Source organism: Benincasa hispida, chromosome 11 (genome assembly GCF_027475165.1).
Source record: "Benincasa hispida cultivar pf3 chromosome 11, pf3_genome.v1.1, whole genome shotgun sequence".
NCBI classification, from domain to species: Eukaryota; Viridiplantae; Streptophyta; class Magnoliopsida; order Cucurbitales; family Cucurbitaceae; genus Benincasa; species Benincasa hispida.
This window is the reverse complement of record NC_143488.1, coordinates 5,837,075-5,909,163: the sequence shown is the minus strand read 5'-3', so window position 1 is coordinate 5,909,163 and position 72,089 is coordinate 5,837,075. Positions and strand designations below refer to the sequence as shown.

Here is a 72,089-nt window from a genome sequence, read left to right as displayed (position 1 = left end):
ATCACATTTTGTCATGTGACAAACTCTTCTCTTTCTTTTTTTTTCTTTTTTTTTTTTTTTTTTTTTTTTTATAAATATTTTGAATTTTTTCTACTGAATAGTTGGAGTGGATTGCAAAGAGATAATTGCAATCTAGATACTCTCAAGTATTGTTCTTTAAATATTATTAAGTATGAATAGATATTCTTTCAGCCAAAGTGAGCTTAGCTTAGGGGTATTGACATAACCTTCGTCTCTAGAGGTCGAAGGTTCAATCTCCGTTCCTGCAGTTGTGTACTGAAAAGAAAAGAATAGATGTTCTTTCAGTGTTAAATATCTCCCTCTCCGTTTTTATAATTATTTGATAATTAGGTTCATAAATACTAGGGAAAATCAATTTAACCCTCTAAACTTACATAAGCGAATCAATTTAGATTCTCAATTAAGATTTATTTAAAAAAATTTCATTCATATTATAATCGTCAATTTTATTAAATCGACATTTGTAGTTTAAATATATTTTAGCATTTTTTAAAACAATTATATTTTAGTTTAAACATTTTTTTTTTTGTAATTGTACGTTTTAACCTTCATTCATTTTGATTTTTTATACTTTCCATAAACGTCCATTTTGACCTCTATACTTTCTATGTGTTCATTTTATTCTCTATTGTTTTAAAATGTTCATTTTGGCTCTTGTACTTTTAATAATATTCATTTTGGTCTCCTCATTTTAAGGTATAGAAACCAAAATAAATGTGTGAAAGTACATAAACTTGAATGGAAAAAATATGTAGACTTACATGAAAAAAGTTGCAAAATACAATACCCAATTAAAAATTTTGAAAGTATAAAAACCAAAATAAACTAAAACCAATAACATACACAATCACTAAAATAGTATATAAACTTTTTAAAAAACAACTGAATGATAGGTTTGAATCACAACAATTTTTAAATTATGGTAAGTACTGTACCACCAATTATCATTTTAATTATTGATAATTTGATCATTCACAATCATTTTAACTTCATATATATATATATTCTTAAAAAAAACTTTCATGTTTGATATATATTTTCTAGAACTTCATGTTTGATATAATTTGTGGACAATCAAGGTGAGAGAAAATCAAGAAAAAATATTTTTTTCTACAAAAAAAGGAAGCCATTTGAACCCTTTGTTTTTATTTTTGTTTTTTTTTTTCTCCCAATATTCTACCAAAGATCGTAAGAGTACTTTTTATCTTATTTGATTTTATATGATCAAAAGAATTCATTAAACAAAGAGTTGTCAAAGTAGAAGTCTAAAGATTTTTGAACTACAATACAAAAAGCCTCTTTAGCAAGGCAAGGAGCATCAACATTATAAGATCTCTAATAAAATGTTAACATCTATGCATGTGGGTGAAACTTCCCATCAAAGAAGAAATTAATATTCTAAGATATCTCCTTAAGCAAGTATTCACTTGCTACCAATTAATTTGTTAATAATATATAGTGTTGTTTAAGCAAACGGTGTAAAAACTTATGTTTTGTTTTTCAAATTGGATTATTTAGTTTGATGATTTTTTTTCAAAGGCATCGAATTGAGAGAATGAAAAGGGATGTCACATACACAAAGCAACACCAAGAAGAAAAGATACAAGATAAGAACAAATTAAAGAAGCCAACTTAACAAAGTAGGACCCCAATTCTTAAGAGGAAGAACTTACATGAATTCCCTCATGGAAGTCCCATGCAAGATAGGAATACGAAATCATTTGGAGATGTAAGATAGCATCATAAACATGAAAGTTACGCTGAAGGCCACAATCTCCAGACCCTATGATTTAGGGGCTTAGCTGTACTAAATTAATGATATATTAAGCCAAACCTTATGGCTCACTTAGAGATCTAATGGGAAAAGTTACCCTACAAGAGCTTATCCTCTCAATATAGTTTGATTAAAGGCATAATAATAATAAAAAGATTGTCTCCAGCTCAATCCCACTGTTATAAGAAAAACACAAGTATTAGGGAATCAAAATACTGGCAGTTAATGCGATCAAGGACGTGCAGCCTATACTACATAATAAGCCAGACTATGAAAGAGCGTTTGGAAATATTATCACACCAAACCAAAAGGAGACAAACATATTAAGGGACCATAACACAATTAGGACGTAGGGACTCCTAGGCATTCACGGCAAAAAATACTTCAGAACAACAAAATCCACTCTTCCTAAAATGATATGTTGATTAGATCAATTTTGATCCAAAACCAACACAAAGTTGAGTCTCTTCCAATCGACCAACACTAAATTCGAGACTAATTTACAAGTTTGGTGCATAAATTTGAATGTTATATTCAATAACTTCTTAGACTTTAAAATGTCTAATAACTTAATCACTTAACTTAAACTTTCAAAATATTCATTTTAATTTTTCTACTTTCAAAGTTGTTTCCTTTTGTTTTCTACATCTTCTTTTTCTTTTATTAACCAAAGTACAATTTGTAGATGGTTTGATCAAATATAAAGAAATAACAAGGGGAAAGGATGGTGGAAGAAGGGGAGAGAGGATGGAAAAATTGGAAGAACGATAAGATATAGTTTTCAAAAATTATTTTTTAAAATTTAAATTAACATAAAATTAAACTTCTTCATAAAATTTCAAAGGTTAAAAAGATATGTTTTGAAAACTCAAGGTCCAAACATATTTTTTCTCAAAACTTGAGAACTAAAAAGGTATATTTTGAAAGCTAAGGGTTCGTTTGGAAGAGAATTTGAAAACGAAAAATTCAATGAAAACATAGTTATATTTCATATTTTTTCATACATGTGTTTGGTAGCAGATTCAAAAATTAGATTTTAATTTATATTTTAAATGTGCATGATATAATATTTTTAAACCATAAAACAAGTTGCAATTACTCACTCAATATTAAATCGACTATAAACTATTATTAATTAATTTATATACATGATCTATATTAAAAAAAATTGTAGAATGATTATTTTATAATATTATATAATTTATAATAAATTTACTCATACATATTTTAATTTTCTAAAAAATGAATTGAGTTTATCGAATAATATACTATTTAAGATAATTTTGCATGCATGGAAGAAATAAAATTTTAAGAATTTCAATTGTTTGATCATCAAATTAAAAATTAATTTTAAAAAATAGAATCTAAATTATTTGTCACACACAAGTTGAAAAGATAAAATTGAATTTGAATTAAAAAAAAAACTATTCTTGAAAATTATAGGACTAAAAATGTATTTTTTTTTTTCTAAATATAAATGTGAAAGGTGAGAGACCAAAATGGGCAATAAACCTAAATTCTAACCTACAAAATAGATGGAGTCCACCCCAAGAAACAAAAAAAGTCACCTTTGTACCACCACTTTATAATAATAATAATAAATAATAATAATAATAATAATATTTTCTTTTTAAAAAATCTAAGTTATTTTAAATAATACCTTTGCCTTTGTAAGCAAAAAATACTACACTTTCACTTCAGTTCTTCATTTCATCTCTCTCTCTCTCTCTCTCTTTCTCATGGCAAATCCCTCTCAGTTTCAGAGCTTTTGAAAGGTCCGTTAATGGCGTCCAACCCATTTCCTTCTCTCTCTTCACCATTCAATCCTCACTTTCAAACCCCATTTTCCCTCTTTCATTCCCACCAAATTCCATTTCCCACAACCTTTTTTTTTTTTTATGCAGTGTTTCAATGGAGAACAGGACTGATGAATACGCCTATATAATGTTCAACAATTGAAGAAAACGAAGAAGAACTCAAATGCGGGTTAAGGAGATGCACCCACTCTGTTGCATCACTCTGGAGAATTTCAGCGGCGGAATCGGCGACCAGTCGCCGGAGGAAGCCACATCGTTGTCCCGGAGTAGAAGTTTGCCGGTGAGCCTTCTGGCATTTTCGAATAATAATAACACTCTGCAGATTTCTGGATCTATAACTAGGGTAGCTGGTGTTCTTTACAAATGGACTAATTACGGGAAAGGATGGAGATCGAGATGGTTCGTGTTAAGAGATGGTGTTTTGTCTTACTCCAAAATTAATCTTCTATCTCCCGATGATGATGTTCGATTGATCGGAGAGATTTCGACGAATCGGCTTTCGAGAAGGAAGCGACAGAAAACTGGGGGAATAGTTCATTTGAAGGTGAAATTGGTAGTTTCTCGATTATGAATTTTGGGGGTTTTTGGTTTTGAGTTGATGAATTTGTTTGTTTTGATCTCAATTTGAAGTTTGCTTCAATGTTCTTCGATTTTCGCCTGGTTTGTTGTTGTTGTTGGGGTTTGTGATCTTCGATTTCGCCTGGTTTCTTTTACAGTTTTAGTGGGTCACATCAGCAGGTGTTTTTAGACTGTTTCAGTAGAAAGCTCTAATTCATTATAATTTATATCATCTTCTTGCTATTACCCTCTGGTTATTTCAGTGATCAATCGCCATTGCTTTTTTCTTTTTTCTTTTTCCAATGTTCTTCTATATAATTCCATTAATTTCTTTCCTATTACTGTTCAAGGGAGTTTAATAATGTGATTAGTCTTAAATAGAGTGCTGAATACTGGGTTGATTTTTTTTAATATTTTTATTATTTTTTTATGGTAATTTAGAATTTTCTTTTGAAATCCTTGATGGGGGTTTTAATTTTTTATTAATTTTTTGGGTTTTGGGGAAAAAGTATGAGTGTAAAGATCTGACGGTAGGTTAAATATTATTTTAGGAAATATGATGACGTAGTTGTTTTGGAAAACAAATTCTTTATTTTGGATTGTATTGTTTGGCTTCTATGGGTTCCACTTCCAATGGAATTGCTGCCTCTTTTTCTTTCTTTTTACTGTTATTTTGAGCTTAGCTTTAAAAAGGAAAAAAAAGAAAAAAAAAGAAAAAAAGAAAAAAACTTTGGCATCTGGCTACAAATGAAAACAGGTGGGGACTAGAAACATTGGTGGGACATCTCTATCCTCCATTTCTAAAACAGGATTTTTTTTGTTAACTGTATAAGCGGAGGAGAGAGATTAGGAGAAAAACAACGAAAAACAAACAGAAACAGAAAGAGGGAGAGAGGCTTATCTTTGTTAGATCCGGAGTTTGGCTGCTTGATTTTGGGGGTTCCTTAGGAATTTGCCAGAGTTTTGAGGAAATGGACTCGTCTTTTGATTGTTTGCATTGTCATGAGAAGCATCATACAAGAACCTGTTTTCGGTTTGTTTAAGGAAAAAACTTGAGGCCCCTTTTAATGTCTAAGGTTGAACAAGTCAGTACAATTGGTTTCTTCTCTGGGTAAGCTTTTTTTAATGTTTTATTTCTCTCTGTCTGTTCATTATGTTATTGAATGCCTTTTCTTTTCTTTTTTTCTTTTCTTTTTTTCACTTTTTTACTCTATGCAAATTTGGAAATGCTGGGATGCTTTTAACTTAGTCATCATCAAGGCATTGCTTAGTTTTAGTCAAAAAGATATTTTGGGATATTATTCAAATACTAATTGCATAGGGGCCAAAATCCATCCATTTGGGAATTGGTGTCATCGAGAATATTTTTTTTTGTATCCACGCAGGTATCACGGTTCCGAGAAAGCAAGTCAGATGACCGGCGGTTTTATATATTCACTGCCACAAAGACACTTCATCTGAGAGCAGAATCAAAGAAAGACAGGGTGACCTGGATACAAGCTTTAGCCTCTTCCCGAAGCTTATTTCCATTGCAAATTGTGAACGATAATCTTCCCTTTGTACCCAATGATTTATCCCTTTCCACTCAGAAACTCAAGAAGCGTTTACTTGAAGAGGGAATCAGTGATGCAGTTGTTAAGGACTGCGAACAAATCATCCTCTCCGAGTTCTCAGAATTGCAGGGACAGCTGAAAGTACTTTTGGAAGAAAGATCTTGTTTGATTGATACCTTGAGAGAATTGGAGGTAATTTCTTAGTTCCTTTTTTGTTTGTTATTTGATCAACTGCGGTCTCTGTTAAAATCGAACAACTTTAGGAGCGATGGTGTTATTTTGTTTAAAATAAAACTTCAGTTTTATATTCTTTAGGTGCTGCATATTTGTAATTTGATCTGCTCGGTTAACTTCTAATTTCTAAAGCTTTAAGGATTACTCCTTTCCATTTGCTAAATATATCATAAGTCTCACGATTAGTTTCATTTATAAATCGGGGAAAAGTTCTAACTTCTTTATGCAACTTTTTTTCCTCAATAACCGCCGTTTGAGCTCCTTATATTTGAAATGCTCTACTTTACTCGATTGTTTTGCTGGGTTGGATCTTTATAAGAAACGATTATGCTCCAAGCTCATTTTATAAAAATATTAGTGATTGCGAAACTTACTCCACTCAAGCCCCCGTGGGGTCAAATATACTTTGGATTAATGTCAGACCCACTTGGATGTGATTTCACTCCACTCAAGCCCCTGGTGTATTTGCAAATCGTTGAATTTTTCACTTTATGAACACTGTAAATTGGCACAAGGAAAATCTGGAGTAACCATTTTTCTTGTACTTAAGGTTATTATGATTGGTTGAAGCCTTGAAGGACATGATGTTTTGTTTGCATTCGTTCTCTTATTTATTTCTTCTTTTTCATCTGGTGTTAATTTCTTTGCTGGTATTTATTGTCGAAAGTGATTGACAAACGTTTTTCTTTACTGTGTCTAAACAGTCATCCTATACTTCATTTCATCTTTACTGTCACCCAAAATTTTTGGTTTTTAGTTCTTTAATACTATATTAGGGTAGTTAGTATTTCTGGAGCATTAGCCTTTTTCATCTACTTGATGAAAAGTTTTATTCTCGTTACAAAAAATAATACTGCATTAAAGTAGTTAATATTCATTTCAAGCATTTCAATTAAATGTGCAGGCAGCTAATATTGAAATAGAAGCTAATGGAGTTCACAATGGTGAGTACCAGTTGATGAAACATGATTTTTCCACCGAATGCAGTGGAAAATATAGTGGTAAGCTTGTTATATGAACTATTCTGGTTTATTGTTTACTCTTCATGATAATCATTTTGTCGCTATGTCTTGAAAGAAAAGTCATGTAAGATATGTTTTTGATGCAAAACTATTTGCTTGGATCAAGCTCTTGATCAGAATGTAATATTTTGAGCCTCCATGGTCAACTTTTTGTTGGTTGGCAAAAGGAAATTTTAATACTTTGCGGATTGAGATTTTCTAAAGATTTAATATATATACTAGATTGGTTAGGTATTCAATATCTCATTAAAGGATTCTTCTTTTGAAATATGTGGGGTAAGGGATCGAACTTCAGACCTCGAGGTAGTGTTGAGCTATGCTCATATTGGATCCCATTAAAAATTTAATCATTGAAGAATGTTGTACTATAATATTTTGTACTTTTTTTTTTTTTTTTCATTTTTCATTTTTCATTTTAAAAATTTTGTATTATACTTAAGAAATAGTTGATATTTGCTATAAGTTCTTTTTTCCTTCCTAGAAATTAACAATCTATCAAATGGAGGTCTTAGGCTGGCTAAGAGGTCAAAGGTTCAATCCATAGTAGCCACCTATCTAAGAATTAATTTTCTACGAGTTTCCTTGACATCCAAATATTATAGGGTCAGGCGGGTTGCCCCGTGAGATTAGTTGAGATGCGTGTAAGTTTGTCCGGACACTCACAGATACCAAAAAAAAAAAAGAAAAGGAGAGGTCTTAGGCGCAAAGAATATCATTCGTTCAGTTGGTGCAAGGGAAATCATACTATTATACAGTGAATAATGAATTTGGTTTTACCTTCTTTACTTCTTTGATACCTGTTTCTATTGTTCAGAAACTTTTAGTTTTTAAATTTTACAGAATGTACTACTACAGAGTCTTCAGATGACGTTGAAAAACAAGATCTTGAAGATGGGTCAGATGCTGATGAAAGTTTCTTCTATGACACAACCGAAACATTTTCAGAACTCACTCTTAGCTGTGGGTCAGTAGAAGGGGCTTCTAATTCCTTAGATAAGGTTAAGGATCTTGAAAGTCAAAAGGATGATGTAGAGAAGATGCACGACAAACAGAGAATTGAAAGTTCTGTTCATTTTAATGTTCAGAGAAGAAAAAAGCTCCCAGATCCCGTGGAGAAAGAGAAACGAGTTAGTCTTTGGTCTATGATAAAGGACAATGTTGGAAAGGATCTTACACGAGTTTGTCTCCCAGTTTATTTTAATGAGCCCATATCATCCCTTCAGAAATGTTGTGAGGACATGGAATATTCTCATCTTTTAGACCAAGCATATGAATATGGAAGACAGGTGAGAAGATAATGCATATATACATTGTTTCTAATCACCATTGTAGTTGTCTATTGAAAAGTATCTCGATTTTTCTTATGCTGATTCATCATCTGCGTTGAATTTATATCAAAAGTAAAAATGAGGTTTGCTGTCATTTTGGTGCCTAATCTTGAAATTTATTACCAGGGGAACAATTTCCTCAGGGTCCTCAAGGTTGCTGCATTTGCCGTTTCTGGTTATGCTTCCTCTGAAGGACGACATTGTAAACCATTCAACCCTTTGCTTGGGGAAACTTATGAAGCTGACTTTCCTGAGAAAGGGATTCGTTTCTTCTCCGAGAAGGTCAGTATATAGGAATGTGTACAACACCATAAGTCATAAATATGAACAAGTAATATAATTTTATACCAAAGAAGTAATGGAATTAAGTAATGAGCTACATATGCGCTGTCTTTAGAGTTGTAATATTTCACCTAACAAGTTTCACTAATTAGTTGATGCTCTAGCTCAAAATGTACCGAGAAAAAGAAAATAAGTAATTTCAATCATAGTGCAGTTATAATGATCAAAAAGTTTTTAAAAAAGGATAAAAACAAAATGCTTTGGTTGGATAACAAGACCAATTAATCATAATAAAATTCTACCTTTTTACAATAAAAGGCACATTAAAAAAATGCGGAATAGGCTCTCCATAAAGTATGGAAGTCATAATATGGTAAATTGTATCTGTATTATAAAAAAAATTGACCGAGGAACAAATGCTCTATGATCATGGCTATTATCTCCTTTTTCATTTTAGGCCCTGTAAATTAACTCAAGCATATCTTTCTTACCATTGACTTACTGATTTTAATTTTCACTTTATTATTTTAATGATGTTTTAATTTCAGGTAAGTCATCACCCGACCGTCATTGCGTGCCATTGTGAAGGCAGAGGATGGAGATTCTGGGGTGACAGCAACCTGCGATCAAAATTTTGGGGACGTTCAATTCAGCTTGACCCTGTTGGAGTTCTTAACTTGGAATTTGATGATGGAGAAATATTTCAGTGGAGCAAGGTGAGAATGATTGCTCTGCTTTTATACTGATGAAACAGAAATAAAATGTGCTTTCTATTTCTCAATTTATTTTAGTTTATACTTGAATAATATCTTAAAGCCTATTTATGATTTTCAGGTCACCACAAATATTTATAATCTCATTCTCGGAAAAGTATATTGTGATCATCATGGTACGATGCACATACGTGGTAATAGAGAATATTCTTGCACACTTAAGTTCAAAGAGCCTTCAATTTTAGATCGAAATCCTCATCAGGTTAGTGATCAATATTGAAGTTAACTTTATTGTGTGCAAAGTGTTGGTCAATGTTGAGCTGTTTCAAATGTTTTTTATGACTGAATTCTCTCTTTCACTATATATGAATGCATGTCTTCATATTAGTGTCCAACCTTATTTCTTTTTCCATATTATCTGACATCACTAGGTTCATGGATTTATCGAAGATGCTAATGGTCGAAAGGTTGCCACAATATTTGGCAAGTGGGATGAAGGTATGTATTACGTGGAAGGTGAGAGCAATGGGAACCCAAAGCGCAATGCCCCTCCAAGTGATGAATTGATGCTGTGGAAGAGCGAAAAACCTGCTCCTGATCTCACTCGTTACAATTTAACTTCATTTGCCATCACTCTTAACGAACTGACATTGGACCTGAAGGTGCGTGTGATGTATTAACTCTGAATTTCATGCATGTCTTTTCTTTCTTGTCAAATGCATTTACTTGTCCTCTTTTATCTTATCTGATCCTTGGCGTGTGATCACGGATTAAGGAAAGGCTTCCACCCACGGATTCAAGACTTAGACCAGACCAGCGACATTTGGAAAATGGTGAATATGAAAAGGCAAATGAAGAGAAACAACGCTTGGAGAGACGACAGCGAATTGTAAGTTCAAGAAGCTACAATTAGTTGTAGGCTTTGCAATTAATGAAATACATGTTGGATGCTTTTGCATTTTCAAAGAAATGGTGAAATTTGAAAATAGACACTCAAATCCTGTTCTGTTATATTATATATAGGCCGATCTGATTGCATTTTTTACCAATTTGATAAGGCTTTACTGTGAGTAGGTTGACAGTTGGTTTAATTTTGATGTCCATGGTATAGTTATTACTGCAATGTAAAACAAGTAATATCCATTTACTAATTTGAGTCTAGAAAATGAGATTGTAGCATTCTCTATAGATTTATATGCCTCTAGAAGACTAGCACCTTGGATAAAGTTCATAAGCTGGTATGATTTTATTATCTAATTGGGCAGGCATCGTTGTTATTTAAACCATATATTTTACTGTGCTTTGTATATTCATATTTCTTATTCCTTTTGGCTAATTTCTTCTATCATTCATTATTCTCTCACTACACAGTCCAGGAAGTTGCAAGACAATGGTTGGAAACCCAGATGGTTTTATAGAGAAGGTGAAGATGGGCCATACCGATACATGGGTGGCTACTGGGAAGCACGAGATGAAGGAAAGTGGGATGGTTGCCCAGATGTATTTGGCGAATTGAACGAGAGCATGGTAGGCGAATTGGGATCATGATTTTAGTCAGGTGAGTCGTTGGTTTTCTTTTCATGTCCACAGAATTTTGCCAGTCCAATGAAAAGCCAATCTAAGTTAGAGCATATTCCTCCTTAAAACTTCTGCGATTTCCATCAACCTTTCGAGGTTATCACACACCCCTGGAGCAAATACCTAGCATGGGAAATTGGGCACCAAGAATTTGAGGTAGAGGGTAAATATTTAAATTTCTCTAGACATTCAAAGCTCTGTTATCATAATCAAGAAGAGATATACTTTGATAGGTTGCATAATCCTATTCCTACTTTCTTTTGTATGTTCTGTTGATTAAATTTTCTAATGTATGATCTTTAATCTACATCCACATGATCCATTGATCTAGGAATAGGAAGTAAATAGTTAAACAATTATCCTTATGACAATGGATAACTATTTCATTTTTAATTTTTTGTTTTTGAAAATTATCTTGTTTCCCCAATTTTGTAAAAAGAAAAACATTTGAATTCTTAGCTAAATTGTAAAAAAAAAAACAAGTTTTAATTTTAAAAAGTACATCTTTTAGGTTTCAAAACTTGATTTGAATTTTGAAACATTTCTAAACAGTGGATAACAAAACAATGAAATCAGTGGTGGCAAGTAGTCTTTAATATTTATAAGTTTAATTATTAAAAACCAAGAACCAAACGTAATGGGTTATCAAACGAAGTCTAACTTAGGAAAGCTGTAAATCTGGATCCCCACCTTGAATCCAATTATTTGGAATTCAAAAGGGAAAGAAATCATTACCTAAGGCTACTTATATAGATTGAGTTGCATCACATGGTTTGTATTGGATTTTCCTTTGGCGTTTGATAAATATAGAAGTTTTCTTTTAGTGGAGCTTTCTATCTCATTTTGGATGGACTTCCCAAATTCTGGGTTGGTTTTTCAAGCTCCCGAAATTGATTGCATTCAAATTTGGCAGATAATGCAGGAATAGCTCGAAAGTGTTGTCGAATCAGCAACGAATACGAGTAGCCTGGCCTTCTTCAACTTAATTCTTTTCACTATACTTCTTCTCAAAGGTTAATAAGAACTGGTGATTCTTTGAGCACTTAAGTAAAGAATTCTTCCTCAGCTATACAGTGGTTTAGGATAAAATCTTATGCACCATTTTCATGGTCATCCTTCTCTCTCTCTCTCTCTCTAGCTTGCTTCTTGTTGAGCAATTGTTTAGTATTCTGATGTTTAGATGAGAAGAGGGAAAAAAAGATGTAATTTTGCTCTCAATCCATTATGTAAGCTCTTCTGTTCAGCTGAATATACACATTCCATATATATATATATATTTAATAAATTTTTTCCTGCTGCATTGAGCAACCTGTTAGTGAAATTTCTGTTGCTTTGTGATGAGTAATGAGCAACATGTCTGAGGTTTAAATCAATATATAACTTTTAGGATTACATATAACAGTTGAGTTATCTTTTAAAATGGGTAAAAAAATATTTTCTTTAGAACTTTTGTCATTTTTTAGAACACTTGATCTTTGTCATGAAAAAAAAAAAAACATTTATTTTGATCTTTTGATTTTTTAACATTTTTTTTCTTCTGTACGTTAGAACGGTGAACAATTTTCAATGTTAGTTTTTATTATATAATGCCTTCGATCATGTAATGTACAAATATATATGGTCTTAAATTGTTGATCCACATATTTAAGATATCTCACTAAATCTAATATTTTTTCCCCTTAGAGAGACTAAATCATTATTAATTTTGAAGTTGAAAGATTAAATTGTTGAAAAATAGATAACTTCTGTAACAGTACAAGTCATACATAATGTTGCAAACAATGAGGAGACAAATTGAGGCAACAACTAAAACGTAAAAACACAGAGATCAATAAACCTAATTCGGTGTATTATTATCTACATCTGGAAGGTAGTATACTTTATGGAAACAACTTCACTATTATCGAGTTAATTGATTACAATAAAGTACTTTATCTATTAGAAATCCTTCATAGTGATTCTCAAATAGCTTACTCCAGATAGGAAACAACTCTAGAAGAAAAAATATTTTCGCCGAGAAAGATGAAGGCTGCTTATGCGAATCTGTAGCAAATAAGGAAAAAAAATTTCCAGATAGAAACTGCTCAGACAACTGCGATGCTCTTGAAAAACAAAGGAACAAGTTGAATGTCAATATGCCTAAATAAAAAAATCAGTCAACTCAACGTAGTAACATATAGGAGCTAAAATTAATTATTACAACTTAAGGTTCTAAAACTGATTTGGTATTTTCATGAAACTTGAGCCTTTAAAATTTAAAATAGATTGGTCTTATATATTTGAATACATTTGTTGCCACAAAAATTGAACAATTTTTCTTGAGGGAAGAGAACCATATATTCTATATAACAATTCTACTAAATAATAATTATGGATGTTTTTAAATATAGGAAAATAAGTCAATTTATTTATAAATATAACAAAATGAAGTGACATTTTGTTATATTTGAAAATATTTCCAACAAAAATAATTATCCTAATAATTATGCTAATTGTTATCTTTGTCACTAAGACCAACCATTTTGTCATGGAAAAAAACTACTGATGTTTTATATACATCAATTTTCGTATATTTTTCTTAACAGTAAAAAGAAATGATTATATTGGCAAAATAATAATAATAATATTAAAGAAAAAAGAAAAAAAAGAAGTAAAATAGATGAAGATCCGTACGATATTGTTTTCGTTTTTTGTATTCTATTTCTTGTTTGTTAAGAAACTAACTTGTGTGATATCTGTTTCCATTTCTTATTTCTAAACTTTAAAAAACGTTCTGAAAAAGGGGTCAAAATTTTTGTTTCGTTTATGTATTTCTCTTTATATTTACATGGTCATTTTTGGAAGCAAGCTTGTTATTTACCTGGTTGGTTGGTTATGTGGATTGTGCATTGATGCATGTAATATTGAAATGCATGTTTTAGGTTATTATTTCCACGCTTTTTATTTAGAAAAAACAGACATTTACATGTGTTTTCTTCCATAATTGATATTAAATTGATAAAACGATCTTATGAGGGTCCTATTTATCTCAAAAGTGGATTTTTACTATTTTAACTGACTTTATGAACTTTTGCAAGCATCTTTAACTGATTTGAAGAAATTTGTACAATGCGCTTGCATCGCTTGAAGTCACTGCGATCGCATCAAGAAACCCTAATTTTTCAAGTTTTTACAAAGTCGTTGGAGGTTGTTATTTTCTCGTCCCAATTTGTTATTCAACCCAATTCCTTGGTAAAAGTGTTGAGCATGATTTTCGACCATCTTCAACCGATTTGGAGCCTTTAAAGAAGGAGGAGCCTCCCATTTCAAGGATGAATTCTCCATTTGCAAATCACCTACGTCCCATCCACGATTCCTCCACAAAGTTAGTCATCTTTGGACGATTTCTCACAATCACAATCAGCAACTTCAGAAACGAAATTTTCTCTAAAGTTTGAGTACACTAGGTTATTCTTATCCCATGAAAACATGTGGTACGAGAGGACTCATCCTTGAAAAAGGAGAGTCACCCTAGGTAAAGATTAGGAGAGCGAGAACTTACCACAAGGCATTATCAAGTTGTAATTCCAGCATTTCTTGGTTTAATTTTCCGCACTTTTCTATTTTCTCTCTTTTCGCTTGTATTGAACATCGTCTTGTAGTTATGATTTTTAATCTAATGAAGTTCAACATTTATCTTTAATCATGACCTAAGTTCTCTAAGGGGTTCAATAATGTGGATAACCTAGGATTTTATGGCTTGAGAAATTCTTACACTTCAAACCGCCTTGACTTACGCATTTTCTTTGTTGAAATTAACGATAAAAACTGATAAGTTAAGCTGGCCACTAATTTCAGCAATCTAGTAGAGTCTTAATGCTGAGAAGGTTAGATATAAACGGATGTCGAAGGGATATAGGAGAAAGAGCTTAAAAATAGGGCTGTTACGTCGCCTTAGAAATAAGGGACACTATAGGATAAAGATTTTGCATGTGAATTAATCTAAAATCTAGTTGACCATAGAAATATAGCCATTAATTGCTTAAATAAGCTCTTAAAGGAACTTGACGCCCAACTAGTTAAAACATTGTTGCACCCCTATTCCATTATTGTTTACAGTTTTAAAATCAATTTTTTACCTATTCACTATCACCACACTTGGTAACCTTCGATTACACTGGTTCATTATCTTAATAGAATTAAAATTGATTCTAGTCTTGTGAAATTCGACTGTTCGAATATTTCAAGAATTACTACTTCATCCATAGTGTATGCTTGCACTTAAAACTCATTTATCCTTATTGTTATCACGTATACACGTCAATCATGCATGTTTTCATCCCATTTGAGAGGTTTTGGGTTCAACTCTTACTTAAAAAAACAACTTTAATATTTTTTTATTATTGTTTTTCATTTTATATTATATATTATTTTAATTTTAAATTTTATACTTTTTCGATTTATAGATTTATATATTATGTTAGTTTTGAATTTTAAACTTTGGTATTTATATATCATTTTAAATTTGAATTTAAAGTTCTATGGAATATGCGTATTTTTATATTATTTAAATTTAAAATTTTAAAATTTTCAATATGTAATATATGGGAGGATTTTCAAAAATAGAAAAATAAGGAAAACTATTTACATAAAGTAGAAAATTTTAATCTTCTTTAATAGAGGCTAATAGAAATCTATCAGTGTCTATTAGTGATAGAAACTGATAGAAGTCTATCATCGATACTATGTGATAGACGATGCTGATAGAAATTTATCAGTATCTATCAATGTTTATATAATTTTAATTTGTAGTATACTTATTGTCAGTTAGGATTTTGCAATATATTAAATTTGCTCTCTCTCTTTTTTTTTTCTTGAAGAAATAAATTATGTTCATTTAGACATTCATTGAACCTCAAGTTAATATTTTACCATAAGAAATTTACAAAAGCAATATAATAGAGTGGCATCTATGTCGGCATTAACAATTAACATTGTAACTTAAATTTGGATTACGTTTGAAGGGTAGAAACAATTGTATTATTGTTATTAATATTGCATCAAGATTTATTTGTATTAGATAATGTAAGCATTTGATAATTGTTCTTTATACATTTTAATGCATGTAATATATATTTTTATATTATATAACTAAATTAGATTTAAGCTATGGAACAAGAGGAAACACAAAAATAGTTAGGAAAAATACATGAGAAACGAGAAACTAGGAATAGTTATCAAACACATTTTTGTTCTTGTTTCTTTTTTCAAGATATAAGAAACAAAAATAATTACAAAACTTATTTCTGTTTCTAGTTCTTAAAAAATAAAAAAAACAAGAAACATGAATTAACAAGAACTTTATTGAATGGAGCCTGAGTAAATGAATATGTTTTTTTTTTTGTTTTTTTTTATTTTTTATTTTTAAGTACAATATGGGAAAAGATTTGAATCACAAATCTCTTTGTTACGGGTTAGCATATTTTATTTTATTTCTTTTTAAACAAACTATCTTGCAACATGTCTGTACTCATGTCAAGGACATCATAGTCGTCTGTGCTGCATCTTTCTACCGAATACTTTTTCCTTGTTACAAATTTCCAGAAAGTTGTTTTTCTGTTTTTGTCTTGGCACAAATTCTCTAACATTATAGAGTTGTTTTGTTTTGTTTCTTATATATATGTGTGTGTGCATCGTTGGTGTGGTTTGGAGTTGACCCTTTTGTTTATGACCCTTTTTGGAACTATGTGAGTCAAGCTTTAACGTGTGAACTTCTCTGTGAGGTTGTTGTTTTGCTGCCTTTATTGTTTGGCTGAGGAGTTCTATCCAACACCTACTTCTGTGATGAAGGTGACATTTTGATATATACTTGGAGAATTTTAAGGTGATTGTAGTGAGGGGATCTCATACTTACGGAGAGTCTAAGTACGCTTGTTTGATGTGAGTTCCAAACAAATGGTAGAAAGAGTGCTACTTTGACAAGAGAAGAATTCTCGAGTTTAGGGGGAGCCTAAACTCTTCACTAGGAGTTAGTTGTTTGGAAGTCACTATAGAGGATGTCTAATAAATAATTACTTTATTGTAATCGATTTACTCTTTATTAAGTGATTTTGCACACCAATCTGGGTCACCAATGTCTATGTCTTTATTTACTGGTTGCTCTCTTAATTTTGTTTATTATCATTCATGTTGTTTTTAACATTGTGTATGATTGTGACACTACATATTAGATTCACCTATTTTTCACTCTTGGTCAAGAATACATATATAATATTGTCAGTTGAACTATGCTTGCTTCGACTAAGTGAATGAACTATTAATGGAAACTAGATTAAATATAGACAATAAATGTAATAAAATTAAGGATGAGAATCTACAGTAATCTTTTCTCTCAACTCTGTCACCACCACCCTCACCACCAACCAGTAGCCGACTAATTTCAATTCCTCACCTTATTCAATCCTTTCACCAACCTTTCCTCTCCACTCTTTCTTTTATTCCCATCACCCTCTTTCGATTCTTCACACCTAAAGTTTCCACTTCTTTCACTGCTTTGACCCTATGGCTTTCATCAGACTTTTACCTCCCTCCTGCAATATTGAATAGAAGGAATTTGTCCTTTCACTAGACAAACATTCCAGAGGAAGTTATATCCTCCTAACTGAAGTGGGCACTTTTAAATCTTTCTCATTATTACTATTTCCTGAATCACTTGATTGGCTCAAAAGTACCTTCAAAACCCTCCTTGCCACACTAAGAACCAATCGTTTCTTTATAGAGAAACGCTACAAAGTGTTGGGATTGATGTCTTAAATCTCGTGGGTTCTATAGTTTGTATTTGTAATGTACGAACATTTTACTTATTTAATAAAATATGAAATTTTTTATTTGAAATTTAGTAGCATTAACCCACAAAACTAATAAAATAACATCCAAGATTATCTTTTGTAACTTAAACATGTATGTAGAGACTGAAGGAACTATTATACAAGAGTACCTCTGAGTGGAAGCGGATTATTCCAAATACATTGTGACAGAATTTCCACATTTACAATCTAACAGTTAAGATATGCAATATACTACAAATTACTGGTATGCTTTTAAACTAAAACAAGATAACAAGAAAACATACCAGTTGAAGACCCTTTCTTCACCAAAAACTCGCTCTCTCTAAACAGACTGCTTCTCTCACTCTTGCTAGAATGTCCAAGCAATCGTTCACCAAAACTCCGGTCGTCTACTCACGAACGACCTCCACATGAAAAGAAACAATGGGGACGACACCACCACTTAAAATCCTCAGTATTCTCGGTGTGATAATCCAAAGAGTGGGCTATGTTGGGATTTGGTAGAGGGGAGGAGGAATGAAGATCGTATACAACAATCAAGCAAGTGGGAGAAAGCTTAGTATATCGTATAGAAAAAATGCTTGATTGTTTAGGTGAAGTACACGATCGTGTAGGAAAAAGGCACAGATCGTCTATTTTATCGTTTAGTAAATGCTCGGGTACTAGACGATCATTTAGTAAAACGTAGGCGATCGTTTAAAAGATGGTGCACGCGTGTAAGAGATCGGGTAGTAAGTTCAAGCTATTGTATAGTCTCTCAATTTACTAAGCGATAGACAACATACACTTCGTGAGCAAATAACCATGATCTCTTGCAAAATGAGAATAATTTTCATTTTATTCTTCAGTTATGAAAACTGATTGGAACTTCCCATTAACGCACGGTTACGAAGAAAATGGTGTGCACAATTATCCTATAATTGTCAAATTAAAATAATAAATATAATCATATTATATTCATTAACCTATAGTTTAATATCACATATCAACCATAATGTTTTCTCCTCCACTAGATATAAATCATATTTATATCCATTTTCCTCCAATTAATATATCTCATACATAAAGTCAATTATATCGTATATAATTAATCAATTCAATCATATCATATATAAGCAAACTCCCTCTTGTCAATTTGAACATTTCAAACTAACCCAAAAACTGATTCTCAACTTGAATCCATTGAGCTACCAAGGGGACTTTATGGACCTATGGCTCGAAGCTCCAACGGTACGTGAATAGCTGACTAAACTCTTTAACCACGAGATCCACCATCTGTTAACTGCCAGACATTCCACTAAAGACCGACAACTGAACTCTTCTTACCACAGATTTCTGTGTCCATCGAATATAACCAATCAACACTACGATAACCCTTCACAGATACTTCTAAGTACAACTGGGCCTATTTACCGATTTTCCGTAGTTACATCTAACTTCTTAAGTACCACTAATCCCTCTAATGAACAATACAACATAGTCCTACTATATGTGGACATCTCTGGGGCCATGAGAAGGTGTGTGGCGCCATATCGTTCAAGCCCTGGGATCAACCCTTAAGGGAGCAATCTATCTACTTACCCTTGCTTCGGGGAAGGAATGAATTTCATCTTGTGTAATTGAGTTCCCAACTCCCAGATCAGACGAACCCCTAAAGTGGTAGGTTTGAGTTGGCGATCAGCCACTCGCACCCATGGAAATTAAAGGACTGTCCTCAAAGGCAGGAGCTCCCAACTCACTCAGGATTGAGGTTATGTTACCTATGGTCATCCTAGTGAAGTGAAGTCTTTGTCATGAACGGCGTTATATAACGAGACGTTAACACTTCATGGTCAGGTCTTATACAAACTCTTTGTATAGGACGCCCCCCGCACGTCCTCATATGAATGATCAAGATCAGACCATCTGTAGCAAGTTACAACACTTGTAACTATTCCACAAAACGGGCCGCATCCGTAGCGTTACCAGGATAAGGTTTCCTTCCTATATCCATATACAACAGATCATTTTGGTTATCACTTAAGACATGATCCACTTGTATGTCACCACATATATGCTTAAGTTACATAATGAAAACTAGAGATTTTCCTTTATTGGTTTGTGGTAAAGCAAATAAAACATCCAATGTTCAAAGACAAGTAGTAAAGAAAATATCATATATTATACATCACAAGCGTTCGTACAAAACTGTGTTTACAAACTACAGGACAAGAGACTTTAGGGCATCATCCCTAACAGAGACATACAGGTGGATCATGTTTAAGTGATAGCCTAAATGGTCTGTAGTAGATGGATAAGGTTGGGTATTTTATCTTGGTGACACTACGAATACGACCCGCTTTGTAGATGTTACAATGGTTGTAAAGTGCTACAAATGATCTGATCCTGATTATTCATATAGAGATATGTAAGTAGCAGTGTTCTATATAAAGGAGTTTATATAAGACTAGACCACGAAATGATTAGTCTCATTATATAACATCGTTCATAATAGAAACTTATATTTCACTAGGATGACCATAGATGACATGACCTGAATCTTGAGTGAGTTGTGAACTCTTGCCTACGAAAGCGATTCTTTGATTTGTATGAGTAAGAGTGGCCAGATTGTTGACTCAATAAGCCTACCATTTTGGGGATTTGTCTGATTAAGGAGCTGGGTACACAGCTACACAAGACGAAATTCACTCATTCTCTAACATCTGAGTAAGTAGATAAATTCTTCCCTTAAGGGCTGATTCCGGGGCTTGAGCAATATGACACCACACCCTCTCTTTACCCAAAAGGGGTTTGGTCATAGTTGGACTATGACTTATTATTCATTAGAGTGATCGGTGGTACTTGAGAAGTTAGATGTAACTATAGGGGCAAAACGGTAATTTTTGTCTAGCTGTACTTATGAGCAATTTATGAAGGGTCATTGTGTTGTTGATTGGTTATATCCAATGGACACAAAAATATATCTATAGTGCGAAGAGTGGAATGACCGATAGTTAATGGATGTTGAATAATTTAATTAAACTTGGAGCTTCAATCTATAGGTCCATAAGATCTCATCTGTAGCTCAATAGGGATTAATGAGAATCAATTTTGGATTGATTTAAATTGTTTAAATTAATTGAGGGAATTAATTATATGTGATATAATTAAATTAATTATAAATTTTATATAATTAATATAATGAATTTGATACATTATAATATAAAATTTATTTGAGAGGAAATAAATATTTGAATATGATTCAAATATTAATTATATGGATTGAATTCATATAATTAAAGTTAGTATAAATGTGATTTATATTAAATACTACAAATGATTGAGAGAATTAAAAAATTATAGGTTCAATGTTATATTTAATATAACATATAGTTATATATAAATATAATAAGTTATTTATTATATATATATATATATATATATATATATATATATATATATATATATATATTTAAATTTATTTTATCTTATTTTAAATTTAAATTTCAAAATTAAAATGAGGGAGTTACAACTCACTCCCTTTAATTCTCTCAATCAAACGTGAGTAGGGCAGTTTTTTGAAGAGTTTTTATTTTTATTTTTTTTTATCTTCATCATTTTTCAAAGAGGATGTCTCTGTGTGTGGATTCTGTAAACTCTCCCTATAAAATATTTTTTCTCTCTTCTAAAATCTTTATTCCCCCTTCCCAAAAATACACAGAGCACACACTTCCCATAGATTCTCATCTCAAAAAAAGAATACGAGGTCTCACTTATGGTGGTATTACCATTGGGTGTTCGTATTTCCACGAATTGTTCATGAACATTTTGAGAGTTTCGTGAAGATCTTAGTCTTCAAGGGTAAGCACTCTTCTTCCTCTTTTTTAATGCATGCTGTATTTTTTTTTTTATTTTAATGCATATTATATGTTCTGTAATTTCTTTATTCTATGAATTAAAATTGGGTTGATCCTTGCTTCTACTATGGAACTTCGCAGTTTCTTCACAAAGATCACTGCTTCTGGGTGGAGAAAACAACAAACAGAAGTGGGTACATAACAGAGATCTACTGTGTTGATGATAGGGGCAGAAGATGTTGCATCCTCGTCTCTGAGGGTGTTGACAAAAGTGGCTAGACCACTTTCTACTCATTGCTCAACTTTCATGAGGATAAAGATAGAAAGAAAACATATTTCCAAGGTCAGTCAAGGAGATCCGTCAAATCCATCATTTACTCCTGCTCAGACGATGACAACCCAAGGCAAACTTATGCAGAAGCTCTCTCATTATCTAGTCCAACCGATCCATTCACAGACTTTTAACGCTTAGAAAATCCACACAAGAACGACATAAAACTCATCAAAGAAGCTGAAGAAGATTTTTATTGGGAGCATGCCATCATCATTCATAGACGTTTCTTTCATGATGACTGGACAAAGATCATAGCTTGTCTCAGAGATCAAATGGAATCCATTCAATTTTATAAATCTTTTCATGCTGATAAGGCAATCCTTTTCCTAAATGACAAATACTAGGTTAGATTTTTTTGTAAAAACCAGGCTTGGTTCCTTATGGATAAGTATTATGTCAAATTTGAAAAATTGTCTTCCACTCTGCATTTTATCCCTAATCCTATCCCAAGCTATGGAGGTTGGAAAATTTCAGGGATATCCCTTTGCATGCTTGGAATTTATACACTTTCACTCAGATTGGAGACATGTGTGGTGGTTTCTTAAAAGTATCAAAGGATACTTGAAGAAAAGTTGATATTATGGAAGCCATTACCAAGATTAGAAGGAACTTCACAAGTTTTATTCCAGCGATCATAGCTATCTCTGATAACAAAGGTAACCATTTTATTGTACATCTGGTTACACAGGCGTCTAAGAAGTGTTTGGTCAGGCATGACTCAAGCATCCATGGATTCTACACGAAGGAGGCAGCTGCGAGTTTTAATGAATTTGACACAAAGAATGAACAATAAAACATTCATGACAATATTGCTTACCCTCCTCAATAGAATGAACAGTGTCTGGTTACAAATAATTCAATTACAACCAAATGCAAACCAGATGTTATATCGAAACCCAAGGCAATTGCAAGTACTAACAGTGAAAAAAGATTTTTAAATCAGCTGAACAATCGAAAGGGAAAGAGAATATGATGAAATGGACAAGGGGAGGAAATTTTGTGATGATGAATCTGACACCAATCACTTTGGTTTAAATGTTAAGAGAAAGGTCACTTTTCCTTCACTAAAAAACAAAACTTATTATTATAACCCATCTTATGCCCATACCAGGCCATTTCGAATGGCCAGTCCACCAAGCTCAAAAACAAAGATTAAAAAGAAAAATGATAGACGAATCTATCGTGTGAAAAATCCAACAACAAATCAGCCCATTTGTTTGCTTAATAAGCCTAATTACCTCGAAAAAATTGAAGGTAAAGGGAATAATGTCCCTGGGCCAAACAGACTGGATTTTGAACTTTTTGTGGACTTGAGTTACATCTCCCTGGAATTAGATGCAAAAGTCTCCATCCCAAATCAACTACAAAAAGAAGCTCAAACCCTTTCTTCTACTCAATCTGAGATTATGAAAGGTAGCTTGGAAGTGATTATGAAAGATAAAGAAGAGGGAAATCCAAGGGCTCTAAGAAGCTCCTTCAAAGAAGACTTGAAATAATGGCTTCACTCAAATAACTTACGGGTCATTCCAGCAAAGCAATAGCAGGTTCGAATGACTTTTTTATTCTCACTGAAACTAAATTGTCCTCTGTTAACAAATCTTTGATCAAGTCTATTTGGAGCTCCATTAGCATCAATTGAATTTACCTAAATGCCATTGGTAGATCAGGGGGAATTCTTTTATTATGGGATGACTTAAAACATCAGATTTCTGAATACATTCAAGGCACTTACTCCATCTCTACTAGATTTAAACTAAATGATGGTTTCTCTTGGTGGTTAATGGCTATATATGGTCCAACTAAAAGAAAAGATAGAATAAATCTTTGGGATGAGCTCTTCTCTTTGGCAAACCTATGTCTCCCATCTTGGATTCTTCGTGGTGATTTCAATATCATCAGAGATCAAAGTGAAACTTCCTCCCCAAATCCAACCAAACATAGTATGAAAAAAATTCAATGCATCCATTGACAACTTTGGGTCCCTTGACCCTCCCCCTTGACCAATAGTATTTTACTTGGACAAATCTTAGGACTAGGCCTATTCTATCAAGACTCGACCGTTTCTTATATTCACAGAATTGGGAAGATAAATTCCTTCCTCATTATACCAAGTTACTTGCTAGAACTACATCCTACCACTTCTCAGTTCCCCTTGAGACTTCAAGTCTTAGTTGGAGCCCTTGTCCTTTTAGATAGAACAACTATGAGTTGGATAACCTGATCTTTAAGAATAATATCAAATTTTGGTGGAGCAACACCAATCAAATTGGACATTTGGGATACTTCTTCATTAGGAGATTGAAATAACTTGCTTGTACTGTCAGAAATTGTTGCAAAACACAAAAAATTACTAATGAGGTCGAGAAACAGAGATGGATAAAAGAAATAACAGTTATTAATAGACTTGAAGCCGAACATAACTTATCTAATATCGATTATCACAAAAGAATTTCTCTCAAAGCAGATCTCAGCAAGGCTATTGACAAAGAAAACCTCTATTGAGCTCAAAGATGTAAAAAAAACAATGGCTTTTAGAGGGAGATAAAAACACTATCTTTTTCCATAAGGTCTACTGAACCAGGCAAAGAATAAATTTTATTGCAAAAATCACCAACAAAGACGGAGTTAGCTGCACAAACAACAAAAGTATTGAGGAAGCCTTCATTCAACACTTTAAGGATATCTATGGTGAGCAAAACTCTAATGCATGATTTATTGACAATCTGGACTGGAATGTGATATCTCATGAATAAAACCAGAGGCTCAGTTCCCCCTTCACAGAACTTGAGGTACATTCTGTGCTTAATTCTATTGTTGTTAATAAAGCACCTAGTCTTAACGGATTTACTATTGAGTTCTACAAAAAGTGTTGGAACATTCTAAAAGAAGATATCATGGGAGTGTTTCACGAATTTTTCAGGAATTGTATAGTAAATAAAAAACTTAATGAAACTTATATTGCTTTAATTGCAAAGAAAGATAGAGCTCCCCTAACCTCTGATTACAAGCCTATAAAGTCTTACAACCTCCTTGTATAAAATTCTCGCCAATGTGCTTATAGAGAGACTCAAACTCACCTTGCCTAAGTCTGTGTCTGAAAACCAAATGGCTTTTGTCAAGGGTCGCCAAATCACCGATGCCATTCTTTTGGCTAATGAAGTCATCGATTTCTAGAAGTGCAAAAAGACAAAAGGGTTTATGTTCAAGCTTGACATTGAAAAGGATTTTGACAAGATTGACTGGAGGTTCATTGACTATATGCTTATGAAGAAAGGCTTTAATCCTAAATGGAGAAGGTGGGTCAACAACTATCCTCTCAACTATAAGTTATTCTATGATGATCTGAAGGAAATCATACATGAGGATTTCCATGAGAAGCGGAATGATCATTCCAAATTACATTCGATATTGAACATATACAATTACAGTACAGGAAACGGAAACTAATAGGTCATGCAACAACTAGAAATTACAGCATGCTTTAAGATCATCAAGGGATAGAGTATCATACCTTTGAAGACTCATTCTTCAAACTTGATCGATCACGAACGCTCGATCAGTTTCCAAGATTGCAATACATGAATGCTCAAACACAACGATCGATACAACACGAGAACAACAAATATGAACACAACGAACGGCTTAAAAAAACCTCGATATCAATCGTGTTAAGTGAGGACACCACCACAATGGTTACCTTGGTATTCTCTGTCACACCCTATCTTAGGCTACTCTTTTAGCCTAAGAAAGGACATGACTACAGCAGTTATCAACCCTTTTATGACACTTACTGCCTACTGACTCTATCGAAAATAATCTGATACCAACATGCAATCTCATACACAACGGCTTCCTCTATGGGAAAAATAAACATTAACTATTAAACACAAAAAATTTACAGAGATTACAATACAAGTCTCATAAGTTTCAACACCAAAATCTTAGTCCCTACATGAACAACTATAACATGTGTACAACATTTACAGCAACCACCTAGCTGACGGGTTACAATAATTCTTGTCTTTGAGTGGCAGAGCAGGTGCAGTGCTACCTTCTGAGGATTTGACCACTACCTGGGGAAAAGAAAAACATTTGAAAACGGGGTGAGCTTGCTAGCCCAGTGAGTGACTTAAGAAAGAAAGCTGATTCTCATGCATAAATCTCAATAAAGAGATCATATTGAAATATAAATATTTACAGTAACCTTATACTAAGATATAAATATTTTCCAAGCATAAAACATATAAAACTGTTTTCATCATAAAAACATTAAACTATTACTTAGTTGAGAATAGCCTTACTGTGGTTAAATCCCAACGTCAACTGCATAGTCAAGAGAGAACCCTTTTACTTAGTCTCTAACTTAGTCAAGAGAGAACCATTTTGCTCAATCTTTAACTTTAAATTACCTACGTGCACATGATTAAAAGTACCGTCATACCTTAGGTACTACTGCTTAGATACGTTCTCAATGTCCCTCAGTATCGAGCTGCTCGGATACCTTCTCAATGTCCCTCAGTATCGAGCTTAAAGTAATACTAATCATACTATGACTTTCTCTTTAAAGCATGTAAAGCAAAATACATAGAAAACATGTCTTTATAGGCTCTAACGCTTTCTTTGTGTATTTAAACACATAAATAGATTTTCAATAAACTTTCATACATGGCATGTGTTTAAAAACATAACTCATAGTTTGCTATGAAAGCTACTTTGCAAAACTAGCTAGCATGAGAATAATCTTTCTTAAAACATGTTTCTTTAAAAAACATTGTAAATATTTAGTTACTCACAACTTTTAGGATTATCCTCAAAGGTTGATATGCTTTTAACACTAGTGTGAATCCTGTGGACATAAAGGCATATATTTAGCTACTAGCATCGGTCTCCCTTTTAAGACTAACTTTTAAGTAAGCCTTGCGTTTAGCCTTCACCTAGAATACTTTCACTCAAATGTATACCTTGCTGTAGGTTTAGTACTTAGAAATTTCCTTAAGACTTCGGCTCTTGCTATGCGTCCAAACACACTTCACAAACGCATCTCACTTGTGCAACCAACACTTGCTTTAATTGTTCCTTCAACTGCACATGGTCGTCCACAAAGGCTGCTATGTGTCCTAGCCTTCAACGCAAGCTTTCCTCAGCCTACAAAGTAGGTCCAACGCATAGGAGTACTCAGCCTTTGGTCTATCCAAGCATCTACTTTGAGCTGCGAACTTACTCAACCCAGCAGTTGTCTGCTTGTTCATGAAATTCCAGATTTAACTTATAAAATAATTAATAACTCAAATTCTAGAGCTCATTTCAAGAAAGTTCCTTCTATAAACTTGTTTAAAATTGTCTCAGAAAGATTACCTTAAAATTTCAGCTTCAAAATTTTCGTGATTCATCCTAGAGTCTCAATTCTTCATTGATGGTCCGGATTCACCTATGAACTGAATCTCTGATCACTTTTTCCCTTCTCCGGCCTTATACCAGTGAGAACTTCTTCCAGCAGTATCACCTCTAAAATTAGACTCTCGACTCTCAGAGCTTTACAATGACACCAAGATCTCTCAAATTGCATGGAGGAATTATTCAAATGAGCTTTTAAAATTTAGCCTCCTTTTTTACACTGCTTCCTACCACTTACCATTAAAGCCTAGCATGACACCTTTAGCTTATATGGAGTTAACTCTGGTGCTTAGGACAGCTGTTGACAGCTGTTGCCCTTAATTGGTGGTTAAGACTGATCAAAGCACGCTTCAATGGTTTAGCTCAGCACCCATCGTATAGTTCATCGTTTAGTGATCTCTCACTGTTGCTTATCATCCAACGATCTCGCTGTCACTCATCGTCTAGCACATAGCCTATCACATAGCTCTCGTTGTCGCTCATCGTGTAGCACTGACGCCTATCGTCTAATGCAAAATGGCCATCATCTAGCGCTCACGCCTATCGTGTAGCATCATCGTCTAACACTTGTGCTTATCGTGTAATGCCATCGCCTATCGTGTAGCACTATCGTCTAGCATATCACTTAGCGCCACATGTAGCTACACGATCGTTCATGCGCGCAACACTCCAACGCTTAGTGCCCATGCTCGTGCACACCTGATACTATCGCATGCCTTGTCCAACGCATGGCTTTTTTTCACTCGGCCACACTTGGCTTCCTTAAATGCTCAACTAACCTCTCAAATGAGTAAGGCCAACGCCCTTGACTCAGCTCCAACGCCTAGCATAAGGCCAACACATGGGAAAATACTTAGCCAATTTTCTAGCTTCACCTAAGAGTCAAGCTTCCAAACTTTAACTTTTCTTCTAACATTTTTCCCTTTTCCCTACAATTAAACATCAATTTTCGCATTAACCTACTCACTATATTGCTCTCAGTAGGGAACATACACAAGTAGAGAAATTAGGGTTTAGGGTTCACATTCTCGGTGTGAGAATCTAAGAGTTGTGGGCTTTGTATGATCTTGGTTAGAGGAAGAGACTGGTGGAATAATAATCGTGTAGATGATTGAGCAAGTGGGAGATGACATAGTCTATCGTATAGACGATGTGCTCAATTGTGTAGAAGAAGGCAGCCTATCATATAAACAATACCCCGCAATTGTTTAGCTACGACCAACTGAGTAAACTATCGTATAGTGGCACTTTACGATCGTTTAGTCTCTCTATGAGCTATCGCTTAGTGAAACCATTTCACTTAATAGCATCTTCATGAGTTTCTTTCCGAAAGTAGCAACACCTTGAAAATTAGGAAAACCTTTTTCCTTTTATCTCACAGTTACCATAAAACCGCCAATAACCTCCCACGCAATTGATTATTAGAGAAAAAAAGATAATTATCAAATGATTAATATTATTATAAATAAATATGATAATCAACTTACTATATTATATTTACAACCTATAATTTTAATATTTCATCTCACGATACATACAAACCATAGTTCTTTTTCTATTTTATGGCACTTAATGTAAATCATATTTACATTAATCCTCCACTTGATGTATCTCATACATCATACCAATTATATCATATATAATTGATTTTATTCTTGTCAATTTGAACATTTCAAATCAACCCTAAGAACTGATTTTCAACTTGAATCCATTGAGCTACCAAGGGGACTTTATGAACATATAGCTTGAAGCTCCAACGGTACGTGAATAACTGATTAAACTCTTTAGTCATGGGATCCACCATTCGTTAACTGTCGGGAACTCCACTAAATACCGATAGTTGCACTCTTCTTACTACATATATACTTTGTGTCCATATCAACCAATCAACAGTGCGATAACCCTTCACAGATCGCTCGTAAATACAGTTAGGCCAATTTATCATTATGCCTCTGTAGTTACATCTAACTCCTCAAGTACCACTGATCCCTCTAATGAACATAAGTCATAGTCCTACTATGACTGAGTCCTCTCTTCCAAAGAGAAGCAGTGGCCAATATGTTCCAGACCCGGAATCAGCCCTTAAGGGAGCAATCTATCTACTTGCCCCTACTTCAGAGAATGAGTGAATTCCATCTTGTGTAATTGAGTTCCCAGCTCCCAAATTAGACAAATCTCTAAAAAGGTAGGCTTGTTGAGTTGGCAATCTAGCCACTCTCACCCATACTAATCAAAGGACCGCCTTTAAAGGCAGGAGTTCCCAAAACACTAAGGATTAAGGTCATGTCACCTATGGTCATTTAGGTGAGATGTAAGTCTCAAGTATCAACGACATTATATAAAGAGATTATTCATTTCATGGTCCGGTCTTATACAAATTCTTTTTATAGGACATCCCCGCTCGCATATCTACACATGAATGGTCAGGATCAACCATCTATAGTAGTTCACAACACTTGTAAACCTTTACAAAGCGAGCCATATCCGTAGTGTCACCAGATTCAGATGTCCCTCTTTAATCCTTATACTACAGATCTTTTTAGGTTATCTCTTAAGGCATGATCCACTTGTATATCTCATATACATGCTTAAGTTTTCATACAATAAACATAGAGCTTTGTTTATTGGATATGAGTAAATGAAAAAAAAAAAAAATAACTCTTATTTTATTCATAACAATGTGTATAATTTACAAACTACGAGACTCAGAAAGAATTAGGACGCCAATCCCAACAGATCAATGGTAGACCTAGAGGTCACGTTATCCCAAACAAAGGTATTAGACAAGGAGACCCCCTCCCCCTCCTTATTTTTCTTCTTGCCATGGACTATTTATGCAGATTTATACAACAGCTGAAGCAACAAGGATTAATTAAAGGAGCTGTTTTCTCAAATCAATGCAAATTATCCCATATCCTCTTTGCTGGTGACATCCTTCTTTTTGTTGAGGACAATGATGTCTATTTTGATAATTTCCTTAAGGTGGGTCTTTGAAATTGCTTCAGGTCTCAAGATCAACCTTAATAAGTCCTCTATTATGGGCATCAACATTGACACAAACCAAATTGATGAAGTGGCCGGTAGGTGGGGTACTATAAACAACACTTACCTCTTAAATATTTGGGTACCCCCTTCGGTGGTAAACCTATTTCCACTTCTTTTTGGGATGTCATCGTGGAAAAAATCAAGAGAAGGCTAGATAGTTGGAAATACTCTTATATCTCCAAAAGGGGTAAAATCATTCTCATTAAATCAACCTTCAGCAGTCTCCCTACTTACCTACTCTCAGTTTTCAAAGCCCCTATGTCCATCTGCAAAACAATTGAAAAGCTTTGAAGAAACTATCTTTGGAAAGATGACTCAAGCAACAGCTCTACTCACCTTGTTCGTTGGTCGATAGTCACTGCTTCAAAAAATAGAGGTGGCTTGCACATAAATAACATTGCTGATACAAACTTCACCCTTCTTGTAAATGGCTCCAACGTTTCTGTTTTGAAGACCTTCCCTCTGGAAACAGATTGTAATGGCAAAAAGTAAACAATCTTTTGTTGGTGATATTCCCATTGAAGGCAAGTTTAGTAGCTTAAAAGCCATATGGCACTCTATCATTAAATGCCTTGATTGGTTTGGGCAAAATATGGTATGTGAGCTAAATAATTATGCTTCAATATCTTTATGGAAAGGAAAATGGAATCAGAGAAGCCTTCTTGCTGATAGCTTTCCTAGACTTTATGCTTTTACTAGTCTCCTAAACAGCTTCATTAAATACAATTGAGACATTCACACAAACGAGTGGAATCTTCTCCCTCACAGACCTTTATTCGACAGAGAAATAAGGAATTGGAACAATTTCAAGAGCTCTTTGATAATACTGAACGACAACAAAGGTTCTGATAAGCCTCGATGGACTCTTGAAAGCAATGGTTCATAAAGCATCTCCTCATCCAAAATGAATCTTTTTTCCCATCTGTAACTGATAATACTAATCAAAACTATCCTACTCTCAACAAAGTTTGAAAATCTTATATTCCAAAAAATTGAAATTTTTTTCTTTGGACAATACTACACAAAGGCCTAAACACTGTTGAGACTCTTCAAAAAAGGTTGCCTAATTCTTCTCTCAGCTCAAACTGGTGCATTATTTGTAAAAAAAAAAAAAAAGAAGGAAAGTATGAATCATCTGTTCATTAATTGTAACTTTCCAACAGCTATTTGGAGGAAAACTCAACCTTGGACTAACAGCAACATTAGGAATGCTATTGACATGCTTTCACTTGCTAATGCAATATGCATTATAAACTACAAAAAAAGAAAGGGTATTATTGTTATCAACTCAGCTATAGCCATTTGCTGGTCTTTATGGCTTGAAAGAAATAATCGAACCTTCAACGTTCTTGAAAACTCTAAAGTAAAGGTTTGGGAAAGTGTCTGCATTCTCTTTGGTTTGTGGTGCTCCAGATCAAAACAATTCAAAGACTACTTCCCAGCTACTATTTCACTGAATTTTAATACTTTTATATAACTTTTACTTTCTTTTGGGCTCATCTCTAGCCCTCTTTTTGTAACTCTCTTTATTGATGATTAATGAATGAATTGGGAATAGATGGTGGTGCTAAGAATGTGTCCACCTAGTTGAGAGGTCCGGTGCATCTACTGACCCTGATTGTATTTTTTTTTTTTTTAAAAAAAAAGTAAACTAGATCAATTAACATCTCCGGTTCAACTTTTCCATACTAATTGAGGGGTTATTTTTTTTCCTTTTTTTTTTTTTGAGGAAGTTGAACAATTAGTAGGAACAAAGGGCTACATTGACTTTCATATTTGTACTATAATTTATAAATCTTTACATAGATTTGTGGGATATGTTCAACTTTTTCAAAATTATTGAGGTAGTTGAACAATTGAGGAGGAGTATTGATTAAAGACTTTATAAACTTTGGGGTACATTAGATTTTAGTTATCTACTTTGTCGTTTATATATATATACACACATATAGATTGTAACATGAGTACAACATTTGTTTGGATTTGAAAATTTATACCAATGAAAAGCTTACAAGAAAATATAATTTGTATTATAAATATCATAAAAATAGATGTCCAGTGCTTAGTGTCTTAAAAGTCCTGTCATTTTTCATGTTGTCCATGTGGCTTGTAATAATTCATGCTCGGTGTTCATATAAGTTCACATCATACTTGTTACTTTGTCCATAAATAATGACATTTGTTGGATCTTCAAATGATGCGCATTGGTGAGAATAAAATTTTTTTTTCATATATTTCGTATTTCCATAAAATCATATTCTCTATTTCTATTATTCTTATTTCCATAAAATTATAATTTTAGTAATTTTTAATTTAGTTATTTATAAGTTTAGTTATACTTTATTATTTTATATTATATTTATATATTTATTATTATATTTATATTTTTTCCATATCTGTTGTGCTCCATTGTACTCCTCAATTTCACAACAATTCGAACTATTATTTGTAAATAAGTAGAACTAAAAACTTTTTCAATATTTGATGATTTGAAAGATTTGTCAACTCAATACAAAAAATATGAGATTGGATATACTATTAATGTTGTATGAATTAGATTCAAATAAGTGGAGTGCATCTACCTCCTAGAATTAGTTTAATTTGTTCTTCTTAGAGTCTAGTTCGAATTTAACTTGCTTAGATTTTTTTTCTTTAATTAAAAAAAAAAAAAAAAAAAAGAAAGAAAGAAAGAAATCCAAGGCTTTTTTTAAAAAAAAAAAAAAAAATTTAACATGCAAAATGATCTTATTTCATTTGACCCCATAATCCTTTATACCTTGTTTGATAAACATTTTGTTTTTTATTTTTATTTTTTTGAAAATTAAGCATATAGACACTACTTTCAACTCCAAATATCTTCATTTATTATTTACTTTTTACCAATGGTTTAAAAAACCAAGCTAAAATTTGAAAACTAACTTTTAAAAATTTGTGTTTGTTTTTGAAATTTGGCTAAACATTCAACCATTATACTTAGGAATAATGCAAATCATTATAAGAAATAGAAAGAAAATATACTTAATTTTAAAAAAGAAAAAACAAAAAATGAAATGATTACCAAACAAAATCTTAACTTTTTCTAGAAAAATATAAATATAAATAATGAATAGCTACATTACATCAAGTCGTTGAAGTATACACATGCATTCATTTTCATAGAGGAAAACGTGATATAAAAATACTAATTTTAATTCATTGAATTATAGTAGGTAAACAAAAGTAGTTGGATTACTATTATTATTTCACTATTCAAAATAAATTAGTCAAACAAGCCAAATCAATCCAATTAAAAACTATCACGTAATTGAATGGGAGGTCCACTAGTAATCTAACAACAACCATTTCAATTATTTCAATTAGACAAATAAATTTTCATTAAAAACTATAATCAACAATTTAGAAAAGGAACTTACATGATTTTCACGCCAACAAAGCATTTATCTCAAAAGAAAAATCTTATCAAATCTAAGATTGCATGATAATATAAAGAAAACAGAAGCATAATAATTAAGAGAGAATTTGAAAAATAACATACAAGCACATTATGGGGCACAATTTAATTCAATCATTGTGTACTAATTATTTCATGTATTCATTGATTCATCATATATAATCATTGATTTGATTGACAATTATAGTCAAACCACTCCCAAAAGTTCAAATTTCCCTTTTTCTTTCTCTATTCTTTTTTCATATTCTATGCAAGAGATTACAAACTTTATATGCCAAAAAGGCAAAAGAGAGATGATATTGGGCCATGATGTACTAAAAGGTAAAACAAAAGGCTCAAAAGGACTTCCCCTTTAAGCATGACAAACCATTTCTGATTCCTCTAACTCAATTCCCTCTTCAGCCAGCCTCTTGTCTTTGTACACATACCATTTTGCACAAAGCAAATAAACTCCAAAATTCAAAGCACTTAAAATTGCCAGAAGCCAGTAGAAATTGTAAAGCTTCCCTTGGTTGAGATTATCAGCCAACCATGGCTTATTTCCAGTTATTTTGTGCACAATTGTCACCAAAAAAGAGCTAAAGAAAAACCCTAATGATAATGTGCTTAGAAATAGCCCTGTGCTCATTGTTTTCATCCCTTTAGGGCACTCCCTTAAGAAGAAGTCAAGTTGCCCTATATATGTAAATGCCTCACCTGACCCTACCAAAAAAAATTGTGGTATCAACCAAAAGACACTCAAGGGCACCTCGGCAGTTCCGTTAACTAGATGATGTGAAGTTGCAACTCTTAGTCGTTTGAGCTCGGTTAGGGCTGCAGCTACCATTGCGAGCATAGACATAACTAAACCGACACCGATTCTTTGTAATGGGGTGAGGCCTTGGGGGTTTTTAAGAAGCTTTCGAGCAATGGGGACAACAAATCGATCGTAAATAGGGACGGTTAAGAGAATGCTGCCTACGAAAAAGACGGTCAGTGAGGCGGCGGGAATTTGGAACGATTTTCCGATGTAGCGTTCCATGGTGGTGGCTTGTGAGACAGAGAAGGTGGTCATTTGGGCATAGACTGTCCAGAACATGATGTTTGTGGCCCAAATGGGAAGCATTCTTATGACCATTTTCACTTCCTCAACATCAGTTAGGGTTGATATGTACCATTTGTTCATTAATGTAATATCAGCCCCTTTTTCTGGTTCTCTTATCGCTGCTTTGTCCAAAAATCTGTAAAAAAGTGAAAGCCAAAGGAAAAAAAAAAAAGAAAAAAAGAAAAATTTTCAATTGGTTTGAAGTTATTTTCAAGAAAAGAAGTTGGGTTCAGTCTAGATACCCCTATTTTTTGCAACCTAGACTACACATCCATAAAAATCTGCCATTTGACAGATTTTTTAAATAAAAACTTAGATTATTTAATTAAAATTTGAGATACATAAAGATTTTGTATTACTTAAGATGCACCTAATCGTTACCCTATTTTCATTAGGATTCAAAATTTTCTATCATCCATTACATTTTTGTAAAATAAATTTTAGTAAAACTTGTACCAAAGTAAACTATATGTTCTACTATAGAAAAAAAGATACAATTTTCACTTTAAGAATTGGTTTGCTTTTATGCAATGTTCAACAAAGGATCTTTTTGAAAAGAACATCTTATTGAGATTAAGAATTATATAATATTAGAGATACTCCAATAATTGAATCTTTAGAATCTTTTGTAGTCAAAAATTGATTTCGATGATTCACACTAATATTGAAGGGTCTAAAGAAACCAACTAAACTATTTTATTTTATTTTTGAAAAAAGTATGTTCCCCAATAAAAATTTAATTTTATAAATTATTGAACGGTAACAAATAAAAATGAATAAATTAGTCCTAATTCAAATATTTGGAAATCGTGTATTAAATATTAGTATTTTGATGAAACAAGCTATGTTCTAATAATAGATATCTAACATGAAAGGAATATTCTCAACCAATGTGAATAAAGAAAGGATGGAATGATTAGCTTTTTAAATAATAATAATTTAATATGTAAAAAAAAGGAGAGGCTAATTTCTCATATGGCCATTAATCATTCTAATAGATTTAATTCTTGTTTTTTTAAATGAAAAGAGAGATTCAAATCATAAAAATCTTCGTCGTTAACACATACTTTTGTCAGTTGAACTAAACTTAACATAATAAGAACTTCTTTTAAATTAATTTTTCAAAATCATGTACTAAAAAGTACGTATTTTGAAATTGAAAAGACCAAATGAACTTATTATTGAAAATTTGTGGATAGAAAAAATAATGTTTGGAAAATGAAAATGAGAAGAGAAAGAGTGAGATGTAATTAAAAGAATGTGGAAGAAAAGGTTGAAAAATGAAGAAGGGGTGTAAGGGGGGAAGGTCAAAACTGGGATTTCGTCAGCAAAAGAGACAACAAACATAAGTATACTGATTTAATTTGGGAAGACAGACTGTCCCAACAATACTTCTCGTGACCCTTTTTTAATTTTTCTATGAAATTATTGGACTTTTTTTTTACCACTTGTTTTTAAACAATCGAGTTTAGATCTATCTCTTATGTTTTTTTTTTTCTTTTCTTCATTAGAAAAAGAATTTTTTTGAAAAAAAAAAAAAAAAATTATTTACATAAAATAGCAAAATTTTAATCTTATTTGATAAAGGCGGATAAAAAGTCTATCAATGTCTATCAGTAATAGAAACTAATAGAAATCTATCACTAATAGACGCCGATAGAAGTCGTGTTTTTTTGTTATTTCTATAAATAATTTGATATTTTTTTTTTTATTTGTGAAAATTTTTCTTAAATAAATACATTGGTAAGTTCAATAAAGTACAAGTGGAAGTTGAGAATGAAGCGATGGAATCATCATGGAAAGCTTTTAAATTAAACTTCGTCTCGGTTAAGTTATTATAGGGGCAAGTAAAGTTTAGGACTATGGTAAATAATTTAAAATCATAAAAAAATTGGAAAAATAATTATAAAAGGAAGAAAGAATGTTTTTTTCCTTACAAATTTAAAATTTTAGTTTAAGGGTCAAACTCAAACCTAAAACTTTTTTTTGTTTCCTTAAATTGAACTTCAGAAAAGTAGTGAATTTAAAACTTATTTGAAATTAATTAGGTTAAAAATATTGTCCATAACTCAAGTAATAATAATGAGAATATCAAAATCAAAAGTCACATAAATGCATGAACTTATCAATAAGAATACTCAACCCTAGCCACAAAATCAAACATATAAGAAGGGCAAACTCACCCTAAGAGAAATTGGCATGGTAGAATATAGTTTAGTCTAGAAAAGAAAATGTCCATAACTATATATATACATCTTTCCCTTTTCTTAAAAAAAAAAAATGGTTAACGATAACGAGCGATGAGGATTTATGTTCAAAATAGATAATATCATATCAGATACGTAGAGGTTTGTAATAAGATTAATAATAAAGGGTAATTGAGTATTTTATTTGTTTTCTAAAAATCAAAGTTCAAAATTGAATTTAAACTATTAACACTAAATTGCTCAAAATATTTTGGTGTGAAATACTTTTCATATACTATTATTGGCTATTGATTCTTTGCTAAGAATTATTACAACCCCTATGCGAAAATATGCAATTTTTTAAACTTAACTCTCACTTTTTATTTTTTCAGTACAACTTAACTATCACTTAAAGTGTTATTGGAGTAATTAATTAATTGAATGTGACATGATAAAATATCTTTCAATTATTGATGGGTATTTTGTAGAGCTATGGAATTCAAATATTTCACACTCTATACTCTTATTTTTTTCAAGTTACTCTTCTACAAATACGCCCAAAAGATTTTTAGAAAAGGAAAAAGGAAATTTCTTAACTTAAAAAAAATGATTTCTACTTTTCAAAAAAGGTTCAAAAGTTTTACTTTAGTCCTACAATTTGGTTTGTCTTTAGTCCTTGCCCAAAAACATAACAACACATTTTAATAATTCTTTACTATTATTTATTTATTTATTTATTAGATAATATTTAAGTACAATCTAAACTACATTTAATCCAAGTATCTCATTTCCCTTACATAGTAAACGAGATTTTTTCTTTTAATAAGAAATCTATCCCATGATAGATTTTTATTCGCATGTAATTTGACTGTACCTAATTTTTTTCTTATTTATTTATTAAAATAGGAATCTAACATGAATCCTATTTGATAATTATTGATTTTTTTTTTACCAAAAAGTTAATTTTCAAAATTTGACTATTAAGATTTAGGAAAAGACAAAAAGAAAAAAAAAGGGTTTGGATTCACTGTTACCATTTTCAGGCAGACAATAAGCATGAGCATGGTTTCTCCAAGGAGAAAATGACTTGTACCAATGACTTTGATGTTTGATCATATAAATTTCAAAAACAACTTTCAAAAAATTTATTTTCAAAGTCTATTATTGGACTATTCTCCACCAAGCATGTCCAAAGAGATAAGCCTCTTGTTTCCTTTGCTCATACAAATTCTTTATACAATTGTCTCCTCATTTTCTATATGGCCTAATTTTATTGTTTTGACAAGTTTAAATCAAAATCTTACATCAACTTCAAAATAAGAAAGGCTTTTATTTTTAAGTAGGAATATATGATCTCTCTTATTATTGATAGGACTTTTAAGAATAGTTCATGTCATCTTTGAAAAAAAAAAGGCAATAACATATGAACATAGTTCAATTGATATAGTATTTGTACTATTAATCTCAAAATTAGATTTTCGATTTTTCAACTCCACATATTATTAAAAAAAAAAAAACATAAAGATTTTATTCCACAGTCAATGGATTAACCTATTTCAAAATAGTTTATTAAGCTTTCTTTAATAATTATTTGATTTTTGAAAATTAAGTTTATTAAACACTGATTCATCGAATGGAATCTTAATTCAATCAATAGGACCGCCTACCAATCAAAAAGGCTGGAAGACCCCTTTTTCATTGTTATTCACTTTTTATTTATTTATTTTTACTGTGCTTATTAATTAACAAACATAATAAAGTAGATGAGCAAATAATGAATGGAAAAAACTAACCTGAACTGTTTAGAACGAGGAAGCTTTTGCTTCTTCATCTTCCCATGTCCCCCTTCATCTCCAAAGTCATCAATGTCGAACAAAAATGACGAATCATTTGGCAAATCCATAGATCGTTTCCGCCAAGCAGCGACGATAACCGTAGCGATCTGTGTCAACGGGCTACCAACCAACTTCTTGAAGCGATATTTTTTGGTACCAGAGACGAATACGACTAAACCTGCGACAATGGCGCAAGCACAAATACCGTAACCCCATTGTCGCCCCAAATTGTCCTGAATGTAGACGAGAACCGTCACAGCAGCAAGCGATCCAATACTAATAAAGAAGAAGAACCAGTTGAAGAAGGTGGTCATTTGGGCCCTCTCCTCCTTGTTTGACTCATCAAACTGATCGGAACCGAAGCCAGAGACGCTGGATTTCAAGCCACCGGTGCCGAGAGCGGTTGTGTAGAGAGCGATGTAGAGGATCGTCAGTTGAAAATCGGTGGCTGGAGCACAATGTGATGACGACTCTGCCGTGCATCTCGGCGGCCGGAGGGAAGGGATTATTGTAGAAATTGTTAGGATTGTAACACCCTATAGAAAAAAAAAATTGTTGATATATTTTTTTTTTACCAATATTCAAACCCCTAAATTCAAAACTTTGTATACACATAATTAAAAAAATAAAATTAAAAAAGAATTTTACGGTTGCTTGGATGGCTGCAAAGATGGCAATTGTGAGGTACCTATAAAAACATGAATGGAAATAATCAAAGTGAGACAAAAATAAAGACAACCTTAAAAAAATCTAAAAGAAAAAAAAATCTAAAAAGGGTTTAATTCTTTTTTGAAAAAAAGAAAAAAAGAAAAAAAATAGAACCTGCCAAGAAATGTATCAGCAATGAAACCACCAAGAAGACAAAGCATAAAGGAAGTGCCGAGGAAATTGGTGACAGTATTAGCAGAAGTTGCATTCCCCAAATGCATGGTTCCTGTCATATATGTCACCAAATTCACTGCAATTCCAAGTGTTGTTAGCCTCTCTACAGCCTCACCTCCTGAAAAATAAAATATTTTACTTAATTTTCGACCCGACTTTCTAACACATCTAACCACTATAAAAATGATAGTAATTAGCAAAGAAGTGTTTAAGATCGAGACCGAGAATCATGGCAGCTGCGGTCCATCGACCGGTTTTCGAGCGGTCGGCTGGGCGGCCTTTGTAGTCCCAAGCATCTGGGAGAACAGCTTTGGTTTGTGGCTGAGAGGAGGAATTCATGGCTTTAGAAATTAAAGAAGAAGAAATAAGGTTTCAAAATGGTCTTTCTTTTCTTTTTCTTTTCTTCTTTTTTTTCTTTTTTTTTTTTTTTTTTAAGTTTTGTGTATGCAAATGAGTGATGAGAGAGAGAGAGATAGGAGATATGTGTGTGGTTTGGGCAATCAATGAAGGGAGGAAAGGGGTTTTTTATAGGGTGGAAAATGATTGAGAAAGATCAATGAATAGTGAGTTCATTTATTATTTTTATTATTTTAAAATTGATCCATTATTTTATGTTTTGTCTCGTTTTATGGTCGGTTTCGATTGACTTGAGAAAAAAATGGTTTTCAAACAAATCATTTTTATCTAAATACTTTTGACAAAAATTTATTAAAATATACTCGAAAAACTATTTTGAATGGTTGACAAACACTTTAAATTTCTTCTAAAATGATTTATATTTTATATTAAACACTTGAAAATTTATTCTAAATACATCCTTAGCCCATGTGGTTTTGAAATATCTTAAATTCAGCACCATTGTTAGTTTATTGTTAATTTTCTATTAAAAAGGTCCTCTTTTAAAAAGTACTGTTTTGGTGTTGTAATTTGGAGTTTGTTTAAATTTAGTGTTTATACGTTTAATAATCTTAAATGTAGTTTTTCAAAATAAAATTTTAAAGAAATTTAATTTGTTAAATGACAAAATTAATTTTCAGGTAAGAAAATATAATATATGAATATGTTATGGAAATTAGTAAAGAAAATGCTAATAGATTATTAAAAAAAATTAAAAAATCAACAATAAACTAGTCGTAAAGACTAAATTTAAGATTTATTAAAAGTATATAAACTAAAATTATTAGACATTTAAAAATACATGGGTTAAAATTAAAAATGTGCAAAGTATATGGATCAAAATGTTAATTATTTTAATTTAAAAAATGTAGTCGATATTAGTATTCTCTTTATAAAATTTGAAAATACGCTTACATGATGTCATTTCTTGCATTAAATTATTCTTATTATTTAGTCAATTTCGATGAAAATTAACTTCAAATTACTAAATTTTGATGTAATTGGAAGTTCAAAGAGTAATAATTTTAGTTACTCGAAAATATAAAGACTAAAATGAGATGGAACCAACGTGGAGCAAAATGTAATATATTATTGTTATTATTATTATTTTGGGTGAAGTGACTGAAATAGCCTCCTCTTCTCACAAAGTAGAACAAAAAAGGCTATGAAATAATATTCGGAGGCCATGTGAAGTTAGAAATATGGTCCATAGGAATTAGAAACACCACACAAACAAATGCCTTTGTTAGGTCTAAAAATAGAATTTTTCTTCATTTTTCAATTATCATTTCAATGATTTATGATTTATCCCTAAAAAAGAGGATTAGGGTATAATGGACTGGATGAAGCCAACTCAGCAAATTTAATATTCTATGCGTTGAATTTGGTAATTTTACTTCTTTTTTTAGACTTTATTTTTATGAATATTATTAGGTAACCAAGCTTAATAAGCAATATGGAGCCTTTTCATGACATGCTAGAAGATGCACTTCAATCAATTATTTTCTTTTTCAAAACTTCACATTATTATCTTTTTTTTTGCAATTACCCTAATTGTTTTAAATGATAAAACTGCTGAAAATATTTTCAAGTATAGCAAAATGTCACTGTCTATCAGTGATAGACCGTGATAGACATCTAGCACTAATACTAATTAATGTCTATCATACTCTATCATGGATAGATAGTGAAATTTTGCTATATTTATGATAATACCGAAAATGTTCTATCTTGCTCCGCTTAATTCAAGGGTGTTCCTAGTTTCTATGTGTTTATTTGATGATTTTATAGGTTTTGGGCACCTAAGAGATAGAGCGGGGTGTTAGTGATGAAATGAAGCTAAAACGAGATACAACGAAGCTAAATTACACCAACTGAGGAAAAAGAAGTGAAAAATTATCAATTTACCCCTCTAAGCATAGTGTTGCGACACTCTATGGCGTCATGCTCGACGCTATAGGAATGAATACCTCGATTTCATACATTTACGTTCTACATGAATACCTTAAAGTTGATATGCGTGAATTTTTCGTTAGTGCCATGGCGCAGCATCCTAGCGTCGTGGCACCGTTCTGATATTATATAAACTATTTTAGTTGCTAGGTTAAAAGAATCTACAATACCAGTTGTTGCAGAGCTATTTCTCTCTACTTTTTTTTCCATTTCTTAATTCTTGAATGTATTCAAAGAAATCCTGGATGACTATCATGAATATTATGGGCCAAGACAATGTTTTCTAGCTTAGGCATAGAGTAGTTTTTCCCATTTTGCACACTATAGCTGGACACTTGTCTACTTAAAATCCGTTCTATTCTAGATCGTCTCACATCAATTCTTGTATTGTCTTTCAAATTCTTATCAGTTTATGAATGTTTTGATTGTATTTCTACTTGAAAATGTATGAAAAGCTAAGATTTAATTTGAAATATGTGACATTAAATTGCATGTTAATTCGATGTAACAATATGTTAGATTAGCTTGTAAGTTGTGAATTGATATCAATGCATATTGATTAATTGACCTAGGGAAGAATTATATTGAATGACTATGATAGTACCGAAAATGTGTTATTTAGATCTGCTTAATTCGGGATTGTCCTAGAATTCTATGTGTTAATTTTGTTATTTTGTAGGTTTTGAGCACTTAAGAGGTAGAATAGGGCGTTAGTGGCGAAATGAAGCTAAAACAGGCCAAATCAAAGCTCAATTGCATCAACTGGGAAATGGAAGACCAAAATGCCCGTGTGCGATATAGCAACTCTACTCCAAGCATAAAGTTATGCTCATTGGCAAGAAGCATCACATCGCTCGCAGTGTCGCAACCTACCTTTACGTTGCATTATTACACTCAAAGATAGCAACTGAAAACAACGCTGCCATCAACGTTGCGATGCTACAAACTCCAAAGCGACTTCTTTTGATCCCAACCGGCTACTTCTTCGATTTCTCTTCCGTTTTGTTCTATTTTAGTTTAAGAATTTATCAAGATAATACCTTGAAATTTTTCATGATTATTATGAGCTAAGGTACTCGATCTAGCTTAGGTTTCTATGACTTTTCACCTATTTGATGTACTTGTGAGACTTTTGAACTAGTATATTGTGATTTTCGATTTCGATTATGTTTTTCAAATGCTTATGGTTATTTCATTGGGCGCTTGGGAATGTTATAATTATTGCTTTTTGATTGGAATTAGATATGTGACATTTAATCTTATGTGAATCAATTAGAAGCTGTAGGTTATGGTAGCTTGCAAATCACCAAGATGAGCATTGTTCTAACCAACCTAGGATCGAATCAGCCAAATGTTTAATTAAGGTTGTTCCTTATTGAATGTTCAACCTAACTTTTCCCTAGTTCTTAATGCAAATAGGTAAATTTTAATTGTCATGTTTTTCATCGGTTTAAATTGGACTAGTTAGTTGATTAGGTTGAATTAACTGGTTGTTCCAATTAATTCAGTTAAGTAAAATTAATTGTATGACCTTGAATTTTATGATCGAGTACATCGAACAGGTGAGTTCCATTACAACCCAAGTTAGACTTTCTCAAACTGAATTTTAGTATTTTATTTTATTTTATTCATCTTAATTTCTTTCGCAACAAAACAACTTCCAACCCCCCTCCCTCCTTCCCCTCAATTTGGTTAACTTATACTATAAACACCTAAAAGAAGAATTTCGTGGGCTTCCCATGTTCGACCCGGTCTTGCCACTAAGAATAGTATTTTGTTGTGGTGCATACGGTTAATTATTTTGTTTAGATTTTGGGTGACGAATTCCGCTCCGACCAAATTGGCGTCGTTTTCGGAGAGCTAAGTATTTTCTTTTTTAAAGGGTTTTTGGTTCTTTGTTCGTTCTTGAATCCTTCTTCCTTTGTATATCCGATCATCCCAAGATCGAAATTCTTTGTCGTATTTTGTAGAGCTTGGTAGGGAGAAAAGGAGACGGAGAGGAGAAGCTAGAGAACGAAGAGCTTTAAAAGACAAAATCCATGCTGAAGGCACATTTGAAGAAGATCATTCTGAAAAAGAGTTTGAACAAGAGACGATGGTGCAGCCAATCGAGCTCACCCTGAAGGAGCTTTCAGCTCTTGACCTTACTTAGTAGCCCCTCTGTATCACTTATCTTGAGACCATAGGTAATTTTGAATTAAAAACTGGTCTCATTCACTTACTACCTTCTTTTTCTAGACGTGTAGATGAGGATCCACACACACACCTGATGGACTTCCACATCGTGTGTAGTGGAATGCGTCCTCACAGTGTAATTGAGAAGCAGCTTAACCTTTGAGCCTTCTCATTCTCTCTAAAGGATGAGGCGAAGGACTGACTGTACTATCTGTCATCAGGTTGCATCACCACCGAGATAGAGATGAAGAAGAGGTTTCTGGATAAATTTTTTCCAACATCTAGAGCCGCCAAAATAAGGAAAGAGATTTATAATGCCCTACAGCGGCATGGGGAATCTTTATGCTATTGGGGTTGATGCCCAAAAGTCTAGTGTCTTGTAGTTTGTAAACAGTTTGTATGAACGCTTATGTTGTTAATATATAATACTTACTTCACATCTTGTATTTTGCTCAGTTATTTCTTTTATTTACTTTACCACAAACCAATAAACATAAAATCCCTAGTTATCTGTATGTGACTCAAGCATGTATGTGGTGACATACAAATGGATCATGTTTTAAGTGATAACCAAAATGGTCTGTAGTATATGGATATAAGAGGGAAACCTTATCCTGGTAACGCTACGGAAGTGGCCCGCTTTGCGGAATGGTCACAAGTGTTGTGACTTGTCACAGATGGTCTGATCCTGATCATTCGTGTTGGGACATGCGAGCGGGGGCGTCCTATGCAAAGAGTTTGTATAAGACCTGACCACGAAGTGTTAACGTCTCGTTATATAAAACTGTTCATGACAGAGACTTCACTTCACTAGGATGATCATAGGTAACATGACCTCAATCTTGAGTGAGTTGAGAACTCCTGCCATTGAGGGCGGTCCTTTGATTTGTATGGGTGTGAGTGGTCAGGTCGCCGATTCAAACCTACCATTTTGGAGATTCGTCTAATTTGGGAGCTTGGAACTTAGCTACACAAGATAGAATTCACTCCTTCCCCGAAGCAAGGCTAAGTAGATAGATAGCTCCCTTAAGGGCTGATTCCGGGACTTGAACGATGTGGTGCCACACACCTTCTCTTGGCCCGAGAGGTGTTCACACATAATTGGACTATGTTATATTGTTCATTAGAGGAATCAGTGGTACTTAAGAAGTGAGATGTAACTATAGGGGCAAAACGATAATTTGGTCTAGATGTACTTACGAGCATCTGTGAAGGGTCATCGTACTCATGATTGATTATATTCGATGGACACAGAAATATATCTGTGGTAAGAAGAGTTCAGCTGTTGGTCTTTATTGGAATGCCTGACAGTTAATGGATGGTGGATCTTATGGCTAAAGAGTTTAGTCAGCTACTCACGGACCGTTGGAACTTCGAGCCACGGGTTCATTAGGTCCCCTGGGTAGCTTGGATAAAGTCGAGAACCAGTGTTTGGATTAATTTAAAATGTTCAAATTGACTACAGGAAGTTCTATTATATATGATATAATTGGACTGGTTAATTATATATGATATAATTGGTTAAATGTATGAGATACATTATTTTGGAAGAAATTAGATATAAATATGATTTATATCAAGTAGAGAAGAAATTACTATAGTAGATATGTGATATCAAACTATAGGTTAAAAAATATATAATATGATTATATTTATTAATATTTTAGTTGGTTAATTATATGATAATTAACCCAAAAATCACGTTCAGACGTGCGTTAGTGGGAATACGTCAGTTATTGTAACTGATGAATAAAATGAATTTTGTTTCATTTTTTGAATGGTTCATCGTAGTCATTCAGAAAAGAATGAAGAAGCGCGCTGGTGAATCGTAATCGATCGCTTAAGTATTTCGAGAGCCTATACGATAGTCACTCTTCGTCTAGACGATCGTCCACCTCACGCCTAAACGATCGCACGCTAGTTCCTACACGATCGGATAGCTTCTCTAAACGATTGTATAGTGTGCCGATTTTGCTAAATGTTGTATACCTTTTCCTAAATGATTGTTCAGTAAAATCTACACGATTGTGTAGTTTATCCTAAACGATAAGCATCGTGCTATACGATATCACATTTTTCCCTCCCACTTGCTTATCGCCTACATGATCTGGTCTTCCTCATTCCTCTACCAAATTCATCAAAGACCATACTTTGGGTTCTCACTCCGAGAATACCTGGGGCTCTTTTCTAGTGGTGTCGTCCCCATGGCGTTCATGTCCGTGCTGCTGTAGTTGACGATTCTGCTGGGCATTGGTAGATCGCGTGGAGGTTTCCGCTGCATTGAGTTCCGAAGTTTGAAGAATGTATTCAACTGCTATGGCAACTCTCTCCCTCGTTTATTTCTTGTTTAAAGCATGCCTTTAATTGACTGTTAGTTTGCATAATTGTGCATTTGAATGTATAATGTGTATTTCGGTCACAGTGAGATCGAAACGATCCGAACGCGCTCATGGAAATCTTCGATAAAAGATCCTTCATATACGAGTATTGGGAGAGGTTTAAGTGCCTCTATGCTGGCTTCCCCAATCATCAGATCCTAGATCACCTTTTGATTTACTACTTTTATGAGGGTTTACTATAGCAGGACAAAGGTAACATCAATGCAGCTATAAGTGGAGCACTTGTGAACAAAATCTCCTCCAAGTTATGGAGCTGATTTACACCATGGGTGAAAATAACCAGTAGTTTGGGACCAAAGTTCGTATCTTAGTCCACCACACCTTCACAAAAGGTAAATGACCTTAGAGCTGAAATTGGTGAACTTTCTACTATTGTGAAACAAGTTTTCTCTGCAAAACCGCAATCTCAGGAGCTTATTGCTGAGGTAAATTATGCTGGAAATCAATAAGGCAGTCGGATGTACGACAATAATTGTTGGGGTAGCCAAGGATACCAGGGTCAGAGTAGGTCAAGTATACCTTTGGAGGATACGATGAATGTTAGGATTGATGCCTTAAATCTCATAGGGTCCTATAGTTTGTAATTGTATTGTACAAACATTTTATTTATCTAATCAAATATGTTATGTTTTATTTGACATTTAATTGGATTAATCCACAAACCAATAAACTGACATCCAAGGTTATCTTGTAGCTTAAACATGTATGTAGAGACATACAGGTGAATCATGTTTAAGTGATAACCTAAATGGTTTATAGTAGATGAATAAGGCTGGATACCTTATCGTGGTGACACTACGAGTATGGCCCGCTTTGTAGATATTACAATTGTTATAAAGTTCTACAAATGATCTGACCTTGATCATTCATGTGGAGACATGTGAATGGGGATATTATATACAAAAGAGTTTGTATAAGATCAGACCACGAAATGACTAGTCTAATTATATAACGTCGTTCATAATAGAGACTTACATTTCACCAAGATGACTATAGGTGAATGACCTAAATCCTGAGTGAGTTGTGAACTCTTGTCTATGATGGCGGGCTTTTGATTTGTATGAGTGAGATTGCTAGATCGCCAACTCTACAAGCCTACCATTTGGGGATTCGTCTGATTAGGGAGCTGGGAACACAGCTACACAAGACGGAATTCACTCATTCCCCAAGGTAGGGAAAAATAGTTAAATTGCTCCCTTAAGGGCTGATTCTGGGGCTTCAATAATGTGGCGCCACATCCTCTCTTGGCCCGAGAGGGGTTTGATCATAGTTGGACTATGATTTATTTTTCATTAGAGAGATGAATGATACTTAAGAAGTTAGATGTAACTACAGGGTAATTTCGGCCTAGTTGTACTTACGAGCAATTTGTGAAGGGTCATCGTACTGTTGATTGGTTATATCCAATGGACACGAAAATAGCTGTAGTGCGAAAAGTATTGTCGGTCTTTAGTGGAGTGTCCGATAGTTAACGAATGGTGAATATTTTAATTAAAGAGTGTAATTAATTATTCACGTACTATTGGAGCTTCAAGCTACAAGTCCAATAGGTCCCCTCTGTAGCTCAATAGGGTATTTATGAGAATCAATTTTGGATTAATTTGAATTGTTCAAATTAATTTAGGGAATTAATTGTATGTGATATATTTATTTTAATTTAATTATATATGATATAATTACTATAATATATTTGATACCTTATAATATAAAATTTATTTGAGAGAAATTAAATATTTGAATATGATTCAAATATTAATTATGTGAATTGAATTCATATAATTAAATTTAATATAAATGGGATTTATATTAAATATTGTTGTTGAGAGAATTAAACTATAGATTATATTGTATTGGATACAATATTAAACTATAGGTTATATGTTATATTTAATATAACATATAGTTTAATATATATTTTATGATAAATTGGTTCCTCCCTTTCTCTCTACCACATTAGTGAAAGCTAGAGATGTGAGGTTGAATCAGTTGATCTTCTTCATCCAAAAGTGGGGTTATAGAAAAGTTCTGTGATATTCTTAAGCTTTTCCAATCTCTCTTCCTCTCTCAATTATTTTTTTCTCACACCAAATAAGCCAGAGGCCACACACTTCTGGATTCTTATCACAGAGAATACAGGGGGAACCATTTTGGTAGTGGCCATTTGGAAAATTAAGTTTTTTCAAGTTCGTGATTTTTGGAGAAGAGGAAACGTGAAGAAATCAATCGTTAAGGGTAAGTCTCCTCTTCCCTTTTCTTTTTTTAATTTTTTGAGCATGCTGTATATTTATCTTAAATGCATAAATTTTCTGTTTATTCTTTATAATTTGAATGTTCTGTAAATTTTGGTTTTTGGGTCTGATCCCGTTTCCGCTCAAAGACCTTCAATGGTTCCTTCAGTGAAAAGCCTGACAGAGTATACCATTTAACAGAATCAGGAAAAGTTTCAGCAGACTACTACTTCTCACATGAGTAGTATGACTTCTTAGATTTCTCAGCAGGCCGACACAGTTAGCAGGTTGGATACCTAGCATGGGAAGCTTCCTTCCCAACCAGTGTCCATGTATATAATGTTAGTGCCATTTCTGCTGTGAACTGTGTGGATGGCCCGAGGCATCTATTGACGATCCAGTGGAAGTTGTAAGTGAAGTTGGTGCTGAAAATGTTGATGAGCAGTTTGCCAACTCACCTAGAAGATGAGGTATAAGATTTGTCCACCTTTGAATTTTAAAGCTAATATCACTCGTGCTTCTTTACCATGCAGGTTGACTATTGCTTAGGGAGGATCACTCAAGGAGGAGGTGAAGTTTGTCCAACCTTTTGGTGGAAAATGCTCTACTGCAAGGGCAAGAGGGTTTGGGTTAAGATTCCCAAAGAAAATAAAGTTGAAGTTCTTGAGAAGAAGGAAAAGAAACAAGAGGAAGAGGTAATACTGTTAGGTAATTTTCCTGTTAAGCAAAATGACCCAAATGCGTTTTCTGTGCCCTATCTGATAAGCAATAGAAAATTTGAGCACGCTATGTTAGATCTAGGGTCTGCAATTAATATTATGCCTGCTTCTATGTATGTTGAATTTTAGTCCCATATCTTGCACCCTGCCAATATTTTGATGCAGTTAGCTGACCATTCCCTTGTTAGACTAGTTGGTGTAGTCAAAGATTTGCTTGTTAGAGTCAATGACTTCAATTTCCCTTCTGATTTTTATATAATTAATATGAATATTGATTTTGCTTCTTCTTTAGAGTTATCTGTGTTGTTAGATTGACCGTTCTTAAAGACGGCTAGGGCTAATATTGATGTTGATTTAGGTCCCTAACTCTTACGCACAAAGAGAAAATTGAAAAAAAAAATTGTATGATTGATTCTTCTTCCTCCACTAATCCTATATGTTCTAGTACTTTTGTTTTTCAAGATAGTGGTTAACCTCCTAAGTTGGGGCTTGGGGATGGACGCTTGGCGACTCAAGATAGTTATGGTTGATGAAGTCAAGTCGGGTCAAGCATAGCGACTTTAAACAACTATGCTACTTGGAGACGACCAAGATTTATCTTTTTCTTTCTTTCTTAGTGTAGGTTCCTTTTCTATTTATTTTTATTTTTCTTGAGCCTAATTCTTCCTATTTTTCTTGATTTTTAGGTTTAATTTTCCTTGAGAAGATGGAGAGAATTATATTTTTGATGAGTCAAATATCACCGCCATTTAGTGTGCCAAATTTCAGGAAAGTTTTCTGTTTCCTTTTTTAATTTTATCCTTTGTTTTCTATTCTTATCACATCGAGGACAATGTTAGATTTTAAGTTGGGGGTGGGTATGTCTGTGTTTTGGCTGGAGCTTTTGAGCATTTGAGCTTGGGCTATTTTATTTTTGTGCTTATATGCATGTTAGCTCATGTTTTGTGGTTTGTTATGATGACTAGTCTATGACACACTCCCTTGTGTTTTTAATTTATATGACATGATGTTTGATATGAATAATCATGGTTTTTAGCGATTTTTTAAAAAAATCTTACTTCTCATGCACGCTTAAGTTCTTTGTCTGTCTACATTATGCCATGCATGCTTAGAATTGCATTACTTAGCCTGTATTTTTGTTGTCACTTTGATAGGCCCCACTAATTAGAGAATGTCTTGCATGATGAGTTGTAATTTAATAATGAGGGAGTAGAAAAATGATTTATATGCCTACTTTAAAATTAAAAAAAAAAAAAAATCAGTCGATTTATTTTTACACTAAAAAGAAATATAAAAAAAATGAATGAAAAAATGAACTTCTAATGTTATGCATGACTAGGGGTAGAAAGAACTACCTTGAAGTGATTAGTTAGCACACTCGCTAGAAAAGAGTGAGTATAGTTCCCTGTAGTTTTGTGTGAAAGCTAATGCCCCTAGGTAAAATAAATACAAGTTTAGGGCTCTAGAGTTAAATTTCAGGCACCTTAGTTGAAATATTATCGTCTTTGATTTTTTTGGTGCTTGATGGTTGGTGCATGAGCCAGTGTATGAAAAAGCAAATTGAGGGTTATTTCAAACCATTATAGACCTATTAGGACTTAATTAGAAGAGCTTTGAACTTACCCTTGCATGAATAAGTATAAAATTAATTTAAAATCGTGCTTCATTGATTGATGATGATTTGATTTCGTTGTTGAATGCAAATTAAATCTAGGAGACTGTTGAGGCTTGAGTAACAAACCATGAAATTTGAGCGAGCATATCGTTTGTATGACTGTGTGTTTTATCCTACCTTGTTTGAGGACAATCAAGAATTAAGTTGGTGGTGTTTTTATTGTTGAATGCAAATTAAATCTAGGAGACTGTTGAGGCTTGAGTAACAAACCATGAAATTTGAGCGAGCATATCATTTGTATGACTGTGTGTTTTATCCTACCTTGTTTGAGGACGATCAAGAATTAAGTTGGTGATGTTTGATAGCACAAAAAATGTGCTATCTGGATCCGCTTAATTCAGGATTTTCTTAGGACTTTATGTGTTAATTTTGTCGTTTTGTAAGTTTCGAGCCGAGGTACCATGGAGGGTTAGTAGCGAAATGGAACTAAAACAGACCAAATCGGAGCTTAATTGCATCAACTAGAAAATAAAAGGTCAAATGACCAAAATGCCCCTATGTGCAGCATAGCAACTTTCCTCCAAGTGCAAAGCTATGTTCATTGGCAGAAGCATCACATCGCTTGCAACATTGCGATCCTACTTTACGTTGCATTGTTACACTAAAAGGAAGTAGCTGAAAATGCAGGGCAACATCGCAACACTGCCAGCGACACTATAGACTCCAGATGCGCAACGTTATGATGAGAGCATTGTAACACTGTGTCCAGCATTGCAACGCTACGACTAAACTTAAAACATTGTTTCTGCCACCTAGGACAAAACTCTCGACTTCTTCCGATTCTAGCTAGCTACTTCTTCGATTTCTCTTATCTTTTCTTCTATTTTTGTTTGAGAATTTATCAAGACAATACCTTGACTTTTTCCATGACCATTATGAACTAAGGTACTCAATCTACCTTGGGTTTCTAGGATTTTTCACCTATTTGATGTACTTGTGAGACTTTCAAACTAGCATATTGTGATTTTTTAATTTCGATTCTATTTTTCCAATGCTTATGATTATTTCTTTGGATTCTTGGCAATATTATAATTATTTCTTTTTGATCGACATTAGATATGTGACATTTAATCTTATGTGTATCAATTAGAAGTGGCAGGTTAGGGTAGTTTGCAAATCACCTAGATGAACATTGTTCTAACCAACCTAGGATCGAATTAACCGAATGGTTAGTTAAGGTTGTTCCTTGTTGAATATTCAACATAACTTTACCCTAGTTCTTAATGTAAATAGGTCAATGTAAATTTGCATGTTGTTCATCAGTTTAAATTGGACTAATTAGTTAATTAGATCATATTAATTGGATGTTCCAATTAATTCGGTTAGGTAAAATTAATTGCATGGCCTTAGTAATGAGAATTCTATGATTGAATGCATCGAATAGGTGAGTTCCGTCACAACCCAAGCTAGGCTTTCTCAAATTGATTTTCAGCATTTTATTTTATGCATCTTAATTTCTTTCGCAAAAAACAACTTCCAAACCCCCTCCCCCCTTCGATTACCTTAGATTGTAAACACTTAAATTAAGAATTTCGAGGGCTCCCTATGTTCGACTCGGTTTTGCCACTAAGACTAGCATTTTGTTGTAGTTAATATGATTAATTATTTGATCCAGATTTGGGCGACGAAATCTACTCCGACCAGACTAATTAGGTGTTTCCTATTAGGAATTCATCTTAGTAGATTCCTTAATCTTAATGCAGTTAGCCAACTAGTTAGGATACATTTCATCTAATTAAATTGGTTAATTTCATAATTAGGACTCTCACCTAGGTTTCCTAGATGATTTGGATAAAGTTGGATAATATAGGAATTCTACGATGGACCTATGATTGATTTGCAAAATTGGATAATTAACTCAAAAGCCTAGGCTAGATAGTTGATTATTCGAATTCAATCTCTCTTTAACTTCTCCTGTAATTAATTTTTTGTGCGATTGAACAAACCAATTCAAAATCCGTCCGGTTACCTCGGACTGTAAATCGTATAATTGAGAAATTCTTCGGTTCCCTGTGTTCCACTCGTGCTACCACTACTACAAAATCCGGTAGGAACAAAAAATTCATTTGATCCGAAATTAGATGATTTCACTTGATCAATTTATAAATAAGTTGGCTTATTTTCCTATATTTGAAAACATTCCAATATTTATCTCTCATTTATCTTTTCTTTTAAAATTTTCATCCCATTTTAAAGGGGGAAATTCCTTATACTTCCTATTTATGCCACGAGGACAAAATTCTCTCCTACCCTTTAATTGTGTTGTGTGTCTAAAGGACTCCGTGGATCAGTTTGCATTGGCGTGATGGTGTCAACCAATAGAAACTTGTCTGTTTTATGTTTTCGAAACACCACAATGAAATGGAGCCTTGTGCCATAATACACCAACTTCCAACTTTTAAGTAAGAATGTCTAATAGGTTATTTAAGCATCCTTTTGAAAGATTAGAGGAAATTTTTGCCACGAGTTCGAAGCAAACTAGTAGTATAGTTAATGAAGTTTGTTCTTTTCTTATCCATTACTAAGGTTGTACTGTGTTTGGATGTTTGTTAGAAAAAAAAGAAAAAAGAAAAAAGAAAGAAAACAAACAATCATTGAGTTTAAGGATGTGTTTTTATATACCTTGTGGTTAAGTGTATGCGTTTTTTCTTGACAATTCATGGAATGGAAAGATCAAACCTCAAACTTTGAGATCATGTGTTTGAGTTCATGCATTTCCGTGACTAAGTTCATTTTAAAAATAATATATTATCTTATTATTGAGTGAATTTTATCATAATATATTATTGATTGAGTTTTAAGTGATTTATTAGTTGTTGTTGATTAATTATTAATAGGTTTGTAAAAGAAATATCTCAGACCCAATATAAACCGTCGCTTTAAAATATATTTTTTATGTGTAAATGGTTTATTTACAAGAAATCTAGCCTAAAAAGTATTTTGGAGCATTAAAGATGAATCAAGGTTAAATCAGAGTAATCAAAGACTTATTTGAGCAATCAGGGATTGAATGAAGCAATAAGACCAAAATATCCGTACCCAAAAGCATTGCAATGCTACATGATGCTGTTGGACAATGCTTGAAGACAGAGGCCAATTTCGGCAAAATCCCTTGAATTTACTTGGTTTTTCCTATGCATGGTGTTTAAGATCTGTAGTTGTCATTAAACTCATGCTTAACTTAAGTTTCAAATAAGTCGAGTCATATTTATGATTTGATTTATATATGGATTTCCAATGATTATCATAACATTCAGTATAATAGGTGTAAGAAATAGAAAAACGATTATTTGGACTTAACTAGTTTAATTAGTCATCCAAATCAATCCCTACATCTGATGCGATTAACTTATAAGTGGTATGAAATTCATCTCATTGCTGTTATTTAGTTAATTTAAAAATTAATTCATCGTTCAAAGAATTGGTTCTCTCGAGTGAAAATCTAATCAGCTTTTTTGGATCAGTTGATTAGGCTGTAAATTAAGTAATCCTATTTCTATATAATTCGATGAACGAAACAACTAAGTTGCTCAACCATCTCTGAATTGACTAATAATTTCTTGAATGATCTCCTTTACTTTCTTACTGTTATCTTTACTTTCTAGCATTCTAGTTTCTCACATTTTACCCGTCGAAATTCCCTCTCTTTACTATTTTCCATATTCAAATTTAACTTAAAAAAATTAAGTTTCCTCCTTTTATTGAACTCGGTCTACTTCAAAGTATTACAAATATTTAGCTTTTAAATTAGTCATTCTATAAATTTCTTTGATTGGAGTCCCTCGACAATTCTTCCATCAATTATTATTATTTTTTATTTCATTCAAACTAAACCATGGTTTAGTTGTTGAATGAAATAAAAAATGTAAAGCCAAAATTTAAAAGTTGAATATGACATTTTTCGTTTTTCGTTTATCGGAATTTTTAGAATTTTTGAAGTATATAACTTCAAATGAAAGGCTAGATCAAGAATAAACAAAAATAGACATGTGGATAAGAACAAAAAAATGTACCATTAATTAAGAATATAACATAAGGTGGATTATTGACTCAATTGTTCCATGTAATAAAATATAGATTTCAATTCAAAATTAATTAACCAAACGAAAAATAATCCAAGTATTTTAAAAGAAAGTGATAGTTTTTTCATTTTCTCGTTGTCAATAAACTTACTAATTTCAATAAAACTCAGTTTGCTTAAAAAGTAAGTTTAATCAATACACAAATTTACTATTGAATAACTTTGCCATGAGTCATAAAATTCAACAAAATTTAACTCTAGTATTGTTTTTCTCTAAAAATTATTTTATCAATCATGGATCATACATATATTTTACAATTTATTTAATACATGTATTTTTTTAATAATCTTTGGAACATGAACTTATTAAAGAGTTCGATGCATGATTGTGGTCAGGATAACCTTGGTAAACACAAATATTTCTAATTGTGCAAAGAATCAGTATTAGATAGATGCATTTTGAAATATTTGATTTTTCTATATTTTTTAATTTTCAAATACGTGTATTTGTTTCTAGATGCATGAAGGGGATACATTGGGTCTTTTGTAAAAAAAAAAAAAAAAAAAAAAAAAAAAAAATCTTGACCACTTAAAAAACATCCAACCCACAACCATTTTATTTAAAAGTTCACTTAAATATCTAGCAATTGAAGACAAAATATATTAAAAATGATAAAAGGAAAAAACATGATTCATACTATCTAAATCATGATTCACACCTTCCTTTGCCATCAACCTCGTTCTTCAATCTCCATCTTCTACTTGTTTTCTAACATCTACTCTAGTCGCTCAACCACCACTCGATGTTGTTGATTTTTTTTAAGTTTTCACTCTCTTCTTGAATTTATTTTAATTTAACTTAAACTAAGTATTATAACAATATTGGGCATTGTCATATATATATATATATATATATTATAACGTATCTTCAACATATCCGTATCTTAGCTTTTTAGAAATTGACAATTCGTCGTATCGTATCATATCCGTAACCTATATCCATATTCGTGTCTTTGTTTCTTAGTTGGCAAGTCATCAAACCAAGTTCACCTGCAAGATTGAATCTCATACTAGTACTAGCTATGTCCAACATGCTACGATATTTAAGTTAGTAATCTAGTCTAAGTAGTGTCCAAATTGAGCACGATCAAATTGCATAACTTTGAAGGTAAGGGTGTTCTTCTATTTATATTAATCTCATCTAATACGTCCTGAAGGCTAGTGTTAGGGTTTCATGGTGTCATTGAGGGAGGGATTGAAGTAGGTCTAGTGACCATTTACTTGGCTTGAGACTTCTTTACCCTCTTTTGTCTAATAGTAGATGTCCTCAGCTCGATCATCATGTTGCTAAAACATCATTGATAGGAGCACTTAGACTGTGGTCATCACCCTAATTTTCTAATTAACCCATAGTGACATTTGGATGGTCATGTCATTAAAACATTAATTACAACATTTTCCTAAAGTTTAAGGTTAAGATTATAACATTTATTTTAGTTTTAAACTGCAGTTTTTTTTAGTACAACTGTTGTGAGATGAGAGATAAAACTTTCAATTTTTTGAGAAGAAAATAACGTCAAATACTATGGAACTAAGCTTATTTTGGCAATTCTAGAATGGAACTTGATAAAACTATTAAGGTGAGAATTGATGTAAGTTGACAAATTTTAAAATAAAAGGAGGAAAGAAAGAAAGGGAAAAAAAAGAAAAAAAATGTTGGAGCACTCTAAAAAGCAAGCCTATGTGCCAAAGGAGGAAACAGGAAGCGCGTGAAATACACACGTGCATAGGTGTGTAGGGACAAAACGGGTATTTTAAATTTATTTTTCTTTTCCATTAAAAATTTTCAGGATAAAGCCATGTTGGCACTCCAAGTGGATTTTTAGGATAAAGCCATGTTGGCACTCCAAGTGGTTATTCAGTTCAATCAGCACCACGCAAGGTGTCATGTCACTTAACTATGCCATGTGTCAACTTTTATACATCCAGCTTGCCACATCATATGCCCATATGTTTACCGCATCATCATTTATCAAGTAGTTTAATAGTGCTACCATTATTATTCACATCATTTAGTGAGTTAATTAGGGCTTGTTTAATAGAGAATAAGAAAATAGAAATTTGAAAATTAGAGATTCGATAAAAATAGAATTTTATTTTATATTTTAAATATGTGTTTGGCAGTAGATTTAGAAATTAGATTCTAATTTAAATAATTGTTTAGAATTTTTTATGCTATATTTATAAATCATCAATAATTTTAGTTGACAATAAATTATTATTAATTTATTTATGAACATGATTTATGTTAAAAAAATGTATAATTATTATTTTTTTAATATTATAAAATTTATAGTACATTATACAATAGGAAAATTTTCATAGATAGGAAAAAATGTCAAACTATTTATAGATTTAGCAAAGAAAACACTGATGGACACTGATAGACTTCTATCAACGTCTATCATCAGCGTCTATCAGTGATAAACTTGTACCAGTTTCTATCACTATAGTATCAATGATAGACTTCTATCAATAGTGTTATCAGTGATGGACTTGTATCAGTTTCTATCATTGATAGACATTGATAACAATGCCTATCTGTCACCACGTGCTCGAGACGACGTAGAGCGACCGACGTCTTGAAAAAGGGTTCATTTTAAATTAAAATAAAAAAGAGTCTCCACCAACCTTTTTAAAGTGTGATTGGACATTGAAATAAAATAAATTATTTTTAATAAAAAATAAAAATACAAATGATCTGCAAGAACTAGAATTGGGTTCAGAGTGTTTGTGTATGGGGAAGGTGTTAGCACTCCACGACACTCGTTTAAAAAAACCACTACTACAGAAAATTGGATTACTTGACATTTTTCCAATGTCAAGTAAAGGATACCTGGCGCTTATAAAAGCGTCGAGTATTTGATTGTCAAATATAGTGTAATAAATTGACTCCGAAAAAACGTCAAGACAAATGTTTCTTGATATTTGTCAAGTATGTGTCTCTTTTTTTCAAATTAAATGCCCCATGTGATATTCTCATTTTTTGCCTTGCATTCCAACAATACAATTACATTAACTAAATAAACATTATACATTTAAGATCTGTCAACTCAATATGTTCACTAAAAATTCCATATGTTCAACTATGACCTCTTTCATATGAACACTTCTCACAAATTACAACAATATTTCTCTTTCACATGTACATGTACAAAATAAAATCTCAACTATTGCTTTTGTATACAAAACTCAACTTTCAACAACACAAAAGTGACAAATTGTTTAATAAGTAACCCCTCAACAAAATACATTATTTAATCTATACATTGAGATTTGAAGTCTAAAGATCGAGAACTAAGGGTCAGGCAAGCCATGTTTACTCTTCATATCGTCCTCCAACCAGTGACCATGATGCATGTCCAACATTGCCAGATCATCATGTTCTTCATTTGATTTTTTCGACTCTTCATTGACTGAGCCTACCAGTTGACTTAAAAAAATAAAGTATTATCATGTAAAATATTCAAATTCAAATTCCATACAGGAATTCTTCTAAAGCTTAACTACCATATTAAGCATGAGGTAGATTACTAAACAACATCAATATACATTTGAACTTGCACAAAACAAGGTAAGTGCATGATACTGTGTGAACAAGTTATATTGGATACTCGTGTAGTAAGTGTCCCTTAGGAGAAGTAAAAAAAATAAATGTGGACAACATGCTTTGAAACATATTTAACTAACAGTTCTTGTATATAGAACCACATGATACCTCTTCATGAATCTGTTTGTCACCATCTTCACTAAAATCTTCTTCATCGCTTCCAAGATCTTAAGGATCAGCAACCTCTTCATCGCTACCATAGACTAAGATATCTTACTAAGCTGAAAGGGAATAATAAGCCATCAGATTCTAAACATAAATTGTCATTTGGAACCGAAGAGACAAGATAACATTGAAGAAAATAAATTTAAGAAAATAAACAGATGTACATGCTTTGCATATACCGGGCTAACTACTAAGCATAACGTAGAAAAAGATCAAGAGACAATATACTTCTAACAGAAGAAATAGCCAACAAGTTCTTTAGAAAATTAAAATCATTTTTCAACCTACCTCCTTGGAAGGTCCATCGTAATATTGGTATTTACTAATATCAGTCCCATCTGCCCTGAATTCATCCCTGGTTACAAAATGCATAAGAAAACTGAGAAAATTGAGAAAACTGGTTACACTATTGGTTGATCCAACACTACATCCCACATGCATAAGAAAACTGAGAAAAAGCATGATAAAATTCTAATGTGTTGCAAATGAAATATAATTAATGAAAACTAACTACAAATCCTTGCCAAATTCGAAGGAAATCAAATGAGATAGCATACTTGATAAATTTCAAATAAACTACAAATACTTAGTACAAATGACAGTAAAGAAAAACTTGCTAACAGATCAGATTGCATACTTGATAAAATTCTAATAGACTAAAAATGAAATAAAGTAGAATCCCTCAAACTCTAATACAAAAATCAAAGAAAGCTGATGCAGAAAACTTACTGCAGAGCCTTGCCGATTTCATAGCAAATCAGAGCATGGATCTGAACGGATGGGCGTCTGGGTTTCGGGGGGTGGGGGTGATGTGAGAGGGAAAACAAGGGGAAATAATAAGTTAATTATTTTTTATATTTTATTTGATAATTTTGGTAGGAGGGAAACCAAATTTGAGAGGAAAATGAAAATGAGAGAGGGAGGAAAACAAAAAATAAAGATTAAAAATATTATTTTTGATATTTTACTTGACACAAAAAATATGTCAAGTAAGTGCTTACTTGATACGAAAAACATGTCAAGCAAAACCTTATATTACTTGACACGTTACCAAATTTCAAAGGGAAATGAAAATGGGGGAGGGAGGGAAACAAAAAGTAAAGATTAAAAAATATTATTTTTTATATTTTACTTGATACAAAAAACATGTCAAGTAAGAGCTTCATATATTTGACACGAAAAACATGTCAAGCAAGACCTTATATTACTTGACACGAAAAATATGTCAAATAATAGTTCGCGTGAAAATGTCTAAAACATTCCATCAATCTCTGCTTTTTTAACCTTTTTACTTGACATTTTCTTTTCTAAAAGGTCAATATTTGACTTTTTTTCCCAAAGAAATGTCAAGTAATTAAAAACTAAAGTGTCAAGTAATGTAGATTTTGTGATAGTGAACGGTGGACAAATTTAAAATCTTGAATTGAAAACTATTTTTTTGGAAGAAATTCAATTGGAAAAAAAAAGTTTTAAAAACAAATGTTTTATTTTACCCTATTACTCCAATATTTGAAATAATGATCCCATAAAATAAGTGGATAAATTCCATCGATTAGGCTACATTAGAATTGAGGAAAAATTCCTCACCTCAAGAATGTGAGAAATAATTACAATTTCTCAAAATCTGTCATAGGAATAACATTTTAATAAATATTTCTTTTTTAAAATATTAAATAAATTTATTTTTTTCTTGGGATCAAATTTCGGACTTGTGATCCTTCACCTAAGAATTCTAGAAAATCGAACTCCCAGATTTCCTAGATTCCATTGTAGGAATTTTTTTAGGAAAAAGCGTGGACTTAAAGGAAAAATCGGACTCCCAGATGTGAGAGGGAAAACGAGGAAGGGGAAATAATAAGTTAATTATTTTTTTATATTTTATTTGATAATTTTGGTAGGAGGGAAACCAAATTTGAGAGGGAAATGAAAACGAGGGTGGGAGGGAAACAAAAAATAAAGTTTAAAAATATTATTTTTTATATTTTACTTGACACGAAAAATATGTCAAGTAAGAGCTTACTTGACACGAAAAACATATCAAGCAAGATCTTATATTATTTGACACGTTACAAATTTGAGAGGGAAATAAAAATGGGGGAGGGAGGGAAACAAAAAGTAAAGATTAAAAAATATTATTTTTTATATTTTACTTGATACAAAAAATATGAAGTAAGAGCTTCTTATACTTGACACGAAAAACATGTCAAGCAAGACCTTAGATTATTTGACACGAAAAACGTGTCAAGTAATAGTTCGCATGAAAATGTCTGAAACATTCTGTCAATCTCCGCTTTTTTAACCTTTTTACTTGACATTTTCTTTTCTAAAAAGTCAATATTTGACTTTTTTTTCCAAGAAATGTCAAGTAATTAAAAACTACAAGTGTCTAAGTAATGTAGATTTTGGAATAGTGAACGGTGGCCAAATTTAAAATCTTGAATTGAAAACTATTTTTTGGAAGAAATTCATTTGGAAAAAAAAAGTTTTAAAACAAATGTTTTATTTTACTCTCATTACTCCAATATTTGAAATAATGATCCCATAAAATAAGGGGATAAATTTCATCGATTAGGCTATATTAGAATTGAGGAAAAATTCCTCACCTTAAGAATGTGAGAAATAATTACAATTTCTCAAAATCTGTCATAGGAATAACATTTTAATAAAGGTTTTTTTTTAAAAAAAAAATTAAATAATTCATTTTTTTCTTGGGACCAAATTTCAGACGGTGATCCCTCACCTAAGAATTCTAGAAAATCGGACTCCTAGATTTTCTAGATTCTATTGTAGGAATTTTTTTAGAAAAAAGCGTGGACTTACAGAAAAATTATTAGAAAATGTTTTAGAAATAATATAATTAATTTTCAAATGTTTAAAAACACCCCAAGAATGTAATTTAAAGAAAACATTTTGATGATGTAAAAAGAGTTTTAGAAAAGATTTTTAACAACTTAAATAAATTTAAATTAGAAATTAAAGAGTATTAATATGAGCATTACACAAGTAAAAACATAACTTAAAAAAATATGATAATAAGTTAAAGTAAACATGAAATATTTAAGATTTTAATAAAAAATATATTGGAGATCGATCTCGGACTTCCAAAGAATCGATTCCTCACCTAAAAAATTCTAGAAAATCAAACTCTCAAATTTTATAGATTCTGTCGTCAGAAATTTTAGAAAAATGTCCTTGAAACTAATATTTAAGAAAAGAGATTAAAATTCATTTAATAAAGGGAAATTATTTAAAATGGTTAAACTACTGAAAATATTTACAAAACATAGTAAAATTTTGGAATTATCAATGATAGACGTTGATAGACACTGATAGACTTCTATCAATGTATAACAATGTCACTTGTAGACACTCTATCAGCGTCTATCATTGATAGTTCTAAAATGTTGGTATGTTTTGTAAATATTTTGATTCATTTTTCTATATTTAAAAACAGTTCTTTAATAAAATTCAAAAGGAGTTAATTTCAAAGACTTGAAAACAAACCTAAAAGTGTTAAAAATGTTAGAGCAATTTTACTTAAAAAAACAACATTAATTTAAGTATGTAAACCTACGTTGGCAAAATATACAAATTAACAATGCACTTAAAGCAATAAACTAATGAACAATGCTATTTACAAAGTTACAAATTTAATAAAGCATATTCGAGATCGATCTTGGAGTCCCAAAGAATCGATTTCCTCACGTCAAGATACTAAAAAATCGGACTCCCAAATATTTTTAAAATCTATCGTTGGATTTTTTTTTAAAAAAAAAGAAAATTAATTACAAATATTAACAAATTTAAACAACTATAAGCAAAAATATATTGAATTGACCATAAAAAAGTGAAAAAAAATAATATTTAAATATACATATAAAAAATGGAAAAATGCTAAAGAAACAATAATCAATGTTATCATTGAAAAAAGAATTAAATTAAAATACTAATTATAAACATAAAATTAAGATAAATATAAAAAGAACAAAACTTAAGAATAAACTAACAAACGAAAGAAATAATAAAAGAAAAAAAACAACAATATTAACCAAATTGAATTTTTATTTAACTAACTTATCTTTTTTTTTTTCATCTATTTTGTTTTACTCTCTTCTTCTTTCCCACTCTAAACACTCTAAATTTTTTTTCTCTCTCTTATTTTGTTACTAAAAAGAAACTCACAAAGAAAAGAAAAGAAAAGAGAAGTAAAAACAAATAATGAGTAAAAAAGAAAGATAAACAATAGGATGCGAAACAATATGTATAAATAAATAAAAGAGAAACTCAAAGACAATAAAAAAAAATAATTGTAATAAAAAGGAATACACTAAACTCTCTTGTTGTTTAAAATATGGATCCTTGGGGGTAAAACCCTACCAATACATTTCCAACTAAGTTAGATTTTTCTTTGTGTGTTTGATTTTTGACATTGTAAAGATTTTTTTTTGTGTGGAACTCTTTCTCGATGTATGTAAGAATGTAGGCTCTATGGTTTCTAAAGAAGATAGGATTTGAAGTATAGTTGTTAGCTTTCTTTTTGGAAGAGAAAATGAGGATTTTGGGGTTGTTGTGGATGGAGACTCTCTAGAGTTTCTAGAAAAGAATGAGTTATTTTTATTTTTATTTTTATTTTTTATTTATTTTTGAAGAGAAAAAAAAGAGATTTGTATGAAATGGTGGCTTCTAGCTAGGTTTTTTGGGAGAAAGATGGGTATTTAAAACCCAAAAACTTTACTCCATTTGCATTTTTCTTTTATTGGTTTTTATTTCAAAATTGAAATTTTACCAAACTTGTCCTATACTTAAAAAGGAAGGACAACTTATGGGTAACTAAAACCAAATTCAAAATTTTTTCACATTTGTTTTGTTTTTTTCCCTTTTACCCTAACTAAATTGGTTACTTTAAAACTCGAAATTAGTAACCGAACTAAAAAATTATTTCTTTATTTAATATAATCTTGTATCTTAAAGTTTACAACTCGAAATCTAGATGCAATGAAAGTATAAAAAATATTATTTTCAAAATTTGTACCATTTAGATCACAAAATTCTAAAACGATTTTCAAATAGAACCCGGGCTGTTTGTTAAATTTTTATTTGCTGAACTTAGTAAATTTGAAAATATAAAATATAAGAATTTAGTAAATTTAAAAATATAAAATAGAATCCAAATTGTCGACCAAATAAACCCTTAGTTTTTTCACATGTCCACCTCATTTTTCTTAGTTTAACCAAACATTTTTCTTTGCTAATGTTGTCATTGACACAAAGAATTTTCTTTCAGACATTTTCAGAGATGTTCCATTTCAGTAATTCAAAAGGTAGTTGTATTTGAATGGTAGTTTTGATCTCCATACTACGAGCAATTTAGAACACTCAAATCATTACTATAGCATAGACTTGTCGTCACTGAAATATATGATATGAGTGTACCTTATTTAAGCTAACCCTTAACATTGTTAATGAATTCAAGATATGAAATGCTTAAACTTTTGTATTTTATTCTTATATAATATTTCTTTGAGCTATCTTTTATCGATACTTCTTAACAAAATATCCTTACGAAATTGTATTAGAGTAGTGCAAATGATTTTTTTTTAAACACAAATTTTGTTCTCTTTAATATTTTCTATAATAATGTGATTTTTGCTTTAGAGTCTCTTTAACGCAATGATCTATTGATTTGGTCCTTTTACTAAAAAATTTAAAGGTCTAAAAATTTGAAATTTACAAATGAGTATATAAATTCTTGTGATTTATATGATAAATATTCATGAAATATAAATCAACAGAGAACAAAATTAAAAAAAAAAAAATACCATCAAACTCTCAATTGATAAGAAAATGTTTTTAACTTTTGTTTTTTGATTAGTTGGAACATGATCTTTAATTTTAACCATTATTCACAAGCACTCAAATTGGTACAACCATTTAAGATTGTATTTTGAAAATAGATAATGATTTGGAATATCTCATCGATGAATTAAAAATTTTTAGGAGAACAATAACTGCAGTTATAAATAAGTGTTTTTTAAAAAAAAAAATGCATTTTCAGTTACATTATCGCACAAATACTTTTACACACAATTGTTTGGTTTGATCAACTAAAAATGCTTCTAGTAATGTCAAATTACTTTGACGGTTTTTTAAATTAGAAACTAAAATATTGTTAAACACGATGAACTAACAACTTTAAATTTGAGTGATTGTTAGAGTTGATCGTCACTAACAGTAGTTGGTGGTTGTCAATCCCTAGTCTAATCCCCGATTACAAATTGTGACAATCATCAATATTGGTCTCTAGTCACTGTCCTTGATCTCTAATCCTAATCGTCGAGGCCGACTGAGGATCAGTAGCTAGCAACTAGGATAAAGGACTAGAGAGCAACGACCAAACACCCCCAATGTGTTAACCTTAGAACACTTTTTTTTTTTTTTTTTTTATTTTAGCAACTTTTTTGGGATAATTTAGCAAAGCAATAGGTAAGTGAATGTGTAACACCCGTGTTCAGGAGAGGTACATAAATGGACCAATATTACATTCAAATTAGAGGGATTCTGAAGATATGCATTTATTGAAGATATTGGAAAAACCTTTGAGAAATATGTACTTTTTATTGAAGGTTAATAAAAACCTTTGAAAAAGATATATATTTATTGGAGGTTTTGAAAAAACATTTGAGAAATAAGTAATTTTTATCGAAAGATAATAAAAATCTTTGAGAAAGACATAGATTTATCGGAGGCTTTGATAAGTCCTTTGAAAATTATGCACCTTTTATTGAAGGTTAATAAAAACCTTTGCGAAAGATATACATTTATTGAAGGTATTGGAAAAACTGTTGAGAAATATGTACTTTTTATTGAAGGTTAATAAAAACATCTTTGAGAAATATAATAATGTTATCATTTATCAAAGGATTTCAGAAAACCTTTGAAAAAATTTATTCTTCAGAATCCTTACTTTTATCAAAGGTTAGTAGAAGCCTTTGAGAAAAATATGCATTTGTAAGAATTTAGAAAATAAAAAAAAAACCCTCTAAGGTTAATTTTTGTGGGTTCAGTTTGTCGTCTTCTCCAAGTAATCTCTCGAGTTTGTAAACACACAAAAAAAAAACCTCAAATCTGGACTTCACCATTGTTTTTTGTTCTTCATCTTGCTGCGATTGATTTAGTGGTTCTTCATTGTTTTTGGTTGAAGAGAAAGGCACATTGTTTTTAGTTCTTCATTGTTTTTGTTTGACATTCAGATCTGGACTTCACCATTGTTTTTGCTTCTTCATCTTGCCGCGATTGATTTCGTGGTTCTTTCTTCGCCGTCTCCTCCATCATCTCCTTCGCCGTCTCCTCCATTTCGTTTGTTCTTCGTTTCGTGGTTCTTCATTGTTTTTTATCATCTTATTTGTGTTAAACACTGCTAAGCTTCATTTCGTTCGCTCTGTTCCAGCTCCGATATTCGATCTCCGTTTTTGTTCTGTTCCGCTGTTCCACTGTTAAGCTTTGTTTTAGGCTCAAGCTTCGATCTCCACTCTTAGGTTGGCAAGCAGCTCCGCCGAGCCATTCCATCACTTTCAGGTTCGCAAGCAGCTCTTACATTATCTGTAATGACCCGACCCCCTAGGACTCAAGTTAGGTCGTTACTAAACACATGCATACATGAAACTTAAAAAAAATCCTTTTATAGTGAAATAAATGCTAAATAAATAAATTGAACTCAATAGACCTTCATTAAATTCAGATATTAAAAACAGACGATAGGGTATCCATAAATCATAAATGATATAAATAGGTTTGAAAACAAATCTTAATAATAAGTTTCAAACATCAAATTGAAAGTTGAAAAACATGGAAAGAAATCTAAATATCATGAGCGGAAACATAAAACTGATCCCAGTGGCTCGTTCAAGGATTCCTCTTGTCATTTTCCAGTGCATCATTGCCCTTATCTGAAACATAAACATGAGAAAGGGTGAGTATACAATACTCAGTAAATAACCCCACTACCGGGGTTAGGCTAAGTATTTATGTCCAATAAATGCAAGATGAACTGATGCTTTCTACTAGTGCGACATGAAAATTTTCCTTACATGGCTCACTCTTTTTCCTTTCCCCTAGAGTGTACCTCCTACGTACACCCCAGGTCCTCTCTATGAATGTAGGGACATGTACCTCTTTTGTACACATGGTTATACATACACATTTTTCGTATACACATAACCAACTGAATATGTATCTCTTACGTACACATGGTTTTGTCTACACCTCTTTCGTATACACATAACGCATTGAATGTGTACCTCTTCCATACACATGGTTATGTATACACCTCTTTCATATACACATAACCCACTGAGTGTGTACCTCTTTCGTACACATGGTTATGTATACACCTCTTTCGTATATACATAACCCACTGAGTGTGTACCTCTTTTGTACACCCCACATCCTCTCTATGAATATAGGGATGCATGCCTCTTTCGTACACATGGTTATGTATACACTTCTTTCGTATACACATAACCCACTAAGCGTGCACCTCTTACGTACACCCCAGTACCCTCTAGGTGTGTATCACTTTCATATACACCAGCCCTAGTACTTCTCTTTCATGTACTAGTGCCCTCAGACATACATCACTTTCTTGCAATCACATAATCTGGAAAGAAAAAGAGATTACATTTAACTTCATATTACATATAACATTCACATAAGCATGAGTCCTCTAAAATCTCCTCATCAAGATCATATTAATTAACCTCAACGTATGTGTTTAATATAGTTTTAATGGTTCAACTCTAGTACATCACTTTCATGAACTAACTTATGTAAACAATCAAACATTCGAAATTTCATAATACATTATATAGCCTACACACTTTCATAATAAATCACATAAATATGTACATCAACAAATGCTCCAAATTTCACCTAGCTTTAAGACATTCAAGTACTAGTGTCACTTAACTCATAATTTAGGGTCATGCTCAATCGTACTTGTAATATGTCTCATAAAATTCTAAATCATGCTCATACATTAACATGCTTCAGACATATTATCACATGCTCATATATCTTTTCTAAACAGTCCATTAAATCTCGGAACAATCAAAATTATCCTTGTAACTAGTCTTAAAATCCTCAAAATAAATCGCAAATTTATCGCCTGACACAAAGGCGGTTTCAGTAGTAAGATTACTTATCTCAATATGAAACTGAAATAATAATTTTACACTCAAGCAAACTCTCCAATCTCACTTCACAACCTTTAGTCCAATCCTAGGGCATGAAGAAAATTCATTTTGCCTTCAAGCTCAATTCCATACATAAAGCAATTTTAAAAGCCAACAAAATTCTTACCCAACTACCACTTTAATCTTAAATCACCTCCAAAACCCAAGTCAAAATCCAACCAGTAACTCCTAATTTAATCTTATGTTGAATAGCTGATCCCGACTTCAAACTCCGGTCTAGATTTCCAACACAATGGGCTACCATTAGATTAACTCAAAAGTCAAAATCCCAAAATCCAAAGAGCCTTGGAGAAGGGAGTGTTGTCGCGTGAGAGGGAGAAGAAGGGGTATTTTCTTTTCTTTTTAATTCTCCACCACACAAAAGTATATATATATATATATATATATATATATATATATAAATATATATATAAATATAATATATATATATATATATATCCTTTCCTTAATAAAATATCACATCAAACTCAAATCTTTAACCTCTTCTCCAATTAATTAAATAAACCCCAAAATAAATTCATCAACTTTAATTCACAAAAATTGACTTAAATTCAAATTAAAATATTTTTAGATACTTGATTTAATAACTTCCAAATAAACCAATTATCTTTTCCTAATTCTTTACTTAAATTTTGGATTCAAATTCCAAAATTAAAGAGGGTAAAATCACAATTTTCCCTTTTTCCTTTCAAATTTCACAAAAAACTCAAAATTTCTTATCCAAATAATTCAATTATCCCTTTCAATTAATTTAAAACTTCACTCAAATAATCCACATAACCAATAAAGCTTCTTCAACTGTATTTGATTCCAAATTCCAAAGATTAGAGAAACCAAAACTCAATAATTTGCGATAATTAATTTAAATTTTCATAGAAACTCGGGATGTTACATTATCAACCATTCTTAGTTTTATTCATGTCACATAAAATCTGTCTAAATTGCATCTAGTTTATGAAAGGTTTATATTCTCAAATACAAATGCTTACTAGAATGTTCTTTTGTGATATTTCCTCTGTGAACTGTAGTGGAGATTTTTATTTCAGTGGACGTATGCTTTTGTGATTGTATGAATCAGACGATGAGCAGACGCCGTGCTGTGCTAAACGATGAGCAGACATGCTACACGATAGACAAAATACTAAGCGATGAGCGTTGGGCGATAGACGCAGGCGCTGGGCGATGACGTTAATCAATAGGCGGACGCGTTAGACGATTGTGAAGATGCATGCAACGTTAAACGATGAGGAGTGACGTGCTAGACGATCGGACTATACGATAGGCAAAGTACTGCACGATCAGTGAAAGCGCTAGACGATAAGCATAGAAGCTGGACGATAGCGCTAGACGATAGTCGTGCTGCGCTAAACGATGAGTAGACGCACTACATGAAAGGCGGAATACTAAGTGATGGGCGTTGGGCGATAGACACAGGCACGATGGGCGATGACGTTAAGTGATAGACGGATGCATTAGACGATAAGGCGTCAACGCTAAACGATGGGCATCATAGCTAAACGATAGGCTATGCACGAGATCGTTGAGGGCGAGATCGTTTACTAAACGATTGAGCTATACGATGGGCCGCTGGAGTTATGCGATAGATATAGAAACTAAATGATGGGATTGGGTGTAACATGTTAGGATTGTGAAACCAATGGCTATCATCTTTTTGTTTCTGGATGGAAGTAGAAACTGAATGAATGCTTTCTCTTGTGACTCTTTCTTTTCACAATCTTTTGTCTGAACTCTTATTCTTTTTTGCAGATAGCTTAATGATAACCGATTAAATGGATCAATCTCGAGAGAACTTACTGGAATTACAAGTCTTAAACTTGTGTAAGTCTTTGTATAATTTCACCATTGTGTATTAGTTCATTTAGGTGATATACATCCTGGTTGAAGTTTTGTGCCATGTCATATGATTGGGTTATGATGGATTGTGTCTCCTTTATTTCAAGGATGTCTCAAACAATGACTTGTGTGGAACAATACCAACCAATGGACCATTGAGCACATACCTTTAAACAAGTAGGTTTCTGAATTTTTTAAACTAAAAACATGATGAAAAATCATGATGAATACTTATATTATTTAAACTACTTTTAAATACATTATTTACCTTTCTTTTATTGTCATTCTCTCCCTTTATTCTTTGAATTGTAAATTAGTTTAAAGTAACAATTTGATGTTGTTAGATGTAATAATTAGTTTATGCTTTTTTGAGGTAAAAATACTTCTTGAATATCCATTTCCTCCATTTTTATTCTCTTACTATTTCATATTTTGAAATGCATAAAAGTGTATAATGCAGAGTAACACTCTTTTGCCAACATCAACCCAAAATGTAAAAAAAGAGAATATAATGAATGATTCTCTATTTATATTATGACGATCTTTAAACTACTTTTAAATACATTATTTACTTTTCTTTTATTGTCATTCTCTCCCTTTTATTCTTTGAATTGTAAATTAGCTTAAAGTACTAATTTGGTTCAGGTAATCTCACACTTTTTAGAAAGAAGTGTATAACATGGATAGAAGTTGGATGCAAATTGGAAATCGAGTATTGCAAGAATATAGAAACGGAGTTAGAAATTTTTTGGATTTTGCATTTATGCATGCAATGACTAGTCAAATATCTTGTCCATGTAAAAGATGCAATAGTGCAGTACTTAAGACTCGAGATGATGTTGAAGCAGATTTGTTAATGTTTGGAATAGTTCCAAGTTACACTAGATGGACAATGTATGGTGAAAAATGTTTTACTTATGAAGTAGGGGAAAATGATAGAATCTAAAGTAACTTTTTAATTTTTTAGTAAGCACATACAAGAATTACAACATCTTGACCCTAGAAACGCACAGAGAAGTTTGTCAAGAAGAAGATGACGAAGAAGACGTAAATAGAGCAATTTAATTCTTAATTTTTTTGTCTATTGTTTATGTTAGGTAATCTCTTTTTAACTTTATAATATATGATCTCTTATTTTTTAAACTAATACTCAATTTTTATTATATTATTTATCTAACTTCTTTTTTTCCAACAAGTTCATTATTTGTGTAAAGGATGAAAAAAGTAAGAAGCAGATTCAACAACAATAATAGTATAGATAGTTACGAGAATAATATGATTGCATCTACATCTAACCAAATAGTTGAAGATCAACAATCTTCAACAAAATCTAAAGTTGGTTTAGAAGCTTCATCATCGTTTACGGGAGAAATTAGATCAACTACTAGTCATGAAAAATTTCTTAATAGAGATAACATGTTTTTTATAATATATATTGTTTGTTTTTTATTTATTAGTAACTTACTTTCTTTTCTTTCTTTTTACTTTAGAATCTTCTTTTAGAGTAAGAAAAGTACGTGGTCCCACACGTAATCTCAAACTAGTTAAACTACCTCACTCAAGAAATCTAACTTCTCCCGACATCACATTTCGTCGGAAAAGTGTGGAAAATTCGTCTGGAGAGGCTCTCCCGACGCATAACGGTCGTCGAAAGTTTGGTCGGAAGAAACCCGTTGGAAGAGGTTCTCCTGACGTACTTTTAAACGGCGTCGGAAGTTATGGGGGAACTCTCGACGCACATGTAGTGCATCGGGAGTTCCTAGAACTTTCGACGCCTAATATATGGCGTCGAGAGTTCCCCCATAACCCCCAACGCCATTTGTGCATCG

General features: G+C 32.2%; 2 protein-coding genes across 8 annotated transcripts; one reads left to right on the top strand and one right to left on the bottom strand.

Annotated features, from left to right (window-relative positions):
• Positions 1 to 3,442: 3,442 nt before the first annotated feature.
• On the top strand, positions 3,443 to 12,188 carry LOC120091348 (oxysterol-binding protein-related protein 2A-like). 7 transcript variants are annotated; one of them, XR_016524329.1, is made up of 12 exons: positions 3,443 to 3,570; positions 3,700 to 4,156; positions 5,556 to 5,915; positions 6,862 to 6,958; positions 7,835 to 8,265; positions 8,434 to 8,589; positions 9,138 to 9,305; positions 9,424 to 9,564; positions 9,734 to 9,964; positions 10,083 to 10,191; positions 10,674 to 10,860; positions 11,794 to 12,188. XR_016524329.1 is itself a non-coding variant. In XM_090306640.1 (12 exons), the coding sequence occupies exons 2-11, from the start codon at positions 3,776 to 3,778 to the stop codon at positions 10,848 to 10,850; spliced, it is 2,007 nt and encodes a 668-aa protein (XP_090162766.1). In that variant the 5' UTR covers positions 3,443 to 3,570; positions 3,700 to 3,775; the 3' UTR covers positions 10,851 to 10,860; positions 11,794 to 12,188. The 7 variants fall into 7 exon arrangements, 5 of the variants coding, with proteins under 5 accessions (XP_090162766.1, XP_090162765.1, XP_038905274.1 ...); XR_005485695.2 differs by having other exon boundaries at positions 7,820 to 8,265; XM_090306640.1 differs by having other exon boundaries at positions 3,700 to 3,892; positions 7,820 to 8,265; positions 10,078 to 10,191.
• A 21,683-nt stretch (positions 12,189 to 33,871) lies between these two features.
• LOC120089896 (protein NRT1/ PTR FAMILY 6.3-like) lies at positions 33,872 to 40,260 on the bottom strand. The gene is made up of 5 exons (XM_039047331.1): positions 39,976 to 40,260; positions 39,695 to 39,872; positions 39,521 to 39,560; positions 38,831 to 39,408; positions 33,872 to 34,987 (listed from the first exon to the last, which is right to left on the bottom strand). The coding sequence occupies exons 1-5, from the start codon at positions 40,091 to 40,093 to the stop codon at positions 34,120 to 34,122; spliced, it is 1,782 nt and encodes a 593-aa protein (XP_038903259.1). The 5' UTR covers positions 40,094 to 40,260; the 3' UTR covers positions 33,872 to 34,119.
• Between the last annotated feature and the right edge of the window lie 31,829 nt (positions 40,261 to 72,089).

What these genes read in the sequence shown, in the direction of transcription:
- LOC120091348 (XM_039049343.2), top strand. Translation starts at nt 3,776, where the DNA reads ATGCGGGTTAAGGAGATGCACCCACTCTGTTGCATCACTCTGGAGAAT. An exon ending in TAGATCGAAATCCTCATCAG is followed by an intron (nt 9,565 to 9,733) that starts GTTAGTGATCAA and finishes TGACATCACTAG; the next exon opens with GTTCATGGATTTATCGAAGA. An exon ending in TGGAGAGACGACAGCGAATT is followed by an intron (nt 10,192 to 10,673) that starts GTAAGTTCAAGA and finishes CTCACTACACAG; the next exon opens with TCCAGGAAGTTGCAAGACAA.
- LOC120089896 (XM_039047331.1), bottom strand. Translation starts at nt 40,093, where the DNA reads ATGAATTCCTCCTCTCAGCCACAAACCAAAGCTGTTCTCCCAGATGCT. An exon ending in CGCAGCTGCCATGATTCTCG is followed by an intron (nt 39,873 to 39,975) that starts GTCTCGATCTTA and finishes TTTATTTTTCAG; the next exon opens with GAGGTGAGGCTGTAGAGAGG. An exon ending in TTGCAGCCATCCAAGCAACC is followed by an intron (nt 39,409 to 39,520) that starts GTAAAATTCTTT and finishes TTTTTTCTATAG; the next exon opens with GGTGTTACAATCCTAACAAT.